The sequence below is a fragment of the Panicum virgatum genome, chromosome 5K (genome assembly GCF_016808335.1).
Source record: "Panicum virgatum strain AP13 chromosome 5K, P.virgatum_v5, whole genome shotgun sequence".
Taxonomy (NCBI): domain Eukaryota; kingdom Viridiplantae; phylum Streptophyta; class Magnoliopsida; order Poales; family Poaceae; genus Panicum; species Panicum virgatum.
Window position 1 is genome coordinate 11,827,548 of NC_053140.1, and position 66,565 is coordinate 11,894,112.

Consider the following 66,565-nt stretch of genomic DNA (forward strand, 5'->3'; position numbering starts at 1 on the left):
ATTTATCTCGCACATCTCCACTGGCGTGGGACTGCCGATTTCTTCGTTCCTGCTGCTGCTGCTGGAAGACTTCGGCCTCCAACTTCAGCATCTGATGCCGCACTCCCTCCTCCTGACATCCATCTTCGTGCACTTATGCGAGATGTTCGTGGGAGTTCGGCCCTGCGTCATCCACTTCCGCTACTTCTTCATTCTGGTGAGGTCCGGAAGGAGCAAGGACGAGGTGGGGGGGGTACTACTTCCAGGTGAGGAGTGACCTGGCGACTCCTTACATTCCCGGCCTTGCTGGCGGGAAGTGGGAGGAGTGGCGCAGGGATTGGGTGATCGCCACCACCAAGGCCAACGAGCGCCTCACCCTGCCGACCGAGGGGCCCGCCTCCGACAAGGCATCCTGGAGGGCCAAGCCGTCGCTGAAGCCGGAGTTCGACTCCGTGCTGGACAAGATCAGGTCGCTGGCGGAGAGCGGCCTCACCTCGTGGCACGTGCTCGGAGACTTCGTGAAGCGTCGGATCGCTCCCCTGAAGCAGCGGCCGCGTGCTGCGTGGAACTTCACCGACCTCAACGACTGCAGCAGGACCCAACGCGGAGAGGGGAGCGACCTGACCCAGGAGGCCTTGGAGGTTCTGGTGCGGAACGTGACGGGGGACGCCTTCATCCCGGAGAACCTGATCCTCCCACAGAGCATAGTCCCCCTATGCGAGGACTCCGCGAGGGTTGCGGTGCTGGCAACCCTGCCGACTATGGACGACGGGGGACTGGCCCCACGCCAGACTGGAGGCGATGCGAACCGCGGGCTTCGGATCCCTGGTGCATCCGGGGATCAGGCTACGCTGAGCGCTGCGGGGTCCGGCGCCTCCACGAAGGGGAAGCAGGCCGTGGCTAGCAGCGCGGCCGTAGCCGGCTCCAGCCGGGCACAGGGCAGCTCTGGTGCATCTTCGGGCGACGCAGGCCGGCGCAGGCTACTCCGGGGCGACGGGACCCTGGTCTCGGAGCCCGCCGCGAAGCACCAGAGGTCTTGTGAGGGCGCAGGCCAGGGTAGCTCCCGGGCTACCGGCCCCCACGGGCCCTCTGGGGCGACTGGACCACCACCATCGCCGCCGAGGAATTCCTCCCGCCGGCAGCAAGAGCAGCAGCAGCAACCGCAAGAGCTGCGGCAGCAGGCACGCGGGCGGCAACAGCAGCAACAGGTGCGACCCCGGGTTGCGCCCATGCCGCAGCCACAAGGACAGCAGCAGCGGGAGCAAGCCCGTGTTGCGCCTGCATTGCAGCTACAAGGGCAGCAGCAGCAACAGCAGCAGCCGCAAGAGAAGAGGCCCGGGCTCCGGGGATGCTGGGTACCCGGTACTTCTGGGTTAGTGTCATCCTGCTCTCTTCCCTTGCGCCGGTGCTCTGTTTTTTTTTGAAGGCTTTTCTGCTTTGTTACCAGGGCTCCTCGCCCCAGCGGTTCTTCAACCCTCGCCGGCACATCGGCAGGTGCCCAGGCGGCGGCGGCCTCGGCGTCGACAGCGACGGCGACAGCAGATGCGGGACCCTCAGGTACGGCGACCTGCTGCTAGCTCCATGGCGCATGACGTGATGCTGACTGGCATGTCATTTTTAGACTCTGCAGCGCACAACGTGGCGGCGGCGACAGGGGCGCCGGTGCTGGGTGCAGCCGCGCCCGATGCGGCGACGGTGGAGGCGCCGATACTGAACGCAGTCGCACCCGACACAACGGCGGCGGAAATGCCGGTGCTGGATGCTACCACACCCGATGCCGCGGTGGCTGAAATGCCGGCTCTGGACGCCGCGGCCCCCGGCGCTGCGGCGGCGGAGGCGCCAGTGCTGGGCGCAGCCGCACCCAACACGGTGGTGGAGATGCCGGTGCTGGGCGCAGCCGCACCTGACGCATCGGCGGCGGGGGCGCCGGTACTTGGCACAGCCGCACCCGACGCGGCTGCGGCGGAGGCACCGGAGCTGGGCACGGCCGCGTCCGCCACGGCGGCAGCGGGGGCGCCGGAGCTGAGCTCGGTCGCGCCCGACACGGCGGCAGCGGGGGCGCCGGAGCTGGGCACAGCCGCACCCGACGCGGTGGCAGTGGAGGCGCCGGAGACAAGTGCCGCAGCGGAAACCCCCACCTCCAGCTCCGGTCCGGTTGCAGAGGAGGAGTTGGAGGTGGTCTTTGGCAGGCGGCTCCTGCAGCTCCAACTCCCGGAGGAGGATGCGACTCCCCTTCCTCAGGTGCTGTTGCAGGTTCGGCGGTCGATCGAGGAGGCAACCTCCTCCGCCGAGGTGGCCTTCCGGCGGGAGTGGTCTGCTCTGGAGAGCGAGCGCCAGCACCTCTCCGACTGGCATACCCACCTGGAAGCGCACACGAAGGCTGAAGCCTCCCGCGCTGCGGAAACTCGGTCAAAGCTCAAGGCGGACCAAGAGGCCTACCGAGCCAACCTTAGGAAGGTGTTTGACCGAGAGTTCGCAGTGTCAAACCGAGAGAAATCCTTGGCGCAGCGGGAGCAGGACTTCACCCTGGAGGTTGTTGGCTTCGCTGCTCAGCGGTCCGACCTCGAGGCTCACCTTGCAGCTCAACAGACCGAGCTGGAGACTCGCAGCGAGGACCTCGAGGTCCGGAGGTAGGAGCTCGACGTCTTCTCTGCGACTCTGCAGGGATGGCGTGAACAACTGCAGGAGAGAGCCCGCCAGCTGACTGCGGACGAGGCGGTTTTGCAGGAGGGCCGGAAATCCCTCGCCAAGCGGGAGGCCCACGCCACCGGCATAGAAAAGGAACTCGGGCGCCAGCGTGAGTCACTCAAGAAGTTGAAGGACCAGGCGGAGGAGAGGGAGGCCGAGCTCGAGGAGAGGTCCCGCGGACTCGAGGAAAGGTCCCGCGAGGTGGAGGTGGCCAAAGCGGCACTGGACACTCGGGTGCGAGATGCGGTCCAGGAGGCGGTCCGGAAGCACCAGGAGGACCAGCGCGCGGGCGCCCAGCGGATCGCTGACTGGGCGGCCGAAGCGAGCCTCGCACTGGTGCCATTTGGAATGAGCCCAATCCAGGTGGCGGAGCCGCCAGCTTCAATAGCTGACGCCCTCCCGGTGCTGAGCTCTGCTTCGGATAGGCTCCAGCGCCTGGGGCCGGTCCTTGCTGGACAGCTCGAAACCGAGGGCCGCGAGCTGATCCGGATGGTGGCGGAGCACATCCTGACCTGCCTCCGAAGCCACGACCCGACCATCTCGTTGGCGCCCGTGGTCGATGGCCCTGTAGCGGAGACGGAGGCCGCCGCTCGGGACAGCGTGCGGGAGGTCGTTGACTTCGTCGCCGCCTACTTCAAGCGAGAGCCTGCGGACCCTTAGGCTGGGGATTGTATCTTTTTCCTTTTTGCACTATGTAACAAACATTGTATTTAGCTGAAATTTTTGAAATAGAGGAAACTTCAACTTAGCTGTTTGTCAGTTGTTGATTTGCGGTATGCAGCACCCCGGCGCCCTGGCCCCCTGGCGGATAGGTGCAGTTGCTTGGACCTGTCTGCCACTTGAGGCGTAGAAGATACTCCGGACCTCGTTGGGCATGGGGCTGCATAGTTTGTAAGATGAGCAAGCGCCTTGTTCCCTGTGTAGCATATAGAACTACAGAGAAAAGAAACAAGCTCACTTATACAGTAGCAATGATACTGCAACTTAGCTGCTTGACGCATGCAGAATCCGTTCGTAATGTGTGGAACAAAGCTGATGCTCCGGGCCCCCTGGGAGATAGACTCAGTTGTTTTGAGTCTGTCTACCATTGAGACTGGACCTTGATCTGCATGAAGGCTTTGAAGCAGATGCTAGGACCCCCTGGTAGGTAGGCTCAATGGTTTGAGGCTGGCTACCACCAGTCAGGGCTTAACCTGTGTACCACTTCAAATTTACAGCTTAGTAACAGGCCCGCGGGACTCATCCGTGACCAGTGCCAGGCTGGTATAAGGTCCGGGGCTCTAGATGCGCAGGTCCAGGTTGCTCAGCGCTTGTTACAGAGTGGTGGAGTGTGTAGGCTTAGGGTACGGGACCAGGCTAAGGCGCTACACAAGGCTCCGGACCATTCCAGGAAACAGCACGATCTTCCCGGACCTGGCTTCATCATCCCAGGCCTCTCGCAGCAGTGGCAAGGTCACTTTGTTGTACTCGATCTTTTGAGATATAGGACTGGACATGCCGTGTTGGACTTAGGAAACCAACTCTTGAGCTGGAACGGGGTCCGGGCCCTTAATTACCCGACTCCAGGTACTAGAGTACTTGTTACAGGGTGGTGGAGTGTGTAGGCTTTTGGGTACGGAACCAGCTAAGCGGCTACACAGGACTCCGGACCACCCCAGGAAACAAGCACCCGCTCTCCAGAGTAGGTCCCTAAGGGTCTGGACCCTCCTCCAGCAGCAAGAGGGTCCGGATCTGTACGGCAGTCCAGCAACTCAGCTCAGATCTTAGTTGTAGCAACAAGGGCAGAGGTTCCCGCGGGGGTTAGAGAGGTAAAAACTTGAGAATCGGCATGCGAATTTAAATTTTGACACAAAGACAGAACTGGGAGAAATTATTTCCTTTGCAATCTTGATGTACATGGCTTGCGCGATGGATGCCAGAGACCGGGTTTACGAGGTCGGACCTCTACCATTCTGGGCCGCGCGTTAGCCGACGGTGCGATGGATGCCAGAGGTCGGGTTTACGAGGGTGGCCCCCAACCGCTCTGGGCCGCATGGTAACTCTATCTTATTACAAAGGAAAGGATTATTTTCCGGCTCTGCCTAGGTGTAGAACTTATGCAGATGCTCTATGTTCCATGGGTTGGGCAGCGGCACTCCATCTTCTGTGGCGAGGCGAACGCATCCGGGCCGGCATACCTCTGTAACCTTGAAGGGCCCCTCCCAGCTGGGGGAAAGTTTGTGGAGCCCTGCTCGGCTCAGGATCCGTCTGAGGACGAGGTCGCCAGCCCGGAGCTCCCTGCTGTGCACGAACCGTTGATGATAGCGCCGGAGCGCCTGGTTGTAGCGTGCGTTTCGGATTGCTGCTCGCCACCTTCGCTCATCAACGAAGTCCACGTCGTCGCACCGCAGCTGCTCCTGCATGGATTCGTCAAAGGCCTGGACCCGTGGTGAGCCCAGGTGAATTTTTGGGGGAAGGCATGCTTCAGCCCCGTAGACCAGGAAGAACGGAGTTTCCCCGGTGGCTCGGCTGGGTGTGGTCCGGTTGCCCCATAGTACGCATGGAAGCTCGTCAACCCACTTGGCACCGTGCTTCTTCAAGCAGTTGTATGTGCGGGTCTTGAGTCCCCTTAGGATCTCTGCATTCGCTCTCTCAACCTGTCTGTCGGTACCCCAGGACTGGGGTACCCCCTCTTGCTGCACCAAGGCAAGAGCCTTGTAGTTATCCTTAACTACGTCCGGCAGCCAGACCCTTGCAGTCCGGAGACCTGCTCACCCAATAGCGGTCCCGGACCGTCCCCTGGTTGGGAAAGGTCCGGGAGCACCACGTGTCCCGGGAAAAGCTGGCGGTCAGCCTGAATGGCTGGAAGCTCCGGACCTCCTCCCGAAGAGGACCGGATCCCCAGGGAATCCCGGACCCCCCATGGGGTCCGGGACCCCCTATATAGTAGCCGGACCCCTCTCTAAGGAAAGGAATCGTCACCCCGCCTCGGGGTGGTCCGGGGCCACCACGTGTCAACAGGCCCAGACACGTATATAAGGCCACTTGGTCTCCTTATAAAGGCTCACCTACCGCGGCATTCATTACGACAGGAGGACGTCCGCATTAATGTAGCAGAAGCCGAGGCGATACTTTGACCAGGGGACACTATTGATCGCGTATTACCGAGAATAGTGGAGCTGCTGGCGCCGTCCACGCCGCGCCTGCCAAGTCTGCCATAACAGATGGATACGACGGCTCGGTTTCTGCCATTATGACGCCTACATAATAGCCTCCACGGGCCACGCCGCAAGCTACGCTCCCCCAACGGACACCTTGGTGACAGGACAAGAGAAGACCACTGTAGCGCTAGCAGGGCGTGGGAGCGTATCGGAGGAAAGATTCGTAACCACTGTACCCATCTAAATACTCTGCGTAGTATGTTGTGCAGTCACGTTGGGCCCACTTGTCAGGGCCCCAACATCCTATGTATCCGCCCCCTTGGTCTATAAAAGGGGGCGCCCGCTAGAAGGAAAACTCAAGCTGGGTGAGAGCCAAGGCCCGACAGAGGATAGACTCATACACAACAGAGATCAAAACTTCTCCCAGTGGACGTAGGGTATTACGCTCCGGCGGCCCGAACCACTCTAGATCGTGTGTTCTTGTGTACTTATCTCAGGGCTAGATCAGCCCCATCGCCTAGTACCTCCCCGAGCACTCCCTCTCTGGGAATAGGCGGGTGCGTTCCGCCACCCGACTGTGGGTACCCTAGAAATCCCACGACATTTGGCGCCGTCCGTGGGGAGGGGATCAGGCGCTGGCTGGATCTTCAGGCTTCTAGGGCCGTGTTCATCCTCTGCAACGACGAACGAGAAGATGAAGAGAGGCATGGTGGCACCTACGCCACATGTTACTACGCTGTGGCACCAGCACCCTCGGTGCGACTGTGCACGGCAGCGGCGCCTGCTGTGCGTCGCCACTGCGACGCCTCAGAGCCGGCACGGTGGTGCGCGGGGGCGACGCCTGTCGCGTGCCGCCCCGCGCCATCCCAGTGTCGGCTCAAGGTTTTCTCTCAAGCAACGGCCATGCTTCCTCTCCAGCGGCATGACGTCGGCTCAAGGCTTTCTCTTAACATGGAGCCCGGAGCCGACGGCCATCCCGGAGGAAGTTGGCCGTGTCGTCCTGCCGTCGCCAGCACCGGAGATCCGCCTCAGCGTAGCTTGGTGCTGCTGCAGACAGGGCCCCGCCGCCAGGCGCGGGGGCCCTTGGCGCTAGCACCAAGGACAAGCCGGCGAACGACCGCACCTCTCCGCGCTTCGCACCGGTCCTTCTGCTGCGCAAGGGCGTCTGGTTTCCATCGGCAGACGACGACGGCGGTAGGGGGGCCTCTCCCACTCAAAGCCAAAGAATTTGTCTCAAGCTACCTAAGCATATGACAGCTCTTAGGCAAGGAGTGGCCCCCCGAGCTCCCGAGGTGATGCTGGATGATGCAGTTCAGGCACATCCAGGGTGCCTTCACCTCCGACGACCATGAAGAACATGCTGTATAGAGTGCAGCCGAAGGTTACTCCTAAACTAGGGCCGGGAAAATTCCTCCTTTGTAATAACGTGGCGCCTACGTGTGAGTCTAGAGCGGTCAAGGTCCGACCTTGTAAACCCGACCTCTGGCCCTATCGCATAAACAGGCAAGCTACGGTCCGGAGCGGTAGAGTTCTGACCTCGTAATCCCGACCTCTGATGTATACCGTGACAACCACAATAATAAAGGAGATCTTTCTCAGTTTTATCTAGGCTCCACCTTGATTACATTTATTCACCTTGGTTTAGCTTTTCTTTCCTCTAAAACGGAATCTTCCTATTATTGCTAACAATCCAAGATAAGTTGCTGGCTTGTGGCCTGGTGGGGACACCCCTTCAAGCTGGAAGGCAGTTCGGACCCCTAAGGACCTGGTCCAGAGAAGTAGTACTCGTATCCTGGGGTAGAGAAGCTCCGCGTAGCTTAGCCTGGTAATGTACTCTAAGTTTACGTACTTCACTACCCAGTTATAAGTACTCTAGTATCCGAGAACTGCTGTCTTTAGAGGTCCCGAGCTCCCTTCTAGTATAAGGCTTGGTTTCTCGCACCTTGGTTTCTCGCACCTTACTCTCAGGTTCGGTGATATATTTCATCGGATCATCAGCAACGACTCAAAGTCCACTCCGGTGGCCCGCTCCGGCGGAGACCGCTCGCCACGGTCAACTCAAGTCCACTCCGGTGGCCCGCTCCGGCGGAGACCGCTCGCCACGGTCGACTCAAGTCCACTCCGGTGGCCCGCTCCGGCGGAGACCGCTCGCCACGGTCGACTCAAGTCCACTCCGGTGGCCCGCTCCGGCGGAGACCGCTCGCCACGGTCGACTCAAAGTCCACTCCGGTGGCCCGCTCCGGCGGAGACCGCTCGCCACGGTCGACTCGAAGTCCACTCCGGTGGCCCGCTCCGGCGGAGACCGCTCGCCACGGTCGACTCGAAGTCCACTCCGGTGGCCCGCTCCGGCGGAGACCGCTCGCCACGGTCGACTCGAAGTCCACTCCGCTGGCCCGCTCCGGCGGAGACCGCTCGCCACGGTCGACTCGAAGTCCACTCCGGTGGCCCGCTCCGGCGGAGACCGCTCGCCACGGTCGACTAGAGCCAGGTCCGGGAGGTGGTGCATGCTACCTGAGCGATCCGAGGTCTGTCTAGCCGCTTAGCTTGGTTCCGCACCCTAAGCCTACACCTTCGTCGCCCTGTGGAGAGCACTCTAGAGCCTGAACTTGGCAACCGGTGTACCGGCCTCAGGGGTCCGGAGCACCCGCTCTTTATGAGCACACCGACGCAACCAAGTTTGCGTGGAAACACATCTCGTTAGTGGCCCCACCCGCGGGTTCGTGCCTCTCCCGAGGTGGGCCCGGGGGCCACTGTCGGTACCCCAGGACTGGGGTACCCCCTCTTGCTGCACCAAGGCAAGAGCCTTGTAGTTATCTTTAACTACGTCCGGCAGCCAGACCCTTGCAGTCCGGAGACCTGCTCACCCAATAGCGGTCCCGGACCGTCCCCTGGTTGGGAAAGGTCCGGGAGCACCACGTGTCCCGGGAAAAGCTGGCGGTCAACCCGAACGGCTGGAAGCTCCGGACCTCCTCCCGAAGAGGACCGGATCCCCAGGGAATCCCAGACCCCCCATGGGGTCCGGGACCCCTATATAGTAGCCGGACCCCTCTCTAAGGAAAGGAATCGTCACCCCGCCTCGGGGTGGTCCGGGGCCACCACGTGTCAACAGGCCCAGACATGTATATAAGGCCGCTTGGTCTCCTTATAAAGGCTCACCTACCGCGGCATTCATTACGACAGGAGGACATCCGCATTAATGTAGCAGAAGCCGAGGCGATACTTTGACCAGGGGACACTATTGATCGCGTATTACCGAGAATAGTGGAGCTGCTGGCGCCGCCCACGCCACGCCTGCCAAGTCTGCCATAACAGATGGATACGACGGCTCGGTTTCTGCCATTATGACGCCTACATAATAGCCTCCACAAGCCACGCCGCAAGCTACGCTCCCCCAACGGACACCTTGGTGACGGGACAAGAGAAGACCACTGTAGCGCTAGCAGGGCGTGGGAGCGTATCGGAGGAAAGATTCGTAACCACTGTACATATCTAAATACTCTGCGTAGTATGCTGTGCAGGCACGTTGGGCCCACTTGTCGGGGCCCCAACATCCTATGTATCCGCCCCCTTGGTCTATAAAAGGGGGCGCCCGCTAGAAGGAAAACTCAAGCTGGGTGAGAGCCAAGGCCCGGCAGAGGATAGACTCATACACAACAGAGATCAAAACTTCTCCCAGTGGACGTAGGGTATTACGCTCCGGCGGCCCGAACCACTCTAGATCGTGTGTTCTTGTGTACTTATCTCAGGGCTAGATCAGCCCCATCGCCTAGTACCTCCCCGAGCACTCCCTCTCTGGGAATAGGCGGGTGCGTTCCGCCACCCGGCTGTGGGTACCCTAGAAATCCCACGACAGATCTGCCGGATTCTTGCCCAGCTCAGTCAGAATGCTCATATGGATGAGCTGGCGCAGTCGAGGACGCACTTCACAGTTTACTCACCTACTACTCCTCAAGACGGCCGCCGCGGCCCGAGTGGCCAGCGCAGAGCACAGCAGGTTTTGAATGAGCGTGCCTTGGCTGAGGGCAGAATTGCAGATGATCCCACGGCAGCTGAGGACGCTTCACCCGCAACTGCAGAGACCCAGCTCCCGCACTACTTGGACACTGACTCTAAGGACTCTGAGGATGATGAGGATTACATACCCACTGTTTCCGTCCCTCGAGGTGCTCATGATGATGAAGCAGGATCCTCTGGTGCAGCCCGCACCCCTGCTCCTCTAGTTTCAGGTGCTCAGGTCACTCAGCCTGATTCACTCGCTGCTATTCTTCATAGGCTCTCTGACCAGCAGGACAGATTTGCTGCAGCTCAGCTGAGCATGCAAGCCGAGCAGGCTCGCCAGCAGGAGGCCCAGACACTTGTACTTGAGGGGATCCGGCAGCAGCAGGAGGCCATGAGGTTACAGCTTCAGCAGCAGTCCCAGATTAAGCAGCAGATGTTCACATTCTTCTCGGGATTCTTCGACCGATAGATGCTAATGGTAAGTTTCGGTGATTAATGACAACCGTATGCGACTAATGTGTGTTTTTGAAAGAAAACTTAATGATTAGTTTAGTCTCATATGAAATGTGAAAGGAGACCCCTCAATTCGGAACAATCATGCGTGCCAAGAACTCAATTTTTAAAGATTAAGGACCTTTCTAGTCTCAAGTGTCACAATGAGATGAAGGACACTTGATTTAGCTAGGGTTTGTAGTTTTTAGTTCATGACTGTACTATTAAGAGGGGTTCATGAGTTAATAGCTTGACCAAAATTGAGTTGGCCTTAAAAATCTTGCACACTCGCTCAAAAATAGCCCAAGATGGTCAATAGAAGTTAACACAACACTTGGAAGAAGAAAAAATCGAAGTTACATTCAAATCCAAGTCAATTCAGTTGAAAACAAAGAAAAACAGCAGCACCAATTTAACCGATGCCCCTAGCATCAGAGCATCTGATGCTTGGCGGAAGTTCCGACGCCCTGTCGGTCTATCTCTCTGGATGAAAGCAGAAATCAAGTCAACAATCTCTATAGCACCGGTTGAACCGATGGTCAAAAAAATAAGCACCAGTGCAATGGACATACTTTGTTCCAGAAAGCATGTTTGGGTGACTGTGATTCGTCTTCAGCACCGGTTGAACCGACGCTTCAGAATCAACCATCAGTGCATCGGATGTATTATGTTCCAGAGAGCTTGTTTGAGTAGACGTGAGAACTTCTTCAGCACCGGTTGAACCGCTGCCTCATCTGAGCATGCACCGGTGCAATGACGCAAACCTGGATACTGTGTCAGAACCCCTAACGGCTACTATTTGGACACAAAGAGACCGGTTGAACCGACGCCTTCAATTTCTCACCCGTTGGTTCTTCCGATGGTCACGATTTTTCTGCAGTGGACTTCCAATGGCTATGTGACCCTCTCCACTATATATAAGAGCACCCACTGGATCATTTGAACTGCCTTTGACGCATTGAATACCTGAGGCCACCCTCGAGAAGAATAGAGAGTGCTTTGAACAAAAGAGTGAAGATCTAGTGCATTAATTGTGCTTCAACCTTGAAGAATTCAACCTTTGCAAGTGTAGCAAGTGTGCTTGAGCTAGGACCAACTGAGTGTAGGTCAAGTGAAGGCTTAGGAGCTTGTTACTCTTGGTGTTTGACGGCACCTAGTCGGTCTCGGTGATCGGAAGGTTCTTGGTGAGCTCTTGGAGTTTGTGGGAGCCCCAAGACAAGGAGTTTGTACACGGTGTGAAGCTCGCCGTTCCGAAGATGGAGAAGGAGCATTCTTAGTGATCACTTGCTCCTTGGTGAAGCAAGAGAGCGATACCCATGTGTGGGTACTCCAACGTGGATTAGGGGGGCGTCAACTCCTAGATACCATGGGAAAAAATCAGATTGTCTCGTGTCCTTCGCATTTACATTCAAGCATTAAATTTCCTTTATTGTGATCTTGCTCTTCGTTGCTTGTTTATTTGACTAGGACAATGGCATGATAGTTTGATCTCTTGACTAGAACTTGTTCTTGCTAGTGTGGTTCTTCCTAGAAAAGATGATCATGTTAGTACGTTTCCTATCTAAGAATGCTTTGCTATTGTGCTCTAGTCAGTAGGTTTCAAATTTGTAGATTGTACAATACTAGTCTAGATTAAGTACTCTCTAGAAATTTGAAAAAAAAAAAAACCCAATTCAACCCCGTTCCGTTCTTGAGCCTCGATTCTTTCATACACGCGCAACAGCTTTGCGCCATACGGGTCACGGCGAGATGCGCATCTCTGTACTGTATCCAACGCCGGCTCGTGGTTCGAATTAATCAACTCTCTCTCTCTCGCGTGTGTGGACGGAGATGGATGGGCGATGGACATGGACGACGACGAGCACAGCAAGCTGACAGAAGCTAGCTTGGTAGAGGCAGCAACGGCGGCATGGCGTGGGGGCGCTAGCTTGAGTGATGACTGAAGAGTGACCATTGTTGTCAGATGTCACGAACCCAAGGGGGATTCGTGTTCTGAAGGGTAGCAGCGGAAGGAAGAACGGACTCGGAGGAAGAAGAAACAGAGTTCAGGCGGAGGAAGAAACTGATTCTGTTTAGAATTCTATTACACCATGCCCTTCCGAGTCAGTTACAAGATGGTTATATCCGCCGGCCAGACGGTCATCTACTGGGCTTATAGCTCTCTGGCCCATTACAAGAAGAAACACATATCCGGCCCAACACGCTAATTAGCCACCACGGTTCATGACAACTGCGTGCAGCAGCAGCAGCGAGAGGAGAGCAATGGCGGTTACTTTCATATGTCGAGCACTGAAGCAGTGGTAGTGGATGAACAGTACTCACGCTGCCGCCTTCAATTCCCTCACCGGCCGCGGCCGGCCAACCGCCCCCGGCCGGCCAGCCGCCTCAGCATCAGCGACGAGCTGAAGCTGATGATGCTTGCTTGCGCATGGCGTTTCACTGGACCAGTGGACCGGCCAGCAGGGCAGCAGGCAGGCTGGGTCAGGTCAAGCTAGCTCTGGGCCGGGACTGGCGTTTGTTGCATGCATGTCTGTCTTCAATTTCATGGCTGCCGGTAGCTAGCTGGTTGACCTAGCAACCAGTTCCTCAGATGGGAAACCAGGTGCTTCATGTATGCTCAGCCACGATCGTGAAAAAAATGTATGTGTAATTGTGTAATAACAATCTCGAAGTGGGAATTGCGATTGTAAGTACAGTTATTTTTTTCGTTTCATGTTGAAGTTAACCACAATCGGCAAATGACGATCGACGATGATCTAGAGAGCTAGTTAATCATATTTTGTGGGCAAAACGTTCTCATGTGGGACTAAACACCTTATGCGAAGTCGCTGCAGTGCCGCCGTGGCTACTAGCGCTAGTAGTACCATGGAAAACACCACGTTCTCGCGTGCTGTACTTGGCCAGCCTTCACCACAGCGAGTATTTTTCCCTTGGTACGATCGGCCGGGAACGCGATGCGGTGGTTGGCGCGTATCTGCCGTACCCGGGCGGCCGGTGGAGCAGAGCCTAGGGATCGAGGACGAGATGCTGGCCACCAGGCCATGTTGCCTGGCATTGCCGGAACTAACGGGCCGGACCGGCAGGACACGGGGGGGGGGGACTCCCGTCGGGAGCGCGTCGATCATACTGCCCGGGAGTTAACACGGCGCGCGGTAGGTTGCCGGCCGGGCCCGGTGGCCCCGGCTGTACGTGCGTGCGTGCGTGGGCACGACGGCTCGTCTGATCTCGCCGGCCGCAGCTGGCCCCGGAAATAATCAGGTAGAGATCCCGGCCGCCGGGGCCATGGCCGCGCATGTCCACACACTCACCTGCAACTGCAAATCCTTGTTGGCGCCTCACTGTTTCCAGTTAACGCCGGCTGTGCGCCCGCAATGCTGAGTTTAAGGTCGACCGTAACCTATCCCCTCCGGCGGTCGATTTTTTTTCCAATCCATGTGCATGGGGCCCACAGGGCTTTATCCTCGGCGCTTCTCCTCTCCTTTCCACTGCACACATTCTTCCCCCTCCCTCCATCTGGATCTCGTCTGCTCCATGGCGCCCCTTCCTTTCCCTTTTTTCTTTCTGCTCCATGCTTCCGCCAATCCCGCTCACCGGGAACGAGGAGGACCAGAGGGCGTCACACCGCCTCGCTCTCCCTGTCGAGCTGCCGGCCGGTCGCGCCCCCTCCCCCGTGCCCGTCCCCTCGGTCTCCGCCGTGCTCGACAACCTCGCTGCAAGGGAAGGCATCCCGGCGCGGACCACGAGAGACGCGGTGCGACGGCCGTCCTCCCGGCGCGGATCCAGCACGTGCCGTGCGCTGCGGGGCGGGCGGCGCGAGCGGCGGGTCCGGCGGCGGCGGCGCTCGCCACCAGCGCCGCCCCTGAGATCCATTTTTTTTTCATACAATTTTTTTTTGTTTCTTTCCATTTGATAAATTTGTATCTGTCAAAATTTTTCTCGTAAATTTTTTTTTATCTCACCAATTTGTTTCTTGAAATTTTTTCTACCACCAATTTTTCACTTGAAAAATTATTGACTCATAAAAAATGTCTGAATTTATTTTTCTTAGAAAAAGACAAAAAAAAAATTTATAAATGAGAAAAAAACAACGATCGAAAAATCGACCGTACGGGAGCCTCCCGTACGGTTGACCGTAAACTATCAATACCCCTTGTGCGCCCCAGGCCGCGCCGCGGTCCTCCTCGTTGGTAATGGTAGCCCCTCCGTCATCAACGGATCGACCGGACCGGCCCTCGCCTGGTCACTGCGCGTCCGTGCGCTCATAGTACTCCTAGCATCAAACAAAAAAAAACTCGTACGCCTAGCACCAATTTGGGCTGGGCTCGGCCACCGGGAGGAAAAGGTAGGCTCGGCGTCGTATGCAGATGGGCCGCCGAACTCAGCCCGTAGAAAAAGGAACAAGAAAGAAAATGGGGCCGGAGGGGCCCATGGCTCGCTGGACGAGGACGCATAGGAAGAGTTTTTTTTTCCCTCGCAGACAAAAGACAAAAACCTTGGGCCGGTGGGCCTGGAGAGCGCGTCCGAACACACACGACGATGAGCCCCCACCCTCGCTCCCCCCCCCCCCCCCCCCCCCCGCCGTTGCAACGCCACCATCGCCGTGGCCCTACAGCAGCGAGCGAGATCACCGCCAGCAGCGGAATCATGGCGGTTGGCTTCGTTCGCCCGGCCGCCGGGCCCTAGCTACCCGGCCCTGCTGGTCTGCTACTGCAGCAGCAGCGGAAACGACGAGACGAGCAGGGCAGCCGCTTGCCCGTCCGCATCGATCCGATTTTATTGAAGCCAAAGCGCCGCTCGATCGGGCGGCAGCAAGCCTCGCCGGGCTCCGGCTGCCGGCAGCGCACGCACGCAGGGCCCCGGCGTGGCGGCGTGTACCGCACGCACCACCGTTGCGGGCTGCGGCAGGCATTGCCGATGCCGAGTCACAAGCGAAGGAAGAAGGAACGGCGGCCAAGTACTTAGAAGAACTCTAAATGATGACGAAATGAATGAGTGGATATGTTTAGAGGAACTGAGCCAAGTACAACTTACACCGGGGAGGGACGAAATGCAATGGATCCTGGAAGGGAAAGGCCGATATACTACTAGGTCTTTATACAGAGCAATGACTTTCGGTGGTGTGAAAAATATATTGATGACAAAAGTGTGGAAGTGTAGAATCCCTCTTAAAATCAAGTTCTTCTTTTGGATGGCGTTCAATGACAGAATACAATCAGCGGTGCAACTCAAAAAACGCAAGTGGGCAGACCCGGAAGAGTGCAAACTTTGTGGGGAGAAAGAAACAGCCGATCACATCCTTTTTGAGTGCCCGGTTGCAATCTTTGTATGGACCGTGATCAAAAATCTTTGAGGCCTTTTGCGTGTCCCGATGAAATGTGCCGAGTTGGTAGAGTTATTGACCCAAAGTAAAGTGATGAATTTCAACTCTCTCTTTCTCTTTCTTTGCGCAGGTGCTCTTTTGGCGATCTGGAAGACAAGAAATGACTGGGTCTTTGAAGACAAACTCTTGAAGTCACCAATAGAACTTATTTACAAGACAAGGGCGCTCCTGATGAGCTGGAGGGGGCTACAGCGTGCGAAAGATTGGGCGAAGCTAGACGCACTTCATGATGCTTTGTTGGCAGCGTGTGCCTAACTCACTCTATAATTTTTCAGTAGGAGGTTGTACCCCGCAGTTTACTTAAGTTCTCTTTGCGTGCAGTAGAGTTAGTCCGCCCATCTTTTGGTACGTCAGTTGAGAGTCTGTGAGCCTTGAACTCCTTCACGAACACGTTATTGGTCGCTGATAACCCCAGTCTGTTTCGTCCGAGGCGTAAACACTTTCTTACGCTTTTTATAAAGTTGGGTGTGATGCCTTTAGTCGAAAAAAAGAAGGAACGGCGGCTGCTGTGACCTGGCCCTGGCCGAGCGTTCCGGCGCGCCTAGGCGCTGCTGGTTGCGGGTTAACTTCCTGCGATCCTGCTGCTAAATTCCGTGGATCACCGTCCGTGTTGGCGCCTGACAAGAACGGAAGAACCCGAACGGCCCCGGGCCGGCCGGGAATCTCTCTCAGGCTCTGTGTGTACGCGTGGTAGACCCCAAGACAAGACCACCACACGCACTTGTCGATCTGCAGAGAGAGCCAGCCGAGAGTCCAGAGGTAGGATTACTAGGATACACACTCCTTGAAGAGGCGAAAGCTGACCGAGAGAAGACATTGCAGAAGATGGAGAAGCTATTTGGGGTGTGTTTAGTTCATTTTGCAAAAACTTGTAAAAATGTAAACAAGGCATTTGAAGTATTAAATGAAGTCTATTTGTAAAACTTTTTGCATAGATGGGTTGTAAATCGCGAGACGAATCTAATGATGCTAATTAATCCATGTTTAATCAATAATTAGCGAATGGTTACTGTAGTATCACTATTGCAAATTATGGATTAAGTAGGCTCATTAGATTCGTCTCGCAATTTACAGTCCATCCATGCAAAAAGTTTTGTAAATAGACTTCATTTAGTACTTCAAATTAGCAAGATTTCGTTTCACTTTAATGCGTTTACGGCTTTTTTGCGTTTATATGGAAAGATCTAAACAGGGCCTTGGTACAGATGATGAAGCATGAGATTAGTGTTGGACAGAAGCTATTCGATACATGCTGTTTTCTTTCGATCATCAATAATTAATGATATGTTTTGTCAGGGGAATTTGAATGGAGAGAGGAAGATGGTGGCTTTCCTGGTGGACTGTTATTTTGGTGCCCAGGGTGGACGAACTGAAACCATATTTCGCTATTTTGGTTATTTATCTATATGTGTAGTAACTGAATGCTGGTGGATTGCGTGTGAAATTGGTCTATAATATCCTGTGAAACTGATCTATAATATCCTGTGAAACTGGTACATTTTGCATCTGTGTGAATGCTGGTGGATTGCGTGTGAAATTGGTCTATACTGTCATGTGAAACTGATCCATTCTGCATATGTGTGAATGCTGGTGGCTTGCACATGCTTTTCTCGTAATTCTGGTATCCACATTGTTCTTCTTTTCTATCCATGCTAAAGAACACTTATCTCCTGTCAAATATGGAGCGGTGGTATTGACAGTTCAAGAATAGTGCTATCTGCTGGTTATTTTATCTACGTAATTTAAAATTGATTATGTGTGTTGCCACGTTTGTATCTCTGAACTTGGCCCAATAATTTTTGTTTCTTGATTAAAGTTAAAAGAACTATATTCTAGTATGTTGTTTTATAAATGGTCACATAGTTAACATGGCACATTTAATCACACCAACATTGAACAATTTAACGTTGTAATCTGTCTATAAAACTGTGCAATGATCTTGTGCATGACCGTGTCAAACTTCCGTGGTATTCTTGGAATGGACGCCGGCTGCCGGTGTGGTACAACGGAGCAGCAGCACGGCGGTGCCCGCGGCGCCGGGGAGCCGGATATGTGTGCGGACAGGATGGCGTCAAGATTCGTGGGGTGCAGGTACGGGTTGTGTATTCGAAGTGTATTTCGGAATAGTGCTGAACAGCAGGACCATTTAAAAATGAAGAGCGCACTGGCGGCACATGTATCAAGGAGACCGTGGAAGGAGTGTTCCAGAAAAAGAATCTGTAACAGTAGATCTCCGTCGGGGCGCTTTGCCTTCTTTCTGACACATGCGCACTATTCATATATTTTTATGCTTAGTTATTTTTTTCACCAGAAATGTACAATATTCTTGCTGGTGGGCATGAAGCACTAATCTTCCTACATCACAAGATTTAAGGCAAATTGTTCATCATCACCAACTCAACCTGCCACTGCATAAATTATAAAAAATATTGCCTATGAACAATTGGTTACTCACAAAATTGTGCAAATCACAAATTTCTAAACACAAATATTATAGAAAAAATGTAAAAAAAAACGAGAAAAAGGTGCAGATATCTTTTTACAACAGGTGCAACTATTTAAATGTAGGTTTGAGGGTGCAAATACTTTTGTACAAATGAAACTAAAAAAGTTCATCGAGGGACAAAAGCACATGATTCGGCCACATGCACATATTCACAAGATTAACTAAACCCATCTGGAGTTACACAAAAAATTTTGGATGCACATTTCCTGACACATCTTTTGTGCACGGATAGACCGATAGAGTTTCCACTTCCATTTGCAAGGTGATGCAAATAGTTCCACAACAACAAAAAAAAGAAAATATTAATATAAAGGTGCACATATTTTGGTGCATGAATAAAATCAGAAATATTAAATGTAAAGATGCACATAACTTAGTGCATGAAAAAACCGAATTCAAAGTCATGCACATGATTTTTTTCCATTAGGGGGGAAATCATATCAACTAGATTTAAATTCAAAGATGTTAAATCTAGAGCTGCACGTATTTTTGTTCATCAGTAAATTTAAATTCGAAGTCATGCACTAGATTGCACAGAGTCCAGAATGCACATATTTTATCCACAGAAAGAATCAAACTCAAATTGGTACACACAGTTTTCAATGGAATAAAAAGTTCTTAACGTTCTTTGATTTACAAGATGAACATATTTCAATTTGAAATGGGAAATTCATGCAATACAAGCAACCGGCTCAAATGGACCAATAAATGTCAGAAGACACAAATGGATCACTAAACTGCAACTCTCGTATGGCAAAAGACTAGGAAAGAAATCAATCAAGAACAGAAAAAAGATACGTGGCTTGCAAGTGAGGTGATGGTGTTTAGGCGTAGGACAGAACATGAACGAATCAGTAATTGCAAATGTGTACTAGCACCTGCGGCGGCATGCCTGCATGCCCACCACTTCTCTCCTCGCCTCCACGCCCGGCACCACGGTGACCACCATGGCCTGCACGCCTGCTTGGCGCAGCCCGGTGGGCCTCCGCCTAGCCTCTACCGGAGCCTGCGCTGACGCAACCTCAGCTGGGGCCTGGGGCCTCCAGCTTGGCGTGCTCGGTGCTCCTCGCCCTCCTCATCAAAAGTCGCCGAGCCTAGCGGAGGGAGGGATTGGAGGCGGAGTCGACGAGGGGCCGCGATTCTCCCGACGACTCGGGCGGCGGCGGCGGCGCTCGCTTCTTGGGTGGCGCGGGTGGGCCACGGCAGCGATGGCGGGCCAGCTCGGGACCAGGGGCGGTGATGGTGTGGTCGGCGTCGGAGGCCGTGCCATCGGAGTCGGATTCGGCCATCGTGGAATCCTCGAGGCATGGAGGGACGAGGAGCTTGAGCCAACTCATGGCGAGGAGCCAACGACCTTGAGGTATGGGGCGACGAGGAGCTTCACGATGGGCCGCGATGTCCTCCATGGCTGTTGCCTCCTGGTGCTTGTCCGCGTACGGGCGCACTCTCAGGTGCCGCAGCGCCGGCACCGGCGGCCCCCACCGGGCTGCGCCAAGCGGGCGCCAGCACGGTGGCCGCACGCCGCGGCGCCGGCGGTGTCTCCCTGGAACAGGACCTCCTCCATTGCCAGGGAAGATTGGTCCAAGCGGAGAAGACGAGACGGCTGAAGCACGCGGAGGAGAACACGTGGTTTTCTGAAGATTCCAGAACACCTCTTTCTATATTACAACTGTGGCTCTGTAAGCGCAGGGTATTATAAATTGTATTTGGACCGTATGACTCTAAAAATGAAAAAACAGCTGGTCGGTTCACGTATCTCGAAGCCTCCGGCCCTCCGCGTTAGCTCATCCACGCCGTTGATATATCCGGCTCACCGGAGCCGGGCGGCCGTTTCGATTTTCTGCCACGGCCGGTTGCTGAGCTGCGCTGCGCTGCGCTGCGCCTGCCGCCTGCAGCCAGGGCGGGCGCGCGTGGCAGGGACAGCGGCTCGCGTGTCGCCTCGCCACGATGGCCGGGGTCCTGGGCTGGGCTCCTGCCTCCTGGCCCTGTGGGGAACAGCGGCCGCGTTGATCCAGGGCGCTGTCCCCGAATCCACGGCCGCCGCCGCAAACTCCACACGCCGCCCAACCCAAACGGCCAGGCCTGTTCTCTTTTCACCAGTACTCCAGTAGTACCCTGGGTAAACTCGGGTGGGGTGTCGGTGAAATCGCACCGTTAATCACGGGTTGACAGGCCTCAAAGTGCGCGCTCGTCGTCGGCGGCGGCCCCCAACAAGGCCACCGAGTGCAGGGCCCGAGGCACGGGTCGCCGTGTCTCACTGGCAGGTGTGTCGCGCTCTCGCGGAGGGGAGAGGGGATCCACCGCTGCTGGTGCGAGATTAGCCGTGGGCCCGTGGCTGGCTCTGGCTGTGGCTTGGACGAGCTTTAGCGGCTGAAAAAAATACTCATGTACGTACTACTAGATTAATTAGGCAGCTGTGTTCATCATGAGCTCCCGTGGTGATTGGCCGGGCGGTTTAGTGGCCTAGGCTAGGGCCGCGGGACGTCACATGGGAGGTGGTCTTATCCGCAAACCATCATTGGTTAACTGCTAACTAGATCTAGATAGAGGTGACGGTAGTACTATTAGGGCAGTCCCAACGGAAAAAACTGACACGGTTTCTATAGCACAAAAATTATCTATAGAAACTATCTTCTATAATGAGAGTGTCTTCGAGTAATAAATATTTTCTCTTTCTCTCTCTTAACTCTATTTTTTTCCTCCAATAGCAAGCTAGCATGAACTCCCTAGAAACTAGTAGTTTCTCCCCAATGGTGATTTTATGGTTTCTTGGTGCATTGGATGAAGTGAAGACTTTTTTTCTTTAAGAAATCGTTTCTAGAATTTTTCCTCTCTTTGTTCATTAATTATGTTGCCATGTCAACATTTTGCTTACGTGACAAGTCATTTAATGAGGATAGAAACCATCACAATACACCATTGGGACTGCCCTTACCAGTAATACAGGCCGGGTTCTTCCCCGGCAATGTTTGGCTAGGTTTTGTGACGGTCTACCATGTTTGGCTAGGTTTTGTGACGGTCTACCGACCACCGGCACTACTTGACCCTGTTTGTCTCTACTTATTTGAATCTCATTGTCTAAATAAGCTGGGTATTTGATGATTCTGATTATTTTAAGTCAATTCTCTAATATAAGTAGTAAAATATCTGAAATACCTTTGAAGCTAATGATATCTCATTTCTTTACTGAATATAAGTAGAAACCAATAATTCTAATGTCTTTTGTAGTGAATACCACACCTCCAGCTGAATCTCAATTTTACCGGTACGTGCTTGCTGGTTTTCACATGTGCGTGAGCTAGCGAGCGTGGAGCTCCTAGGTGTTGAAAACGGCGCGAGGTGCTTGCTAGTTTGCACATGCCAGGGTGTGGAGCTCCCGCGCTGCCGGCCGCCTCCGCCCGTGGTCAGCGGGGGAGGGCGGGCGGCGCCGAGACAATAGGTAAGGATGGATCTAGACATCCGAATTCTTAAAATAAATTTGATATTTTAAAATAAATATGCTTAAAATTTTATGCTAATCTTTTTTTATATTATCAAGCATATTATTACACATAAGAATAAAATTTTGTATAGATTTTTAATGTATTATTTGCTCCCTACAATTAAAAAGGTGAAAAAAGATTCGAATCCGTATTCGAATTTTTATATCTATTATTTGAGAATATATATGATAAATTTGAGGTTTAGTTTTTATGAATCTTTACAAGATTAATGTTAAATATAAGACTATGAATTTACATAGTAAATTTTATATCTTATTTGTCCATAATCGAAGAAAAATGACCAAAAATCTGACATTCGAATAAACATCTGAATCCATCCTTAACAATAGGGGAGGCAGGGGGAGGTGAGCGGCGCCGTCACAACGGGGGCATAGGAGCGCGAGCAGGAAGCGGCGCAGAAAAGCGGGACGGCGGGGAGGGGCGTCGGGGAGAGAGGCGGTGGGTAGCAAGAAAAGTCTCTCGCTTACCAGCGAAGCGGGCTCGGAGAGGCGTTGTTGTGAATCATAATTCACGTTTCCGTGATTTCTAGAGAAGTGGCGGTCCAAAAAAATCTGATATTAATATAAATGTTTGGGTGCATTTCTTGCTTTTGTCCGTCAGAATCCGCTTATAAACGGAAACAAACATGCCACGGCTTGTTTGCAGTTTTTTTTAAAAAAAAGGAGGCAGGAACCTTATTTGCAGAGGGCCTGTTTAGTTCATTTTGCAAAAAAAAATTGCAAAGAAATTTTGGTCATTTGAAGTATTAAATGAAGTCTATTTGTAAAACTTTTTACATAGATGAGTTGTAAATCGCGAGACGAATCTAATGACGCTAATTAATCCATGATTAATTAATAACTAGAGGATGGTTACTGTAGCATCACTGTTTCAAATCATGGATTGAGTAGACTCATTAGAATCATCTTGCGATTTACAGTCCATCCATGCAAAAAGTTTTATAAATAGACTTCATTTAGTACTTCAAATTAGTAAAATTCATTCGCAAAAATAATACGTTTACTGTGTTTTTGTGTTTACAGGTAAAAAACTAAACAGGACCAGACTCTCACTAGCGGACTAGCGGTAGCGGAGCAGCTGCTGCTGCGTCCTTTCAGGAGCATTTATTGTTGAACCTGCAGAGCGACAGGCTGGTGGTCAGCTGAAGGCGATGGAAGTATGGAACTCGAACGGTCAGTACAGGACTGTCTACTAGACCGTCCACAGTGGTGGGAGCAAATGAAGAAGCAAATATACTGTTTAACTCTGTAGATGTACTGTTTGACACTGTAGACAGAGAGAGCGTGGGAAACCAGGAGGGAGCAAATTTGCTCTGGCTTCCTTCGCTGTGGTCAGCCTTATGCTAGTGACCAAACAACTCGTTAAGTTGGGTCCCAAGGAAGAAGGACCGTCAGATGGTGATCGTGCGGTCCAAGAATAAAATCCGGCTGCTGACAGTAAACACCAATACGCATCGGGATACATGGTGGGGTCCAGCCCTTCGGTTTCACGATGATTCATGCACACGATTATGTTCTCCTGGCTGCTTTCTCAGTCAATTAACAATATTTTTCTTTTACACCAAACCAGTACCAGTCACTCCAACCAGCAGAATGGAGTGTAGCTTATTCACAAAATTTTTGAACCATAAAAACACAAGCATCTGAATCCGATGATTGCTCGAGACGATGGAAATGCCCGGTGCGTGAAAATGCAGTTTCGTTCCTTGCAACGTCTCTGCTCCTCTCTGACCACCAAATTCCAAAGTCCAAGCCGTGCACGCGGCTGCGCCACGTTCCTGAAGCGCGGTCCGCCCCGTCCGCCCGGTGCGGCCGTTGCCGCACGCGTTGACCGGTCCGCGACGCCAGTCGCCGTCCTCCTCCCCGGCGGCGGCCGTCGGCCGGCTAGCTCTCTGGTCCTCTCGCGATCGCCGCGCCACAGCCACAACCCCGGACCTTCTCGTTCGCCAGCAGGACGAAGCGAGAGCGTTGAATTGGGTTACCGGCACGTGTTAAATGGGTTGGGTCTGAACATGATTCAGAAACGAATCGGCCAAGGAGGCTCTGGGTTCTCTCTGGCCTCATCCCTGCCGTCATGTCGATGCGTGATGGAGCGGGTTGATCAAGACCAAGGACTTCGTCGTTTTCCAGTGCCACGACGGGGGCCCGCTGCAGTTATTCGGCGGTGCTTGGACTGCTGGTGCAGTCCACATAGGCTGAATTTTATCCTCATTTTATTAAAAAAAACATAGAAGATTTTGTAGCGGTGCTTGGACTGCTGGTGCAGTCCACATAGGCTGAATTTTTATCCTCATTTTATTAAAAAAACATAGAAGATTTTGTATCTATCCATGTGTAAACTCAAGGCCGTTGTGAAGGGATACCGCTTCCAGAAGGCCGTTGTGAGTAGGAAAGGGTTATTGCAATCTTAAGTTATTTTCATATCAAAGTCAATCTCGCTATCATCGTCAATTCACTTTGTCTGCTCAAGCCTAATAAAAAACTTCAAATTTTGCTAGGTAATTTGTATCAAGATGCCTTGTATCTGAAAAGTACTTCACGATTTCCCATTCATGCAATTTAGTATGTCTAGCATCAGTTTGATATTAAATGATCCTAGCCTCATAAAAAACTGTGGAAATTTGTTCTCTGTTCGCTTACAAAATCTGAACTTGAGGGACAGTTTGGAGAAATTCTACCAAAATAATATACTAGTGAAGTTAAAATATGTGGAACAAGAAAACTAGGTTACCTGACTTCTAGTTAATTTTAGCTTGAGCTTCAAAAAAATCTTCACACCAAAGTACCTCAATTTGCGTAAAATAGGTGAAGCTAGACCTAAAATATGCCCTCGAAACAAATCATAAAACTCAGCCTATACACAAAGAAAAATATCTCATTAAGGATATATTGGGACAATCAAAAAGGTTTGAGAAAGTAAATCGAGTCCACATTTTATTCAGAAGTTGGATGAATGATTTTTATAAAGAAGTTAGATGAAAAAAATTGATTGATGAGGATAGTAAAATGTATTTTCTTAGTCCTCAACTCTTACTCTCTTAGGCTCTTACGTATCTACTCAGGTTCCTCGGCATGTGTTCTTCGTGATGGTGCACTACATGCCTTTGAAATTGAAATACTATTTGCTTCTCTCAAAGAATGAATTTACCAGGAGATTGGACCTTCATCCTTTGTTCAGCAACTGGAACGCCACTTGATCGGCACTATACTCCTAATATTATTATTAGAAAATGGGTGGCAAAATTGTTAGGTTTCTTACGGCTCAACCTGACTGCAACTCCTCGATTTAGCATGTAAGTCTCTTAACTGTATTCATAAGAGTGTGCGTCAACGTATGTGCCCGCTATATGCAAGCTTATGTGTCTATATTGTTTTAAAAAAAGAAATACAAGATGGGCACTCATCACAATTTTTTTTAAACACAAACCAAAGTGAGTATATAATGAGGGTTGTGCCAATACAAAATGTATAGCTTGTAAAAAACCAAAAAAATTTACTATCCTCATATTGATTTAGCGAAGAAAGGAGAGGAAGAGACACGCTCAAAGGTAGCATCAACAAATTGTGAGTTAGGTTAGGGTGTAGGAGAATAATACCTCAACGGAATAATATTACTCAGTTTTATTGATCTTCAGTGCAACCACTAAACCCTCAATTGTCTAGGGAGTGTGCACATAGTAGAATCACGCTTCTATCGAACCTTCACATCAAGGTACAAGAGAGAGAGGATCGCTGGAGGCCCGAGCTCAAATCTTATACTAGCCTCCAATCAACTAAAGACAGCCCGAACTCATCGCCATTGATTGGAGTTGGAGAGGATGGATTGTACCTGGTCTGAATCAGGCCAGGGACGAGGAATTTTCGGATGGCACCGATGCGAGGAAGGCGATCTCGAAGCCGCAGAAGAGAAGGGGCGAAACTACGGCGCTCCAAACGTGCCATAGAACCGATTTGCCATAGAAGGGTTTAGGCAAAAGCGCATTGCACCGAGGGTTGGCCAGCTTGTTTCTGTTTGGCGTCCAGGTCGTTCGTTTGGTCCCTTGCCCCTCGGTCATATTTCGCTCGCGAGTCTGAAAATTTCGAAACCGAACGCACCCGGTGCACACCTGCTCTCTCCTGCGCGTTCCTGGGACTGGGAGGGAAAAGCCACCCCACCCCACCCCACCAGCTCACCCGTTCCCGTCAACAGTCCCCCTCCCCTGTTGCCGGTGGTCCTCCGTCCTCCTCCCTCCACTCGCTCCCAACCCCGCCGATTCACCGCAAATCCAAAACAACAATCGCGCGTCGTATCGCTTCATGGTGCGCGACGCTATAGCTGGCGACGCGGCTCACCGGCTGTCCGTGCCCCGACATGACTGCTCAGGTATTAATCTGCTTTCGCTTGGGCAGCAGCTAGCATTTATCATTCTTTCTTTTTAGTTTGAATTTTCCTTTTTACTTTCTACAGTGTGTGTTTCTCTAGAGAAATTCTGTTGATAAAGATTTTAAAAATATTGTACTAAAATATTGTATCAAGTATTGTGCTTAGAAGTTGTATGATGAACTTATACGTAAAAGTTTGTCCGAGAAGTCTTTCTGGTTACATATTCATAGGGTTTGTGTTGAAAATTTATCTCGACAAGTTGTATTTTTACAATTTGTATTTTTACAAGCTGTTGACAAACTTATGCATTAAAGTTGTGTGTGAAAATTTTGTGAAAGTTATATTCAAAATTCTGATTTAGTAAGCAGATTAGAAAAAAGTTATGCGTAAAATTTGTGCGTGTCATGTTAAAAAATTATCTATAATTGGTTGGAAAAGTTTATGCGTAAAAGTTACCGTAAAACCTATGGTTATGTTGAAAAATATTATCCGATGAAAAAAAGTTATCCATACATATGTTGTAAGAAACTTTCTAAAAGTAAAAAATTGTGGAGAGATAAACTTTCCTTGAAAAGAAAAAACACACGCTGTCCGAGATCGAGCGTTGCAACCCCTCCTGGCGCGCGCGCTAACTAGCTTTGCCCCCGATTCACCACCGTTCTCGCCTCGACGCCAGATCTAACCCAGCCCTGGGGCACGACCGTCTTTTCCCCGCCCCGCGCAAGCCCCCAGTATTCGAATCTCGCCCGCCCAGATGCGGTAGAAAATAACGGGCCGACGCGGAACCCTCCCCGCCCGCGCGGATCTCACCCACCGCTCACGCGGGCCCGGTTTTCGCCCGGGCCCACGAGGCAGCGGGGGAGGCCAGGCGGGCGAACGGTGCCCGAGGCCTGGCCCCTCCGCGACGTAGTCCGGGCCGCGGGCCCCGCGGATTTGACCGGTCAAAAGGCGTGGCCCAACCAAACCCCAAGGGATCCGGCGCCCTCGGCGCACGCTACCCGAGTCCAGATCCCATGCCCGACCGGTGGGCCGCATTATAACGGGACCCACATGTCTGCGGGTGTGAAGGGTGAGGGACGGAGTGCGCGCGGGGGTCATGCGGTGGTGGTGGTGGGTGCTTTGACTGCCGGCCTCGGCAGTAGGCAGGCACAAATCATTTCGGCCGCTGCGTCGCGTTGGGAGCAGGACTCCGCTTTGCTTGCGTCCCGACAAGCGGAAAGAAGAGGCGAGGGAGGGAGGGAGGTAGAAAAGTGGAGGAAAGGAGGCGCCGAGCGAGAGCAGCCAGAGGGGGAGAGGCGGAGGAAGGGGGAAGAAGAGCTGTAGAGGAAGGGGGAAGCAAATCTTGGAGGGGCGTCGTGAGATTCCTGCGGTGGAGGAGGAAACGCGAGCGGAGGGTAGTGAGGTATGGACCGGCCGTGGCCGGACGCGCCCATCTGTTCTTGCTCCTGGATTTGGCTGTTTTTTTTTCTGTTGTGTTCTTCTCCGTTGGTGGTTTGTGACCGCGGATGTGCGCCCTCGGTCCATGGCTGCGGGCGCCGCTGGCGTTTCTTAGTGCGCTGGCCGTGCGCTTCCGTGGATCTGCGTTTTCCCGGGGTGAAGAGGTGGGCGCGGGCCTTCCGCAGTCTGCCGGCTGATTTTGGGCCTGTTCGTCCCGCGGGTCAGCCACGGTTTATGGAGGGTTCCCTGTGTTCTTGAGGAGGTCGTGGGAAAGGTGCGGCCTTTCTCTGAGTCGGCCTGGAGCATTTACACGGATCTCAGGACTGCTATTGCTGTATAGGCTTTGCTCTAGGCTTCTGAATCCCGGTGCGGAAAATTGGTCCGTGATGCAGTCGATTCGTGCCCAATTTATTGGATTCTTTGTATGGTTTGCTCGCTCACCTTTGTTAGAAGCTCAGATGCTTGCGTTTGTTCCTGAACAGATATAGGGGGTTTATAAATTAGGATTATTTTCTTTGACTTTCAAAGAGTCAGCAGCACGTTGGTTTGGTATGTGTAGTTGTGTCAGGAGATATGCATCCGAGCTTTTCCTTCCATTTCAAGTTAGGCGATTTAGAAGGGGGGAAGTTGCTTTGCGAATAAACATGCGTCATGTGGATCCTTGCGATCTGGCTGTCTATCTAATGATATATTTGGAGCGGAGAGTCCGAGGATAAGAAGGCCATTCTTAATCTTTACCCACCCGTGGCTAAACTCTGCCTAGTAAATACAGAGGACCTACCTTTTCCGGTTTTAATCAGTCTATGCGAAAATGCTATATATGTTCTGGCAATGCATGTCAATTATTGGGTGATTCTGTGCGCTCGTTTTTTCTGCTTGCATCATGATTTGCAAATTTAGGAAGAACTTATTGCCACTTCTTGAATTTGCCTATATTCGAGGGATGATTTTTCTACTTGTTAACAAAGCTCAACTCGTTGACGTTGTCATTGCAATATCTATAACCATCCTTCTGATCAATTTTCTTGTTGATGTGCGCACAGGTAGCTCAATAGATCTACCACAGCTTATGTGAGTTGATGCAAAGCTGAGTTGGCATTGGTGTAGCCCTGTCTTATTCATTGATGGCATCAGCAGGTGTAGCCCCGTCTGGGTACAAGAACAGCAGCAGCACAAGCATTGGTGCTGATAAGTTGCAGGATCACATGAACGAGCTAAAGATTAGAGATGATAAGGTGAAGAACTGAAGATGGATTGACATCTTGTTTTGGGCTAACTGTAGTTGTTCCAGATTGTGTGAAAATGGGATGTTTTTGTAACATTTGACTTGAATGGCAAATGCAGGAAGTTGAAGCAACCATAATTAATGGGAAAGGGACAGAAACTGGGCACATAATTGTGACTACTACTGGTGGCAAGAATGGTCAACCAAAGCAGGTGAGTGTTTTTACTGCATTTGACAAGGATTTAGCAATTATTGAACACATATTTAGTGTGTGCATGACTCTAGTAATTGAAAGTCTACCATGGTCCAATCTGCTTCTTGCTTTTGAATGTTGCCAATGTCTTTGTGATGCTAGTATATAAGATTGTGCAATCAGTTTTGTTATTTACTTTTTGTGATATTAATATGTATTTGTTGGTTGAACTTGCAGACGGTGAGCTACATGGCTGAGCGCATTGTAGGTCAAGGTTCTTTTGGGATTGTCTTCCAGGTTAGTTGCAACAACCTGTGGCTGAGATATGTTTTATTTGGCAGCTACCTGTTGTTTCTGGAGCTAGTTATTGACCTTTTTTATATCATTCATCTAGTGTGTGCGAGAAAGTATTGTACTGCTGCTTTAATGTGTAAATCATGTGCTGCTGCTAATTTGATTTCAATCTTTTTATAGGCTAAATGCTTGGAGACGGGTGAGACTGTTGCCATAAAGAAGGTTCTTCAGGATAAGCGTTACAAGAACCGTGAGCTGCAAACCATGCGCCTTCTTGACCACCCTAATGTTGTTGCTTTGAAGCATTGCTTCTTTTCAACAACTGAGAAGGATGAACTGTATCTAAACTTGGTTCTTGAGTATGTGCCTGAGACTGTTCATCGAGTCGTGAAGCATCACAACAAGATGAACCAACGAATGCCACTTATCTATGTGAAGCTGTACATGTACCAGGTAATAACCTAAATACCTTTATTTTCTGGATAATGTTGAGTAGTATTTGATAAACTTAGAAAGACAGTTCTCTTCACCTAATTATTGACAGCTGTTGTATGCTGTTTTTTTAACTTTTGGTATTGGTTTTTGGCAGATATGTAGAGCACTGGCTTACATTCATGGTAGTATTGGCGTTTGCCACAGAGATATCAAACCACAAAATCTTCTGGTATGCTGGAAGACAATCTTACTTTGCTCCTAATCATATACTAGGAGACACGTTTCATATGTTTTGATTGATTTCTGAACTTCACTACAGGTGAACCCACACACCCACCAACTTAAACTATGTGACTTTGGGAGCGCAAAAGTTTTGGTCAAGGGGGAACCCAACATATCATACATCTGTTCCCGATACTATAGGGCTCCAGAGCTCATATTTGGTGCCACTGAATATACTACAGCAATTGACATTTGGTCTGCTGGATGTGTACTTGCTGAGCTTATGCTAGGACAGGTAAACTGTCTTCTTTTCATATGCATTTCAAAAAGAAAAAGTGTTCTTCCAAGTTATCAGTATAGTTTTTGAGTTTGTACTGACTTTGAAGAACTTATATTTCACAGCCTTTGTTTCCTGGTGAAAGTGGTGTGGATCAACTTGTTGAAATCATCAAGGTAGCTGTCGATTCTGGAGACTTGTAAATTATTTTCCTGCACAGGAATAAATTCTTATCATCCTGAATATTGTGCATTTCAGGTCCTTGGTACCCCTACAAGGGAAGAAATTAAATGCATGAACCCGAATTACACGGAGTTCAAATTCCCACAAATCAAAGCACACCCATGGCACAAGGTGCAAGTCTTTCTACATTTATTACAATATTGTAGAAAAATTTGTCCCTGTTGGGTTACTAACTAGACATTCCATCTTCCAGGTATTTCACAAAAGAATGCCACCGGAAGCTGTTGATCTGGTATCCCGGCTGCTCCAGTACTCCCCCAATCTGAGATGCACTGCTGTAAGTAAATGTCATTACATATTTACATAGTGGAAATAGACATAGCACTAGACCGAATGTTCCAATTCCTAAATTTTCCTTGTTGACTTTTTGATTTGCTAAGATCTTTTTGAAACTTTTCTCCAGGTTGAGGCACTTGTTCACCCATTCTTTGATGAGCTTCGAGATCCTAATACCCGTCTTCCAAATGGACGCTTTCTGCCACCCCTTTTCAACTTCAAGCCGCATGGTATGTTTCACGCTTGTTTCACCATTGGTATTATAGGCTTGTAGAGTTGTAGCTGTTCAGTTATCACCAGTGTAGCCGCAAGTTTGTTTGTCTTTTTTTGGATGGATCGTATCACAAACTTATGTTTGCGATTTTGCTATGCTGCAGAACTGAAAGGAGTCCCAGCAGACATTGTGGCGAAATTGATCCCTGAACATGCGAAGAAGCAATGCCCCTATGTTGGATTGTAAGATGATCGCGCCTTGAGGCTGAAACCACCTGCCACCGCAAGTGTGCATTTTCCCTTGGGATGTTGGATGATTGGCGGCATGCACACCTGTCGGTTGAAGACCTGTCGGTTGAAGATGCTAGGTTATACCTGCGTGTACGACAGCTGTGACCTGTGTAGCTGAGTAGTGTATGTCGCAATGACATGTAACGGCACCCCCCTTCTAACTGACGCTCACCTGAGATTGCCATAGCTGATCTTGTAATATGTTCTAGAGCAGTATGAATGTATTTATGGTAGCTTGATCTATGTATGGATTCACTTCGTTTTTCCTAGTCCCCCTCGTCTCCAGACCCGGACTGCTACCATGTTTTATGTTTCTGAATTGCTCACTACTTGTTGCCTACCCGCTTGGTCCTATCGATTGCTGCTCAATGTTGATCTGTGGACTGTGAATTGTTGAAAAACCTTTTGGTTGAGCTGATGCTAGAATTGATTAACCTGAAAGCGCGCCGTGGAACAGCTGTTGTGATTGCTGTAACCAGAGTTGTGCACTGGGGAATCGAATGTGGACGCGCAGCGCCTACGTCTGCCTCATGTTGTTTCTGGCGTTCGAGATTCGTTGGGCGACAATTTTCTGTGGATGCCCTAGAATTGGAGTGTCATGTTTCCTTTATCGTTCTCTAGGGTTCGGTTTGTTTTGGATTAGCAAAGGAATTTTTATGCTTCTTGCAAATTTTTTAGCTTGAAGGGAGCAAGAGAGAATCAGAAGGGGACGGGCGCCGAGAGGAGAGCTGCCAAGAGGATGCCGCTGGGGAGATACTACTGCGATTACTGCGACAAGCAGTTCCAGGACACCCCCGCCGCCCGGAAGCGCCACCTGGAGGGCGCCCAGCACCAGCGCGCCCGCGCCCTCTGGTACGACTCCGTCCGCCCCCAAGGTGAGCTGATCGCCATCCTCTCCCGATCCCTCTTCTTCTTCCTTCTTCCCGGCCGTCGCTGCCTCTCCTCTGGTTGGCACGTTTCGTCGAACACCTTGTCTGCCACCGCGGCTGTTTCGGGTTCAGGGTCCTGCTGACCCGTTCTCTTCTTCCGTCGTCGGCAGATCGGCACGGCGGCGCTTCCTCCCTCCTACTGCCGGACGGCACCCTCGCCAAGGGCGTCTGCCACCACTTCGTCCGCACGGTGAGTCATCTCGCGTTGCCTCGGTAATTTAGCCGGCGTCGGAGTACGCCAAGAGGAGAAATGTAGGCTGCTCTTCTTAATGTTGATAACGATTCCTTCATGTCGCAGGGGACTTGCAAGTATGGGGATCCATGTAGATACTTCCATCTCAAGCCATATGATGCTAATCCATCGTTAGCTGCACCAGGTAAGGGTTTGGACAGGATCGTTTGAATGCGATTCACACATCTGGTAGGGTGTATATTGTCTGTTGGTACTGGAACTGGGTGCAACATAGGGGCTGTTTTAACATCTGCTACTGTCCATACTGATCTTTTTGGTTCTTTAAGTGAATAACATTGAATTATTAGTTGCATTTGGGCTACATCCTGTTTGCAATTCATGGAACACTTCTTGAGGGTCATGACATGTTCTCACATTTGATTTAGCATACTGTTTGATTTACAATTTCTTTCGGTTTAAGTGAGGAACTGCCACTACAATTCATTTTAGACGATATCTGCTGGAGTGTTGAACCTGTTGCCTTGTTGGGTATAAAAAAGGCTACTTATGACTAGTTACCATTCAGGGCAAAGCTCATTTTTACAATTACTACTGCTACCTTGCGGTTGTTATAACATGGAAAAAAACATTTGATTGTTCAGTCAGTGCTAAACAATGCTTTGTTTTATGTTGGACTTAGTCCATGTAAGGCCTTATATCCTCAAACAACTTGTATCATTCAGGGCCTGGGCCTGGAGCCATGGTGCAGCAGTCTAATTTTCTTGGCAGCCAACCCAATTTTGTTGGATACCAGGCAGCTGAACGAAATTCTTTCTCAGGTGACCTTTTTCTTATCAAACAGAATGTTGTTTTAATTATTGTTTGGCTAGTCCAGAGAAATGCATGAGTAACCTTGAAATTAATAGCTGGGTATGTTTTAATTTTAGTTAATTTTGGTTAATTTTAGAGATTTCTTACAATATTATTCTGAAATTTGAACTTAAATTAAAACAATAAAACAGAAAGTATGAGTTATCATGCAATCCACTCAATCGGACAGCTATTAAATATGACCTGTGTGTCAACTATAGTTGCCTCTCATTCCAGAATAAAACCTTTAATTTCATATATTCAGTTTTAAGATCAAAAGGTTGTGAGGCAAGTTGGGCACTGGGTTCACTGGTTTTAGCTTCGCACCCCTGCTCTTCAGTGTTTAGACAGGGTGCTAGGAGCAAAAGGTTCACTTAGCACGTCTAATTTTCACACTGGAGCTGCCATAACATGCTGCTTGGCTGCTTGCTTTTGCTTTATCCTGGATACGGAGTAATGCTCATCTGCTTAGCATGCCATGAATCAACTTTTCGGCTCGAGAAAAACCCAAGTCTGTTGATTACTGTCAAATGAGACCAAAAGTACTGCTCACTATAGAAGTAGATAACACACTGAAGTCTGAAGAAAGAAATGAAAGACGCATAAGAGTTTCTTTGGTTTCTCTGAAGCTACCTCAGACTTCAGTGTGTTAAACAGCCAAACTTGCACAAAAATTCCTCAATTCTGGCAGACAGCTGCATTTGTCGCAAAAATTACACTATGCGACAAGCTAGCGGGTCATCATTTTTTTTTGTTTCGGTTAGCTGTCATGCTATTAATTGGGTCCCTTGGCATACAATCATCTGCAATATATAGTCAGTCCATGTGAGAGCGGGTCCATTGGTTGGTGACTTGGTGCCTCCCAGAGGCTGATGACGAGACACCATTTGGATGTTTCGAGGCTATTCGATTGCAAGCAGGCCTGTCGGTTGGTTCCTCCAGATCACCAGGGAGGGAGGCCCTACAGATTAAAGACCTTAAATTTGTTTGGTTCAGAGCTGTTGTCAGCTTACTGGGTCTGCAGGAACCATGATCGCTGTCTTTGCTCCGAAAAACTGCCATGCTTGCAAGTGCATAAGCTACCACTTCCAGGGTAGCATGGAGTTCACCTTGTTGCAATTGCACCATCATGCTCTATCTCCTTAACGAGTTTCACCACACCAATCTTTGTAGAGTTTCCCTTCAGTAATGATCTGTTTCCTTCTGTCATGTTTCCACAGGGAATGTACTCGGGGCCCACACTTCCTGAGGCAACTTACCGCCGTCGCTGCAACCCCCTCCTGAAGGCGGCTATCCTCCCCTTCCTTTCGTCGACTGGGGCTGAAGGAGCTTCGCCCCACGCTGAACATCAGTTGCTTAATGCTAAAAACGGGGCGTGTGGTAGAACGAAGGGGATCCCAGCTCCAAGTTCCAACCGCAGAGCATGCCTGTACGGCATTTGGATAGTCCCTGTGTCCCCAGTGGGGTTCTTCTGGCAGCTGGGAAGTTGCCATCCGTGTACAAGTAGCACTTGTTGAGCTTAGTGGTGCACAGCACCTGGCTTTCACAGAAAATTCTGCTGGCAGGTAGGAGTATGACGCTTTCTTTGCTGTGTTGGTTATAATAACCGTTGTTCTGCCGCATTCTTGCTCATCTCATTTTGGACTCAAGAGATGACGGTGGTCTGTGGGAAGGAGACTGGGTGTGTGGCGCTCGCTGTTCGTCTCCGGCAGGCAGGCCGACGAGGATTCGCCGACCTGCTCGGCGCAGTTCCGCTTCCTGCTTAGAGCGGCCGGCGAAGATCTAGTGATGCCGTGTTGCCTTGCCGGCGAGTGCCGCGCCATCGAGACGGCGGTCATCTTCAGGAGGGGAACCTCCCCGGACCCGGCCTAATCCATGGGGAGGTCGCTCCCTCGGTCCTGGGGGGGACGCCATGTCTGTCTGGGAGCACGATTGCAACCGTGGCCGTTGCATCGCAGCGTCAGGTCTCGGTGGGGACCGACCATCCATTAGCAACCCTGAGCGGTCAAGCGAGTGTGGCAGTGGAACAGGCTCTCAAGTCTCAAGCTATTTGGGCAGCACGGCATGTAAACGTTGGCACATCTGGAAAGGTGTAAGGGCATGTAGCCTAGTGATTACAAGAGTAGAATTTGTGTTCGTGTGTTTATAGGGATGACTCGGTGTGCGTCGTACTGTGTAATTAAAAAAACATATCTGGAAAGGACAAGACGAGCAGTCATCGAGCTCTAGCTGACGAGTTGTGACACCCAGGCTGTGTCCCCTCGAGAGGGTTCCGACCGCCCTGGCCGAGACCGTCAAACGATCTGCATCCACGCGGACTTGCGGTCGACGCGCGGCCACTCCAGGCAGGCCACCAGCCACCGTTCCTCCTCCTCCGCGGCGAAGCCGGCGTCGCGGCGACCGCGTGCCGCCGCTGGACGCGCCCGTGGGAACGTCCTCGTCTCCAGCCTCTCTTCCAGCACCGCCGCCGCCGATTCCTGCTCGCCGGTGAGTCCCTCGTCATTGCCACTGACGATGACGCGCAGAAACAGGAGGAGCGAAGCCATCGATCAATAGATCGATCGATCTGCAGAACGCAAATGGATGGCAATGCTCAAGCATGGACCAACAGCAGTAACAGCTACTACATATAGTGAAGACAGATGATCTCAGGTGTGTACGATCCTTTTCTTTCTTTTCTTTACTGGTGTCAGGTGAATCCGCATTTCTTGCAAGAAATTCGTTGCGTTCCTGCACGGTTGTTCTGTCAGGTGGATCACGGAAAGGTCATGGTCAGGGGTTTGGTCGTGTTGCGTCTGCTGCAGCGTAGGTGACCCAGTCGGGGGTGTGGTTGGTGCTTGGCACAGATCTTGTGAAGACATCCTGCCTGGCCGCCCGCCTAGTTCTTCTGTCGGTGCTCACTCACCCAACATTCTGGTCTGTGCTTTCAGGGTGTGTTCTTTCCAAGTTTTGCACAATTTTTCTCTGTTCCGCATGTGGTTTTGCGGTGTGTATGTTAACTAACTGACTGAATTCTGTTTTTTGTAAACGTTACCTAACTGAATTTTAAATGGGCGTTCGTTAGATTCGTGCACTGCGTTGGCCTATGGAGTGTACGTCTTGCCTGGTGCCCTTTTGCTCATACCAACTGCCGAACTGTTCCAATGCAACTCGATTTTCTTCAGTCACCGGCACTGTTATTTTTAGTAGAACATGTCAATTGAGTACGTCACCTGTAGCATAGAAGCCGAATTCAGGCTTTTATAAGATCCATGTTAACCTAGAGTAACAATTCTATTAATTCTCAAGCCAAGATGGAATTTAACTCTGAAAGAAATTCGCCATTTGCAAATAAACCAACTTTCGAGAAAATATTTGAAAATTGACAAAATTCCTACCATTTTATATTTGCGGTGCTAAGTGGACCTTTTATCCTGTTTTGGCACTAATTTTCTGACCAACTCTGGCCAAAATGAAGTTTTAACTGGACCAATGCAACAAATGAAACACAACGTCTGAAAAATTGGGTTAACGCAAAATAAGAAGCAGTAAATCCGAAACGCAACAGAATTCAGTAGGTGGTTTGCAGTATGCTTCAGTTTTAAACATACATCTCCCTGGACAGTCTTCCCTGAAGACAAATCCTATTCATCATCAATTCGGCATGCTGCCACAAAAGTTACGCGCAACCGCGCCCGTCGTTCTCTCCCCCCTCCGGCCGGGATCCGCGCGGCCACCAAGAAATCAAGGCCGCGTCGCCGTCGGACGCTTGTCGGAACTGCCCGGGATACGCTCCCGGCATTCTCGGCATGATCGGTCCAACAACCACCGTGACACTTGGCGCCGCGCGCAACGCCGCGAACTCTGAGTAATCGCGCAAGAACTGTGCATCGACGATCACAATGTTTTCTTTTTTCAATTCAGTCTGGAATCCTGCAAGGTGAACGGAGCAGGATGCCGCGAGCGTGGTGATCGATGTTCCCGCCAGTGTCACGACGACGGGGCTGCTCCGTCGTCTCCCTCGGCGCCGGCGTCGCCTTCCGCCGCCGCCGCTGACAGCCGAGCGTCGAGCCACCTCGCCAGGTTCGCCAGGAACGGGGTGTAGACGAAGTAGCACGTCGTCGTCCAGCTCACGAGCCCCTGAACAACCGCCGCGCACGAGACGACGTGACGCGCGCTATCCGACAGAGGACGAAAGAGACGCGCCCGTACGTCGCCGGGAGGGGAGGAAAACGTACCTCGCCGAGCAGGTGGACGTCGGCGTTCGGATAGCTCCAGCACCCAAGCAATCTGCAGATGCAATGCACAACACCGGCAGCGGCGGTGCCGGCAATGTCAGCCAAAGCCAAAAATAGAAATGCGCAGGCGAGCAGAGAGCAAATCACTCTGAAATCTGGGTTAAGCGAGGGTGGCGTCACTTGATCAATGGGATCTCGGCGAGGGGGCAGACGGCGCCGACGAGGCAGGCGAGGGCGAAGCCGAGCCAGGAGCCGTCGAGGAACAGCCACGCGAGCTCGGCGCCGGCGAACAGGGCGTAGGCCTCCACGTTGCTGGGCACCCCCGCCCTGTACAGCTCCGCGCTCAGCTCGATGAACAGAGCAAGGACACTGCGAGCAATCGACGAATCGAATCATTGGATGAATATGATGAGATCGGTGGATGATGCGTCGTGTGGGTAGTGAACGCACAGCAGCGACGTAGCCGTCGCCTGGGCGCTCCCGGTGGCCTTGGACTTGAGCGGCGGCGCCGCCGTCCCGTCGATGGCCAGGTGGAGCAGGCCGACGGTGAGGTAGAAGGCGCCGAGCAGGGCGGCACCAGGACGTGGGTGTGGAGGGGGCCCACGTCGAGGGCGCCGTTTCCGTAGACCTGGAGGCCGACGCGGGAGTGGATGCCGTCGAGGATCGGGCCCAGGAGGAACCCCGCGCCGAAGAGCGCCGCCGCGACGGCCGGCCAGGCGCGCCGCCTCGAAGCTGGGGCCGGGGGCGGTCCGCCGCCGGGGAGGGAGCGGGTTGGTCTGAGCGGCCGGCGGGGAAGTCTGTGGCGCAGGCGATGGCGCAGCGGGCGGTGCGGGGGGCGCGGCGTCGGAGGGGCGCCGGCGGCGAGCACGGCGAGCTCGGCGCGCATGTCTCTTATCCTCTGTGGGGCGAGCTCTTTGGGCCACGCGGCGTGGCGCCGTGTTCGTTGCCAGTTGAACGGCCGCGATCCGTCCTTGGCCCAGGGGCCTTGCCGTTCTCAGCTGTCCGATCGGGGTAGGTCAAAAGTACACTGGGCGGGCGCGCCATGTGCCTGAGTGCGAGAAGCACATTGTTGCACATTCCTTTGTGGAACGTCATGTTTTACATGATGATGATAATGACAAAGAGATGATACATTACATAAGAAGAAAAACAATATAATGAATTCATGCACCACAAGCCACTAAAACCAGGGCCAGTAAGTTTCAGTAGGTGCGGATGCACCTACAACAAAATAAAAATTCAGTGCTAATCACCACATTTCCAAATTAACAATCAGAGGGCTAGCAGCGTAATCATGAATGGTGCACTCGCTCGATTCAGCTCTAGCTACGCCCCTAACATGAAGAAGGCTCATTTCAACGTGAAGTTTTACCTCAAAATTTTAAAACATAATATACAAGTCATGGACAGGTCAAAATTTCACAAGATTACCCTTGCCTCACATGCCATTATCTTAATCCGTATCCTAATTATCCTGCTCCACTCACTCCCACTATGTAACAAGTAAAAATATAGCACTCGTCGACCATGATGGTTAAGGCGTGGGTTCACAATGCGACTGCCTAAATTATTAGCCTTGCTCTAAATAGCTGGGCCTGTGCGCATTTGTGGCACATGATCGATGGAACTTTACACCTCCATCGATTCGAGAAGACAAGTCTCAAGTTGAAAGAAACACTACCAGCAATACCTCTTGACTGAGAAAGGAAGAAACACAAAACAGGAAAGCGGCGACCTCCCAGCTGTCTCCATGGCCATGCATGGTGGTGGAGCTCTCATTGTCATCCAAGCCATTTTCATTTTCAAGGGGCAAAACACAATGAGATTTGGAAGGAGCTAGAGACGTCGTCACCTCTCCAACATTTTTGTAGCGATGAATCAAGGGAGGAAGTTATCTAGGGCCTAATAATAAACGAGATGGAGCTAGTTCTAGCTATTTAATTTGCTCTAATGACATGATCGTAGCGCAACACAGCATCTTGCCACTGGCCGTGGGATGCTCTTAGATTTACGACTCAATACGTCAAGTGGTCTTGAGACTCGGTCATTGGCCCGGCCGTGATGCAAACATCACACATAATGAATGCAAACTTGCAAAGCCTATTAAGCATTGATAACAACTCCTAAAGCAGGTGTTTATTTCCTTTCACACGGGAGATATATGATCGGGCACATGTGTATGCATGTATGAACTGTGTGCTTCTGACTCTTTTCTTCCCTTATTTGCTATACTAACACGTTTAGAGAAAAAGAAGTATCCAGACCAATAGGAAGCTGTCTAATTTTATGACACTATTTTTTGGAGGCCAGAGGCTTGAACCGAGAGCCAGGTTCTCCCTGCGATACTCCTAGCTGGTGACACTTGGGGGAGTACTTTATTTTAGAGCCGAGCTTAATCCGGGACGGAAACACTTTGTGTTTGTGCATGCGGGTTGAGAATCGGCTACAAATCCTCATTTTTCTTGCTATATACTTTTTGGCTGAGAGCCTGAGACACATGTCCACAATCCAACTACTAAGAGCAACTCCAACCCACCCCTCTTCGCGTCTCCTATTCTGATTTTAGGAGAGAGAAATCCAAAAATCCCCTCCAACCCATCTCTCATCACGTTCCTAGCGATAGGAGGCCTCTCATCCGCGAGCTCCGACCTCCTACATCCAGGAGCTCTGGTCCGGGCTCTCATCCGCGTGGAGGAGCAACCGTCGCCCCCTTCCCGCGCCGGCTCGGACGCCATTCTCGATAGGTATGCTCCTTCCCGGCGTCTCCATCCATTTTTTTGCAATCGACGAAGTGGATCTAGAGTGAGAGAGGAGCTGCCGGCGGCCGGTCTATCGAGCAGCTGCGGCCGGATCTGCGCGTGGCCTCTGCTCGGGCGCTGCGCCGGCCTCCCGTGCCAGCCGCGCGGGCGCTGCGCCGGCCTCCCGTGCCAGCCGCGCGGGCGCTGCGCCGGGCCCCCGTGGCCTGCGGCGCGGGCGCTGAGCCCGGAGGCAGCTGTTGGCGTCGTAGAACGCGGAGGCGCAGGGCGTGTCCCCGCGGCCGGCCTCCCTCGCGGCCTCCTCCTCGGCGTCGTGGGCCTCCTGCCGTGGGTCCGTGGTCTGCGCCTCGAACGCCTCCTGCCACCCGCGCCTCGAAGGTCCTGCTGGTCCCGGGCCCCGGCTCTGGCCGTGGGTGGGAGGGCGCGCGGGTTGGGTTCGATGCTAGACTGCTAGCGCTGGAAGGAGAGGGAGCTTGGGGTAGACTGCTAGCGCCGGAAGGAGAGGGAGCTTGGGGAGGAGAGGAACAGGGCAATTGAACAGCACATTTTCTTGCCAATTTTCTTGCGTAGCTTCAACAGAGCTATTGATTTCTAAAATGTTCTTGCAATTTTTGTGTGACATGGTTCGATCTGATAATGTAGGGAGCAAGATGGAACCATGGATGATCGATATGCTTGCAGGCAATGGTGGTGACAGCCACGATCTGGAAATGCATGAGACCAATGCTGGTGGCAACCATGATGTGCAAGTTGTTGAGACTCAACATGGTAGCCCACAAGAGGAACAAGTATTCAGAGAGGCTGTAGTTGTTGAAGCTACCACTGGTGTGAAAGGTAACAAGAAGAGATCCAAAAATTTTAGTGTTAAGGAGGACAATTTATTGGTGGCAGCATGGTTAGAAATTAGTATGGATGCAGTACAAGGCATTGATCAACCTCGTGCTACTTACTGGGAAAGAATTCATGAGCACTACCACTTGCACAAGGATTTTGAGACTGACCGTAATTGTGGTTCTCTTGCTCATCGTTGGGGTATCATTCTAGAAGCAGTTAACAAGTTTTGTTCATGGTATGGTCATGTGCAAAGAAGGCAGGAAAGCGGTTTGACGGAGCAAGATAGGGTATGCATTGTTGTTTTATTTTTTCAGCATTTAATTTATTGCTTTGCTAACAACAAGATATGTTCATTCACACATAAATCTGGTGTGTAGGTACTTCAAACCTGTGAAGTGTTCAAAAAAGAGGAAGGCAAAGCATTTTGTTTGCTGCATTGTTGGAACGTCTTGCGGTACGAAGAAAAGTGGAATGAGACATGTGCAAATAAGAAACAGAAGACCAGCATCAATGCTAGTCCAGGGGCATCTACTCCTCCAAGCTCTACAAGTGGTCCTGGTAATGAACAGGACTGTGCTAGTCAGTCCACAGAAGTTACCAATGCAAGACCTGATGGTAGGAAGAAGGAGAAAGAACGCCTGCGCAAAGGTAAAGACCCCATCTCTCCTACTTCAAACCTTTACATGGATGCTATGGAGAATTTGTGGGCAAAGAAGAAAGAGATGGAAGAGATGAAAGAGCTGAAAAAAAAGAGCGAAACGATGAGAGAATTGCATTAGAGATGAAAAGGCTTGAAATAAAAATGGCTGCAGAGAAGGAGAGGAGTGACCTGCAGCGAGACCAGCTAGAACTAAAGAGAAGGAAAGAAGATGATAAGGTCATGAAAATGGACCTTCGTGGTTTGGATGAGCGTCAACGTCGTTACTATGAGAAGATGCAAGACGAGATCATTTCTCGACGCTTTGGTGGAGCTTGATATTGAGATGGACTTGTACTTTAATTTAGCTGGTATTGTATGGACTTGTAGTTTAATTTAGCTATCCTGGTATTGTATGAACTTGTGTCCTGGTATTGTATGGCTTCGGATTAAATTATGGTTATGCTGCCATGGTTATGCTTCATACTAAATTATATGCTTTATTGGATGACTGGGACACAAAAGTACATGACTGTGAAACAAGAGTACATGATAAGGATACAACCAAACTAGCTAAATAACTCTTATAAAAAAATATCTAAATAGCTAATATATGTCTCCATGACGACTCCAGAGGTGTTCGATGAGATCATCTCGAAGTTGAGAGTGAGTTTGAACATTTCTGATTTCATGATGAGCTTGCATGAATTCATGGAACTCCCGTGTGCGATTGCGAACTTCTCTTGGTGATGGACGCACAAGTTGGCCAACACCATCATAGCGGAAGTCTTCATCTTCATTGCGCTCATCTTCAACAATCATGTTATGCATGATAATACAAGCTATCATGATATCTCTAAGAGTGGCTTTATCCCAAAAACGGGCTGGTCCACGAACAATGGCAAAGCGAGCTTGTAGAACTCCAAAAGCTCTTTCCACATCTTTCCTAACTGCTTCTTGTGCTTGGCAGAAATATTTTTTCTTATTGCCAAGCGGGGACTTCATGCTCTTCACAAATGTTGCCCATTTCGGATAAATGCCATCTGCAAGGTAGTACCCCATTGAATAGCTATGGCCATTGATGGTATAATTTACCGGTGGAGCTTCTCCTTCAGCTAATTTTCCGAACAGATGTGAACGGTGAAGAACATTGATGTCATTATGAGACCCCGGCAAACCAAAAAATGCGTGCCAAATCCATAAATCTTGTGAGGCCAATGCTTCCAGAATGATTGTGGGCTTATGAACATGACCAGTATACTGACCTTGCCATGCTGTAGGACAATTTTTCCACTCCCAATGCATACAGTCAATGCTCCCAAGCATCCCTGGAAAACCCCTACGCTCACCAATTGCAAGTAGTCTAGCAGTGTCTTGCTCATTCGGAGATCTCAAGTACTCATCTCCAAAGACCTCGATAATGCCAATAACAAACCTTCTAAGACTTTCTATAACAGTACTTTCACCTATACGAATATATTGATCCATAAAATCTGCTGGTACACTATAACTTAACATCATGTATGCTGCAGTAATCTTCTGCAAAGAAGATAACCCAAGGCGACCATTTGACTCCCTCTTTTGCACAAAATAATCATCATGTTGCTCTATAGCTTGCACTATGCGCATAAACAGAGAACGGCCCATTCTAAACCTGAACAAAGAAATACAAATAAGAATCCACAGGTAAAAATAGAGTTGAACAAAGAAATACAAATAACGAACCTGCGACGAAAGAAAGTTGGACCATAGACTGGATTGTCCGAAAAATAATCGTTGAACAATCGCCACGCGCCGCTCATTCTATCACGATAGATATATTGACGACCAACCACAGAGCCACCCCGTCTTGGAGCACTCGTACCCTCGTACTGTGTGTGCGCTATGTGTAGAGCCGAAAGGATCAGTTCATCATTGTCATCCGACGACGATGATGAGGAGTCTAAACGAAAAAGAGAGCTCATTTCAGCAAGTGAAGGGAGAATGGTTTGGTGTGGTCTCCTGTGTCCAGGCATCCTCATATATATAGATGTGAGAAAACTAGCCGTTTGAATACTAGCCGTTGGAAAAACTAGCCGTTTGAATACTAACCGTTGGAAATAATAGCCGTTGCAAAATATGGGGTTCAAAGTAGCAGTTCGAAATATAGCCGTTGTGAATAGTACCTTCAGAATTACTGTAGTCGAAAAACGGGTTCTAAATATTGTAGTTCCAAATATAGCCGTTGGAAATAAATCATGCAAAAATAAAATGGTAATTCGAAATAATGCTCATGGTAGTTACTTTATATGAATAAAGAATGAGGGAGTTGGAGATATAGGAGTTAGTATGAGAGGTCTGTTGGAGTTCATTGTGAAATAGGAGAGAGAAATAGGATGAGAGACTCTCATATGGGTGGAATAGGGGGCCAAAAATAGGAGGTGGGTTGGAGTTGCTCTAATAACAAAATCGAGTCAAATCCTCGAGGAGAGACAGCCACGTACGCAAAAAGTAGAAGTCGATTCCTGCACCAAAATAATGTGGGCCCTTTGGCTCAAGTTGGTCTGTCCGCGCTCTGGCAGCCACTCATCCATGGGTCAGGTGAGGCCAATTCATTTTTTAAGTCTTCATGAGTCGACTCTCAAATACGATTCGACTCTTTCTCTCTCCTGCTATGGTTCAGTTGTTGTAGTGGTGAAGATTCGCTTCGGGAGATCCACATCGGATGATGGTTCGGCCACTGGAGATGGCCTTATTGATGGAACATTGATCTGACAAGCTTGAGAAACCTGAGTCGTTGGCAACAAATCAATCTCTTTAACATGTGCCATGCCGTAGGGCCCATGCAGGGAGTTTCTGATTCGCGAGCGCGCCAGGAGGCCAGGCATTCCCTTTTTGAAAAGTTTCATTTTTCGCAATTTTCTATTTTTTGGAAATCTATAAAATTATGTATATAAATTTCATGTATAACTTTTCATGCCCAAACTTTTTTAGAAAATCTTTTCAGTGAAATTGTTTTGAACAAACTTTTAGGCATAACTTATCCTTATAATTTTTAGAATAACTTTTTAATGATAATCTTTCATCATAAGTTCGTATGAGACTAGTGTCAACGAAGTTTACCAGTAAAATTATAACTTATACGAGTAATCAATGTCATCGTAAATCTACATACACAACTTATTCTCCACAACTTTGCACATAACTCTTTCTAGAAAACTTTTCAATCACATGAATTTATTTGCCATCTAGCTAATGATTGTAGCTACTCACATGTTAAATAAGAAGATACGGGTAAATGAAAGGAAAGAAAAAGAAATGAAAGAAAATATTTCGTGTACTAATTATTTACCCATGCTAATGATTGTAGCTACCACATATTGAGAAGTAAAAATAAAATAGAAAATGAAAGGAAAGGAAAGAAAACGAAAATGAACCTTAAATACATGGAAGGAATAACCATTAAGATGGACCTTAAAGCGGTGTGTGTCAGGCACATCGTGCGCCAGCAGTAGCTCTGGCGAGCGATCGCTGTATTGGATTTGCGCCCCATGCATGGGAAGCGTCTATTCATAGCACGTGCGACTAGAAATCATACTATCGCACTTGATTATATTTAGATGATATTTTTTCTAAAACATTTTTATTTGTTCAGGAATAATTCTATCTCTAGATTTTTTATGTAATCTTGGAGTATTTTTATTTGTTCTGGAACAAATTCTATTTATAGAATATTTTTATATTATCTTGGAACATTTTATTTTGTTTTGGAACAAAATCTGTCTCTAGAATATTTTTATCTCCGACAGACATGTGCGATAGTATAGCTTACAATCACAAGTGCAATGAATAGACACACCTGGTGTGCGTGATCGCTTTTTGTTTGTTCCTTCATCTCAAGAACAACAATAAGTTTATGCTGTGAACAGATCATAGCTCTATTCCTCGTGTGTTAGAATATATCGATCTCGATTTTGAGTTCTAGATTCAGAATATGTGCTCTTTTTTTTGAATTTATTTTAAAATTAATTGGTCTATTTTTTTACTAGTAGCTGAACCATAATTATATTGGCAACAGTAACCAGCGAACTAATCCTTCATTGACCTGATATCACTGTCACACACACTCAAGTTCACCTTACCTCCAACTGCTCCTAAAAGCTCCAATCAGCCAACCTAAAAAACGTACCATTTCTCTACTTGCAACAATTCGCAACAAATAGACCGGCTAGAAATAAAATTATCTACCCACCTCGCAAATGTTAGTGAATCCATCATGAAATGCGTTCGCAATTCATTTTCCAGCTATAATCATGTCAAAAATTGGAGGTCATTTCAGTTATCGACACAGTTGCAACATAAGTCAAGTCATATCTGATGGAAAATTTTAGTTTTTTTTTGTGTTCTTACTCCTGCTTTGAAGTGGAATTGTGATTTTGCCCTTATTTTTTTAACTTTGTAATTTTGTCCTTCATTTTTCACAAGTTGTTGCGATTTTGCCCTTAATCTTTGCATATTTGCCCCTTATTTTAACCATTGACTAGGGATAAAATCGCACTAATTTGTGAATAGTAAAGGACAAAATCACAAAGTTGAAAAAAATAAGAGCGAAATCACAATTACACTTCAAAGTAGGGATAAAAACACAAATGCACAAAAAATTTATGAACAGTAACATCAACAGAATTAGCCATGGTAGCAACAAATTAAGAGCCTGTTTGGTTGGCTGTGCAACCGCGCCAGGCTCTCAGCATGCAGGGTTAGCTTGATTGCATGGCTGCTCAGGCCGTCAGGCGTCATGGCCAAGCTGGGCAAGTGCAGCCGTGCCACCGGAGCCAGGCCAGAAGGAACGAGGAAATCGACCGTTTCTGCGCAGCTTGGCCCGTGCGGGCGCAGCAAAGCGCGTGGGTGCGATGTGTTAGTGAGGCTGACCAGGGCGAGGGATGCTTGCATGTGTCCAACCAAACAAAAACTCTAGACATACAGGCTGCATCAAAACAGCCAACCAATCAAAGCTTCATGCATGTGTTGGACCTGGTGAACGGAAGCCTGGCTCACTTGGTACGAGCCTGGCTCAGCAGAACAGGAAACCAATCAGGCCCTAAGGGTGTGTTTGGTTCGCTGCATTTGGCCCAACCAGGCCCACGGGGTGCAGCGCTTGCACGTTTGGTTGCCTGCACCGCGTCCAGGGCCTGGCCCCCCTCATGCATTTTTGCCCCCACCGCCTGCAACTGGAGAAACGCCCGTGGACTTCGTTTCTTGGGAGCCAGGCGCACGAGGTGCAAGCGCGGGCGATGGCGGCCAGAAATTTTGGCTCCGCGCGTGCAGGCGGGAGATGGGGAGGCGCGCGCGGGAATCCTAGGGTAACCGCCCTCCCTTTCCCGCCATCGCTCCTCGTTATATGCTCACCGTCGCCATCCCTCTCCTCCATTCTTTCGCTCGCGCTCACCCTCTTCCTCTCCGCCTTCTCTGCTATTTCCTGCTGCCTGGTCACCGAGATCCTCATCGTAGTAGCAGGTAAATCAAACCTTCCTCCCTCTCGATACGGATCCATGGTGTTCGGTTGCTTATCTTTGTGTTCCCCCTCTCTCGATTCGGATCCATGGTCTTCGGTTGCTGATTTTGGTGTTCCCCCTCTCACCCGCCTCAGATCTGGTGATTTCCTCCCTGTCCCTCTCCGTTATATGTTGATTTGCTTATGTATTTTATGCCTCCCTGCGCCTATTTCATTTGTTCTTGGTTTTATGTTAGGGTTTGGTACTGATGAGAATGTTACTGTGTAGATCCTACTTCACCTTGGCTCGCATCGTGTGATTCAGGCTTTCTTGTGATGGTTGTGTGCTCGGATTACGCGGTAAAAAAAGTTTTACCCAGCTCTTGTTTTTGGCCTATGATGTTTATGATACTGTGATTTGAAGCACATGTTCTTAGCGGATGATGCTTGTTTATTTACTGTCATTTGTATTCTGAATGTGAGCACAAGTTCTTGGCCTATGATAGTACCTTGTAAATATTAATCTGAGCACATGTTCTTAGTATATGATGTTGATTTTTAATGTGAATGGAAGTAGTTTTGAGCACTTGTGCAGTAGGTGATGATGCAAATCCTTTTCTGAGCACCTTATGATAGTTGCAAATTTATTGTTGCACTACTGGTACTTGTTACTGAGATGTTTTTGCAATTTGTACTGGTATAGATGAATCCTTTTGAGGAGAGACGCATGCTTGTGATAAAAGCAGCTGCTTTTGTCTCTGTCATTTATGCATACTTCATGAGTAGGCTGAGGGTGCGACGTAGTCCACAGCCTCGGATTACTTATGCCCCAATGAGTGCCATGGACGAGGAACGCCAAGCCAACCTAAACAAAATATATAACTGCAATGACATAGAATGTGTTGACATGCTTCGCATGCGTAGAGCTCCCTTTTTCAATCTGTGTAACCTGTTTAGGGAGAGGAACTTGTTGAGGGACACCATACACAGTTCTGTGGAGGAACGAGTTGCAATGTTCCTCCATGTAGTGGGACACAATCAGAGATTTAGAGTGATCCACCAAAACTTTAGGAGGTCCATTGAAACAGTCAGTAGGTATTTCAGAGAGGTGTTGTATGCTTTTGGTGAGCTTAGGGAGGAGTTGATTAGGGCACAATCAGGGGAGACAGCGCTAAAAATCAGAAATAGCCCAAGATGGTTTCCATACTCGAAGGTAATTAATTCATTATAAGGTTGACCATTAGTTTGTTATAGTTTTGACCAAATTGAAATCACACATCTTCATGATGATAACCATGCATCTTAATCATACTGTTTACTTTACTGCTGACTGAGACAATGTATGGCTGGCACAATTAGGGAATGGCTCAGGAAGTGAATAGGGTTGACCTGGACGAGGTTCCTGAGGTTGTCACCCAGGTTGGTGGGGCTCAGCAAGTTGAAGAGGGTGCTGAGCAGCGCACTAGGGGTGCTGTGCGCTGGACTAGTGCCATGTCTAAGTTTGTGCTAAAGCGTATGTGCTAAAGTGTATGATTTGGCCACTGGCAAGTATGCCATGGGTTCCAATGAGGCTTTAGGTAGCCCTTCTAACTTTGCTGATGGCTTTGTAAAGACTGAACCATGTGATGAGGATAAGTCAGCAAAAGTTATGGAGGATGCTGCCAAGGTCTTTGGTGAAGCATGCATGGAGAGCAAGGAGGGGAACAAAGGGCCTTCCAACAAAAGAAAGAGGTGTGTCCTCACTGAGGAGGATCATGAGGTCCTCACTGGTATGACTGAGGCAGTTAAGGATGTTGCAGCTGCAATAAGAGAGACCAAGACTGAGGTGGTCAACCCTGATCTTTATGCTGCAGTAATGTACATGCCAGGGTTCAGTGAGGAGGCTTTGATCGTTGCTTTCTCCCATTTGGTGGACAACAAAGCCCAGGGTGATGCATTTGTCAACATGAGTGACTCTCACCGTGTCCTTTGGCTTAGGACATGGCTTGCCAAGCATTACTACATGTAGATCTATCTACATGCTTGCTGACTGATCTCTCTTTTGTGGAGTGAACCCACCACCTTGCTGCTTCCTCCTCCTTTTGTGCAGTTCCTTCTTTTGTGCAGGACAGAGCTAACTGGAGCTTGCAACACTTTGCTCCTATTCTTTTGGTTTGAGATAGGATACCTTCTGAGATAGGATACCTATCTCTCTAGGTAGTTACCTCATGGTTGGGTTATGTGGTTTAGATGTAGGTCTCGCTGCTAGTAGCTGAAGGTGCCAGTTGATGATGCAGTAGCTCTGTGAAGATGTATTTGATCAGTCAGTTACATTGCCTGTGATGTCATGAACACATGATGCTTACCTTCTATATTTGTGTATGATCTGAGCACAACTCATTTGCATGTTATGAAGATCTGAATGATGCATGCATGATCTGAGCACAATTCTGTTGTTTTTATTATCTTGACTCACATGAGTTCCATGTCTTCTATTGTTTTCTGTCCTTGCTTGGCTATGATTTCTTACTTGTACAGAATTTAGCACAACTACATTGCCTTGATGATTACCTTAATCATTTGTGCATGATCTGAGCACAATTCTGTTGTTTTTTTTATTTTCTTTACTCACATGAGTTCACTGTCTTCTATTGTTTTCTGTCCTTGCTGTGGCCATTGTATTTTTAATTACAAAATTGATGTAATATTACTTTCAAATTAGATATGAAAACTTATGTACTGGTTGATGGTAACCTCACCACCCCATGCAAGAGGTAACTCAACCAAATTATATGCAGGCAACCAAACAACAAGTCCTTGCATCTGAATTTGCATCTGCCTATGCATTCAGGCAACCAAACATCATCTCCTACTGGCCTGGTTGGTACGAAGCAGGCAACCAAACACACCCCTCTTGCATGCACACAGCCTGGCTACAGGCAGCCTGGCTCTTAGATGCAAGCCAGGCCCGCTCGAGAAGACAACCAAACACACCCTAAAGAGCTACTCCCTCCGTTTTAAAATATAAGTCGTTTTGATTTTTCTAAATTTATATATTTTACTATGTATCTAGACATATGTTATATCTAGTTGCATAGTAAATACTATAAATCTAAAAAAACAAAACGAGCTACATTTTAAAACGGATGGAGTAACACAAACCACGCGTATAAATAGGCCAGCGCTCCACTTGTGGCTCCCGAGCAGATGCGAGCGCCCATCGAAGCGAGAGGACAAGTACATGCAACACCTAGACAGAGACGACTAGGTCGCCCCGGCCCAGCGAACGGCCATGTCCATGAAGCCTTTATCACTGTCCAAGCCAGTCCTCTCCTTGTTCTTCCTCCTCCTGCGGAAGCTCGCCGGCCGGCACCACCGGGGCCGGATGGCGGCGGCGACGAAGCCGAGGCCCCCGCCGCCGCCGCTGCCGGGTTTGGACAGGCTGCATGGCCAGACCCTGGTCGTCGACGTAGAGGCGTGGATCCTGCGCCAGCCGGTGCGCGCCTTCCCGTACTTCATGCTCGTCGCCGTCGAGGCCGGCGGGTTCCTCCGCGGGCTCCTGCTGCTGCTGCTCTACCCGCTGCTGTGCCTCCTCGGCGACGACGGCGCGCGGGCGAGGGCCATGGCCACGGTGGCGCTCGTCGGCCTGGAGGAGAAGGAGGTCGCCAGGGTCGGCCGGGCGGTGCTGCCCAAGTTCTTCCTGGAGGCCGCGGCCGCCGAGGGCGTGGCGGCGGTGCAGGCGGCGGCGCGGGTGGTGGCGGTGAGCGCGACGTTCCCGAGGGTGATGGTGGACGGGTTCCTGAGGGAGTACGTCGGCGTGGACGCCGTCGTGGGGCCGGAGGTGAGGTCGGTCGGCGGGGTCCTCGCTGGGCTGGTGGACGAGGAGGACGCAGCCGAGATGGCGGTGAAGAGGCTCCGCGGTCTGTTCGGCGGCGAGTTGAAGGCGGCGGGAAAGAATAATGGCGCCGTGGGGCTCGTCGGAGCGGCGAGCCGCGGTAGGGTGCACCACCTTTTCTCTACTTACTATTGCAAGGTGAGAGCATACGTCGCCTACTCTCATAGTCTAGTTGTTATATTATTACGCCCTTAATTACTTAATTAATTAATTTATTTGAATAGTGAAAAAGGAGAGAAGAAAAAAAGTTAACATTTTGATATATATATATATATATATGCGATTTTACTGTTCTTATCACAAATAGAAGTCTAATTTATATATCGGTTTTCCCTAATTCAAACATTTTAAATTTTGTCCATCGGCATTTTAAATTTTTAGGTCGAACATATTTTAGGTCGATCTTCTTTTATTACGGTTGGATGATATTTGGCGAAACACTTAGTGGTGAGGGTACGGCTAGCTTTATCGACTACTAATACTATTTAAATCCTGGTGCCTGTAAATTACGCATACATATGAGTGTCATTAGTTGTGTTTTATATATGTGTGTGTCATCCTTGTAATTGAACTAAATGGTGAGCAATGGCGTGGCATGGTGGCAGGCTTGTAGGAGGCAAATTAAAAGGTAAAGTAAAGCCTCACAGTTGCGTGGGTAGGAGTAACTTGGTATGTTTAAAACATATATAGGCCACCCCTTTGGAGTATAATTTTGAAAGAGGAGGAGCCAAATCATAACCAATTAGCCATACTTCGGGCAACACCCATTTTTCTTTCAAAAGTTTTACTGAACTTCAGAAAGCTTTTTACCTCATAAATATATATTAGTCAGCAACTCCTATATACCATATATAGTGAGATTGAGCACATCAGGATGACATTAGGAATGTACAAGTACATGTAACCATCTTTCATTTGGTTCCAAGCCTTAATGCCTTATCTCATGCATAAAAGGGTGTCCCTTTGCTAATGGTTGACAGTACTCAATCAGGTAGGTTCACTGGAAATGACGTGCAACAAATTGCAGCCACACATCACTTAGAATTTTGTTTTGACAAGTTCTTATCACATCGGCAAAGGTCAATTTTAAGCGTATTAATAAGGTCGGCATTTGCAGTTGCTATTGAAAAGTACGTATTTCAGGTTTGACTGCCGTCGTACACTTGTACTTGCACAGGCTACTATAGCATCAGTGCACGTATTAATTTGGAAATAATTAATGGTTTGCTTCTATAGTGTATCATTTTATTATTTGTTTGGCCCAACAATATAATGGACCCAATTAAGCAACATTATTGCAAAAGAAAATAAGGTTTTTGATTGGGGCTAATCGCTCCATGTGATCGTGCATCATATCGCAATGTTCGTTTGATCAGCATACCATGGCAGCATAATGTTTGAGTAATTTTTAATAAAAATGGATGACATCTTGTGTAATTTATTCCAAAGGGACGTAGTAGTAATTAACAATGTGAACCTGATACTTAGGGATGCAAGTTAGATAATTTTTGGTTTATTGGGTCAACCAAAAAAATTTGATTAAATGAACTAAAATGGCATTCTGAGTAAATAATTTGGGAGGAGAAATGAATTAAAGTGACATGCCATCTTAATTAATCAGCTGATCCAAAGAAACACCATTTGTCGGTACCTCTGGACTAAGGTACCCCTCTTGCTGTGTCTAGGCGAGAGCCTCAGTTATCCTTGACTACACGCTGACGGCCTAAGCAGCCGGACCCCCGCGGTCCCAAGCCCTTCTCACCCGATCAGCGGCCCCAGACCCTTTCCTTGCTAGGGAAGGGTCCGGTGACGCCGCGTGTCCCGGAGGAGGGAGCGCTCAGCCAAAACAGCCGGGGGCCCCGGACCTCCCCACGGGGTCCCGGACCCCCATATACTATCCGGACCCCTCAGCGGGGAGGGGAACAGACACCCCGCCTGGGGCAGGTCCGGAACCGCCACGTGTCTGCAGGCGCAGGCACGCGCGTGGCCGCGAAGCTTCCTCGGGAAGACTCGCCCACTTACCGCATTCAATACGGGAGACGTAAGTGCACTCTGCCACAGCAGAGCCCGAGGCGATTTTTGCCAGGCTGCACTGTTGATCGCGTGTTACTAAGGCACACAGTACAACCGTTGGCGCCGCCCACGCCACGCATGTCAGTCTTCTACGCCAGTTGGACACGACGGCTCGCCTTTGCCCATGCCTACGCGGTAGACCCAACAGTCTACGCCGCAACCTACACTATCTCAACGGGCGCCTCGCCGACGGGACAGGTGAATCCACTCCTCGGTCAGAGAGTCCACATGGCGATGAAGCGTATCCGGGGAGAGATTCTCAACCACTGTAGCATCATTAATGCCTTCTACGCAATATACTATACATCCGCATTGGATCCACGTGTCGGGGTCTCAACGCCTATGTACGCGTCCCCTTGGGCTATAAAAGGGAGACGCCCGTTAGAGAAACCCAGGCCGAAGAAGTCCCGGCAGAGGCCGAAGAAGTCCCGGCAGAGGCCATTACCCAGCCTGGGCAGATGATAGATTCATTCATATACAAGAGCAATACAACTCACGGTGGATGTAGGGTATTACGCTCCGGTGGCCCGAACCACTCTAAATCATCGGGTGTTCTAGTGTTCTTGCTCCCTAGGTAGACCTGCCGAATCGCTTAGCGCTTCCCCGAGTACTCACCCTCTGGGATTAGACGGGTGCACTACGCCACCCGGCTGTGGGTCTCCACAAACCACGACACCATTGGATACTCACTCTTGCATCCTAGTGATACTGGTAGCATATAACATACTGAAATTTACTCAGTGTGCATTAATTATCGGCATTCAAGATGTTCCTCGCCGAATTAGTGACAAAAAAAAGAGCAGGCTCCTTTTCTTTCAATTAGAATTAGCATGCGCATTTTAGACTCGTGTCTCCCAAACTTGGACAACTGGACAGGTGCAGTTAGCTAACACCGTACGTGCTGATCCGGCACACGGACGCCAGCGCCCTTGACATTACGTGCAACGTGCACCCCTCTGTCCCTGCAGGAAACTTTCGCTGTGAGCGAGGCCGACACGCGGGGATGGCGACCGCTGCCGCGGGACAGGTACCCGAGGCCCCTCGTCTTCCACGACGGCCGCCTCGCCTTCGCGCCGACGCCGGCGGCCGCGCTCGCCATGTACACCTTCCTCCCCTTCGGCATCGCGCTCGTCGTCTTCCGCTGCGTCGCCTTCTCCTTCCTCCCGTACCGCGTCTGCTTCCCCGTGGGCGCGCTCACCGGCATGCACTACCGCCTCGTGGCCGGCCGCGTCCCCGGCGGCGGCGCGCGCCGAGGCGCCGGCGGGCGCCTGTACGTGTGCAACCACCGCACGCTGCTGGACCCGATCGTCGTGGCGGCGGCGCTCGGGGCGCCGGTGACCGCGGTGACGTACAGCCTGAGCCCGGTGTCGGAGATGCTGGCACCGATCCGCACGGCGCGGCTGACGCGGGACCGGGAGGCGGACCGGCGCAGCATGGCGGCGGCGCTGGCGCGCGGCGACGACCTGGTGGTGTGCCCCGAGGGGACGACGTGCCGGGAGGAGTACCTGCTCCGGCTCAGCCCGCTCTTCGCCGAGCTCGGCGTCGACGCGCACCCCGTCGCGTTGGACACGTGCGCCGGCATGTTCTACGGCACGTCCACCAAGCCGGGGGCCAAGTGGATGGACCCCTTCTACTTCCTGATGAACCCGAGGCCGGCGTACCGGGTGGAGTTCCTGCCGCGCGCCGCCGCGTCGCGCTGCGGCGGCGGCCGCGGCGGCAGCATCGACGTGGCCAACCGGGTGCAGCGCGAGCTCGGCAGGGCGCTAGGGTTCGAGCTCACCAGGCTCACCAGGAAGGACAAGTACATGACGCTCGCCGGCAACGAAGGCGTCGTGGCGGCGGCGCCCTAAATTAAACAAAACCACTGGCATTAATCGTTACTGAGCACGGTAATACGACTCTGGTTGAGGACTTCCCTAAGCACACGGTTATTATGGGTGGTTTGTGAAAAAAAATATATATAATATTTATATATGCGTGTAAAAGTGTATATTTTGCATGTCAAGAGTTCTTGAGTAGCCATCGCAGTGCTTGTAAAATTCATCAAACCATTAAAAAGCTTAGTCAAAACAAAGGTGATTTGGAATTGCTATCGGCTAACAGCTATGACAAGTGCAGGGAACTACAGCGATGCACACTCGGCGATTTGAAATTGCTACCAGCTATCTAAGTGCAACACGAAATAGATACATATCTCTTTTGTCAATGGGGCAAACATTTATTGGAAAGAACTCTCATTGCATCTTATCTGCTTACTTGTTCAACAAAAAAAATTCAAGCACAAATAAAAAGAAACAAACTTAGAATTTAGAAACGAGCAAATCTATAACTAGCGCCCGATGTGCTGACGGAAATCAAATCCTCTCTTCCTCGTGCCCCTCTCTTTCTGTCCTCCTCTCTCAAAGCATAGTTGCCAAGAAAGCGAGAGGCCGCCATTCAGGGAGGCCCTCTCTCGGGTGTTGGAATGGGTTCTTGAGTTGGAGTTTCCATGGCGTCCCTGTTCTTGGACTTCTTGCGTCCCTGTCCTTGGACTTGTTGCGATGGATCGGAGTCACTTCCCTGCTCGCGGTGCGAGTTCACCACCCCAGGCCTCCTCGAGCCGTGGATTTGTTCCCTCAAAGCGCCGCGGTGCGAGTTCACCACCCCAGGCCTCCTCGAGCCGTGGGTTCGTTCCCTCGAAGAGATCTCGGAGCTCGCCGCCAGTCCCGGATCTCTCAATGGCGCTCGTTCTGGAGGCGGCGATGCACAAGCTCGTGCCATGCGGTCACCGTACGTGGTGATTGATTCCCCGTCCGAGCGCGCAGTAAGGTAGGTTCTTCCTCTCCTTCCTATTCCATTTGGTGTGTGGTCCTACTTATCCTTCCTATTCCGTATCCTTGCCTGGTGTTCGCAGGCTTCGTCGGCTTCATCGGCGACCACCTGCTGGACAAGCCAAGCCCCATCGATTTCATGAGACCCCGTTCACTGGACGTAAAACCGGAGCCCGTGGCACCCCCGCGCCGCAGGGCAACTAGCGGTCGCCCACGCCGCCTCTTCGGTAAGCACCCCGCTCCACCGATTCGATCTCTCGATTTCAGAGGTTGATTCGATCCATCCTGTTCTTGGTTGAGGTTGGAGAGCAGTCTGGTTCGCAGGGTGAGGGTGAGGGTGAGGCTAATGCAGACTGTTTCTCCTTCAAGGCTGATGTTGAGCCATTCGCATCATATGCAGGAGGGTTGGACGGGTGCCCCATCAATCATGCAGCAGTTGTTTACGTAATCAGGATACTAGGAATGACGGTCGTATAAAATTTTGTAGGTGAAGTAGTAGTATATATCACTGTTTAAAATAGCGAGCTAAAGCATTTAGCGGTTGGTATTTATAAAGGCTAGAAAATGTTATAGTGGGCTACAATCTAGCTAACCCATTTAGCGGTTCTATAAATACCATGTGTTGAGAAATCAGATCATTAATCTTGACATCAACTTCTTTTGTGGACATTATACCCGGACTATATCAATAAAACTTTCACATAGACACTAATATGAGAGACCAACTCTATATGAAAACTCAACTCTTTATTTACTATAACTTACTACAACACAAGACTCTTGCACTCTTTATCTGGCTACCCTACTATGACACTACTACACTGCATGACAACATTGCCATCTCCTACTTGGGACCTCTTATGTCATGGTGTGGCAACAAGGGAGGGAAGCACACGTATTTATAGGTATAGTTGGCCATGCAACCCGAGCCCGTTGGCCCGGCACGGGGCCCGTTTTTTTGGCCCGGCCCAAGCCCGGCCCGGCCCGGTGGCCAACGGGCCCGGGCTAGCACGGCCCGAAGGAGCGAGCCGTGCTTGGGCCGCACCCCAGGCCCAAGGCATGGCACGGGCACGACCCGCTCCAACGGTCGGCCCGGTGGCGGCCCGTTACCCCCGTCCCACCTCCCAACGGCTCTTTTCCAATTCCAGGCGCGGGCGCGCGGCCCAGCCCACGACCACCGCCGGCCCCGCCCCCTATAAAAGACGACGCGGCGACGCCCCCCCCCCAAACCCTAACCACTCACTCGACCTCTCCCCTCCCGCCCGCCGCACTCGCTCTCTTGTTCGTGTCTCGTCTCGGCTCTCGCTCTAGATCCATCGGCCGCCGCTCGCCTCCGGCCGTCCCCGGCTCTGGTGACCACGCCGCCGCTCCTCCACCTCCCTCCCTACTCGCCTCCTCCCTCCCTCCTCTCCCTTTCTCTCCTCTGTCCTCTCTATCTCGCCGGACTATGTGAGTTCGTGTACTGTCCTCCTCCGCCGGTCGCCGTTGTTTGTAATTTCTAATCGGTGTCTGTCTCCTCTGGGTTCCCTCGTCCTCTCCGGCACCGGGCTCCGGTGGTAGCGCAGGTATGCACCCGTAACCCTAACCCCTAGATCTGCTCTTGGTTGTCTCTCTCTCACTCTTCTTTGTCCTCTGCGTAGGTCGGTGCCTGATGCCGCGTCTTCCTCCTCTGGAGTAGACATGGCTAGGCGCTGCCAGCGTGCATCGTCGAGGAACGGTGCTGGGGATCAGGGCCCGTCCGAGCTCGGGGTCGCCATGGCGGGTGCGGATGAGCTCCCCCTCCATGGCTCTGACTCCCAGGCGGACCTGGACGAGCTGGAAATCGAGGACGACGACGACATCCGTGAAGACGCGGCGGCATTGTTCGGTATCGATGTCAGCGACGGCAATGTTCATAACAATGTCGTCGATGTTGATGCCGACGACGCTGGTGGAGGGGCTCCGGTGGCAGCGGCAGGGGCTTGCTCCACCGACACTCATGGTATCTCATCCAGTGGTAAGCGCAAATCTTCTGTCTGGGCTGATTTTAAGGAGGTCAAGAAAAATGATGTAAGAGTTGCTGCTATCTGTAAGATGTGTAGTAAGAGGTTGTCTGCTAGATCTTGTGCTGGTACTGGTCATTTGATTAGGCACCAGGCATCTTGTAGGAAAAAGACTGATCATGCTCATAGGGTCAAGTCTAGGCTTGCTCTTAGACGTGATGATTTCCATAACTGGGTGTATAATCCTGCTGTGGCTCGTACTGAGTTGTGCCGGTTAATTGCTAGGCTGGACCTTCCTTTGGGCATAGGGTGATACACAGGCTTGGGAGGATTACATTACTCGTGCTCGTAACCCTCGCTTTGCTAAGGTTTCTAGACAGAGCACCACTAGAGATCTTGCTAAATTGTTTGCTGAACGACGTGATGTGCTTATGAAGTCTGTGTTGCCTGCTGCTTCTTCTGTTTCCTTAACTTCAGACATTTGGTCTAGTAATACTAAGGAGGACTATATTAGTGTGGTTGCTCATTATGTGAATGCTGATTGGGAGTTGCAAAAAAGGGTGATTGGTTTTAGACTGATTGAGGTTAAACATTCTGGTGAAAACATTGCTGAAAGGATAGCTAGTGTGGTTGAGGAGTTTGGTTTGATTGATAAGATCTTTGTTGTCACTCTAGACAATGCTTCTTCTAATGCTAAGGCTATGGAGACTTTGACACCTATGTTCTTTGGTTACTTGGGTTCTGATCCTGCACCTACTCCTTCTGATCCTAATAAGCATAAGTATTGTCTTGTGCATCAACATTGTGCCTGTCATATCATTAATCTTATTGTCAAATCTTGTTTGAAGAGGTTGATACCTATTACTGAAGATTTTAGAACTGCAATTAACTTCCTGAATTCCTCTAATCAAAGAATTGCATTGTTTAAAGAATATTGTAATGCTAAGGGTGTTAGGTCTAGAAAGTTTGGCTTGGATATGGATGTTAGATGGAATTCTACTTATTTGATGCTTAAACACATGATGCTGAGGACACAGAGCTTGAGCAGGCATTCGAGAACATGTACCTTGATGAAGAAGAAGGCACTGGTAGTGGTGGTGCTGATGCTGTGAGCTGACTGCTGAGAGTTAGAGAGTTGTGAGAGTTCTGCTTTTGCTGTGAGATGAGTGACCATTTGAACTCATTCATTTTGGGTGGCCATTTGAATTGTGCCACTGTGGACTGTAATAACTATACTAAGACTTATTCTGAGCTGGCCGCACTCTTTTTTTCTTTCTAGGGTTTCTCACAAGGGTGAGTTTTACATAGAAAGGTTTTTAATGAGTCAGTATTGCACAAAACAGCTCATTTTGATATCATGAATGATGAATCATGATATTGTTATCACTTATATGTTGTCTGTGTCTGTGTGTTTTGTATTTGTGATTTTTATATTAGATACTTCCATGTATGTAGGATGATCACAGGTTATTGATGAATATCTGATTATGATGAAAAAATTGAGGTATTTTGAGGGTGTTGGGCTGTGGGCCGGCATGGCACGTTGGTTCGGCCGTGCTCCACGGGCCGTGCCGGCACGGCCCGAAAAACAGCCCATAGGGCCCACAAAGCCCGTAGTGGCATCGCCCGTAGGGCCCGGCGGCCCATGTCGACCCGACCACTTTCGGGCCGTGCCGGCCCGACATCGTGCCGGCCCGGGCCGGGCCGGCCCGTTGGCTATCTATATTTATAGGACTCTATGGCTCATATGGTTTTGTCATGTATCCATCTTCCACACACTTCTTTACAAAATATCTAACTCTAAAATTTTTTTCGTACTTATCTAACCATATAAATATCTAATTTCTAGAGTATTCCATATTTCACCTTGAAATATGGTAACCATGGTTCATGCATACTCTCTAATCTTTTAGAAGCTTCTTAAAATTATGTATTTCTACTTCAATATCATGCATAAATCTATGAGCAATTTTGCATATAAACATAAAATTAAGAAAATTTTATGTACTGAAGTACGTCTTGGACTTCATTCCCTACTAAACTAACAATAAATAAACACTAATTTATATGGTTTAGTGGGCTAAATAACCCTTAATTTAGTGGCTATAGCGGGATATAGCGGTCTATTAATGGATTTAGCGTTTTAGAATTAAGATATGGATATCATATTTTTCTCCTCTCTTAAAAGCTAGTATGCTATAGCGGTAGCTACAGCCGACTATTTAGAATTTTGGTATATATATGTAGCTAGGATGGTGCTGTTGCGCTGAGCTGAGCACGTACACGCGTGCTTAAAGAGAAGACTGCGTCTGGTCTCCGGAGCCCTGTCTACCTTCAGTTCGCCGGCGAGGGTTATTTTGTCTTTTGCTCGTAGCTTCGTTTTCCTTATTAGTTTAGTAGTTTTTATCTTCCTGAGTTTTATGTTAACAGTTCTGCGGCCCTATGTTGCTGTATTTGGTCGTCTTTAATTTGATCTATGTAAACCTCGAGTGGCTCCTCTTTATTTCTTGGGGCAGGAAAACGGAACGTGCGCTGAGTTGGGGGATTTTGCTAACAAAAACTCTGTTAATTTCGTTACTGTGTGAAGTGTAATGGAATCAGGGCGTTGCATTGCCCCCTTGGATGGAAAACAGTTCTGTTGGTTGCTTCATTGATTGGGGAAAGCTCCCTGTTTTGGTCCCATCGTTGGTTGCAGGGGACGATGTGTATTCAGTAGTTAGCTCCATGTGCTTGTTCAACGCAATCAGTAGCAAAACGGCAAAGACAGAACAGTGGCACAAGATCTACTCAACGACAATTGGGTTTGTGATATCAGGGGATCGAGCACTCACTGAGTCACTGTCTCCCAAGTCATTCTTAATTGGGAGGCCACTCGAAACTTTGATCTCCAGCATGCAGTTCAAGTCAGGTTTCTTTGGAAGTGGACGCATTGACAATTGTCTCACTACAGCTTCTGCTTACAGAGCACTTTTTGTCGGTCAAACTGAACTGGCTGGAGCCAATCTACGGCACGTCCACCAAGCCGGGGGCCAAGTGGATGACCCCTTCTACTTCATGATGAACCCGAGGCCGGCGAACCGGGTGGAGTTCCTGCCGCGCGCCGGCAGCATCAACGTGGTGCAGCGCGAGCTCGGCAGGGCGCTGGGGTTCGAGCTCACCGGGCTCACCAGGAAGGAAAGTACATGACGCTCGCCGGCAACGAAGGCGTCGTGTCAGCGGCACCCTAAATTAATCTAAACCACTGGCATTAATCGTCTGCTGAGCACGTAATACTACTCTGGTTGTTATCTAAGCAAACGGTTATTATGGTCAAGTGGTCTGTGAAAAAATATATATATTTATATATGCGTGTAAAAGTGTATATTTTGCATGTCAAGTGTTCTTGAGTAGCCATCGCAGTATAAAATTCATCAACCCATTAAAAAGCTTAGTAAAAACAAAGGTGATTTGAAATTGCTATCAACTAACAGCTATGACAAGTGCAGGGAACTACAACGGGGCACACTCGCTATTTGGAATTGCTATCAGCTATCTCGGATTGCATCTTCTCTGGTTACTTGTTCGTCAAAGAATCTTCAAGCACAAACAAAAAGAAACAAATTACCTTTATTGATCTAAACTTAATGTATGTGGTTTTGCTACAATCACAACGGGGGGGGGGGTGGGGGGGGGGGGGCAACTCCAGCTGCAACCGATAGAGACAGACATAATATCAGTTTCGTGCCATCGGTTAGCAGTCTAACTTGCGAAGTAAAGCAACATCAGCTGTAGTAGAAAGATGCCAAACAGATTAACAAGTCTGTCAGAAGAAGTCCAATCACATCAAATACGTATTTTGGTGCAAACAAACCCCAAACCTGCAAGTTTGACCAATAAACTGTCACGTCAAATGCTTGACAGCAACTACAAAGCAGAAATGCAAAAGGCTAAGGTGATTTGTTCAATAAAGGGGAGCAATAGTTACCATTAAGTGCCGCCTTTGAATAGTAACGCATATGATTGTCATTGTAGCAGTGATTGCTATAACAAGACCATACATCAAAAACACCTAGGTTTGATAAAATATATATATATTAGGTGTGATGTGGATCGGTGATCAAAGCACCAGACAGCAAGTATAGATCCATAGGTAAAGTTATATGGGTGCATGAATATACTATCCCCGTACACATTGAACATTAGGGACCTTCAATGTAGTTTTTCTTTGTTTAATTGTTCAGTAATTTAAATTTGGCTGTGTATACGTTCACAAAGTGGATTATGTGCCAGTTCATTTGTTCAATTTGTACATCAAGCCGCTTTGAGAACGTACACACATTTGTCTTGATTGTAAGAGTAGCCATATACAGTACCTGAGTTATATTATTGAGAATGACATTCTTCAGCCTGTCGTCCTTGGATGTGCTATTGTACGACACCATGGCAATAAATGGAAGGCTTAGAATTGGCAGGATATGAGAAACACCAAAGGTGTCAATAGAAAGTAGAAGACCTTGTCGAATGATATGGAAATGGTCAAAACTGTGCATTGAAGCATAACAAACATCAGTTCATGTAATGCAAGGATTTTTTTTTTCTGACAGTCACACAGAGATACTAGGAACACAATCACACTTACCCAATGAAAGCTGCACCATATCGGAGGCCATCAAATGTACACCTGTAATTTACTTTTCACATTAGCAATGGTGAATCTCTAGCCACCTCATCGACATCAGTTAAACCAGAAATTCCCAGCAATATGCATTAGCATAGACAATAACGTGTGCACTCTCTATAGATCAGTGAACAAAATGTGTTATAGGCATGTCAAGTACTATAGTGTTTCTGTCTTCACATATATGCATATAAAAATTCCTTTCATAGAGAAAGGCAGGAAAACAGCATGAAACATTTTTCCCAAGGTGACGCTCAACCCTATTTCCATTCAACAACAGAAATACAAATGACATGAAACTTACCAGTGACCTGTTAGATAAAATAAACAAACTGCAAGAAAGCTCCACTGAATCACTGAAACAGGGTCAGCAACAGAAAGTCCCGAGTCTCTCCGACATTTCTGTTGTAACTTTATGATACACCAAGCTACAGAATAGAGATGGCAGGAGACAAAATGGTAAGAATGTAGTGATTTCCACATTATCTTCTGTCATGCAAAGTTGTAATTTTTCAAATTGAGCATAAAGTAATTCAGACTGTACCTCCTGTCATGCATATTAATGCTACAAATGGGCCTTGCTTTCCCAACAGGACCAAGATGGTTGGACTCCAAGAACATATCATGACAGCTGCTAAAATAGTTATCCTTTTGTTCATCTTCAAATGATCACTTGGGCTAAATATCCGATAAAGTGCAGAAATAGCTAGTGATAGACCTCCAATAGCATAAACAAAGCGAGGAGCTAAACTTCTTCCGAACCCTTGAACAATTCCAGCATGAGAAAACAATGTAGTCTCTGAAGCCCAATGAAACGCGATAGATACATAACTAACCATCGTTCCACACGAAACAAAGTACTTCAAGAACCTCTGACAGATTGCATGGGATAGGAACTTCAATATAATGTAAGCCACAAAAGCAAGAGATATGCTGGGGAATATCTCCAAGAGGATGTTGCAAGAACTAACACCAAAGATTTTACAAATGGCGTTCACAGAGTGATCCTTTGTAATTGCTGGGGCAGGCGATTGTTTTGACATCCCAATATCAATTCCAAACCGTGTGAAAATATTGAGAAAAAGAAAAACGAAGTTCTGTAGATTAATAGAGTGAAGGATGTTAGAAGATGATTGCACCAAAGAATAAATAAAATAATAAAGAATTTAAGTTCAGGAATACTAACTTCTATGCTGAATTTCCCTTTCACCATTGAGTGCCACATACTGGTGATACAGCTTGTGGCCAAAAGAAAATTTGCAACTCTACCTTCTGCCACTGGGCAACAGAAAAATAAAACTAAGAATCAACAGATATACATAAAATGAAATGCGTACAGTACAATTAGTTCATCTGACTCACATATATAGCTGTTTGATAAGAAACTAGCTGCTCGAATCGCAACTAAAGCAAAAGCAAAGACAAGTTTGCCAATGATGCTTGAACTGGCACTCTTCTGATCTGAAGGTTGACATATGGTGTTCAGCTTTACAAGCGTATAAGCTTGAATAATAACTGACAATATCATAAGTAAAAGACCAATGCCCATCGACCATAAATCAAACTCTGTCCAAGCAGAGCGAGCTAGCTTTGCAAAAGTCTTCAAGAAGTCAGTGTACGCATCAATTTGCTGCGGCAGAACTGAACGTTTCCCCTCCTCAAGTTTGTCTTGACTGCCCGTCTCTGATGAACAGGTAAATCTCAGAGAAGCAGACCAATTTGCCTGAGCTCTTGAATACAGGTTTGTGATATGTTGCAGGTCTTCTGATGGAAATCCAATAACAGAAGTAGCAGAATATTGATCAATGTATCTTTTTACCTACAAGGTAAGTTGAATGTCAAAGAGAATATCCACATACCTACATCAACTGAACAAGGGATGTTGAAGGGAACTAGAAATGCAGCTTCATACTACCTGCCAACAATTTACACAGAGAACTTCAGCATATCTCCTCATCCATGCTTCTAGATCATTCTGCGATGTACAAGCATCGGTACCCATCGTTTGATTAACCCATGTCCCGGTACTCAAGGCATACAACTCTGGGTTTACACGCCCAATGCTATGTAAGAAACAGGATGTCTATTTATCAGCTAGTGGATTGAGATAAACAATCATCAAAGGATGAAGGAACAGCAGCAGCAGCATGTAAAGAAGAGAAGGCAAACAAACAAAGGATACATGGCAGTTACAACCAAGCAAAATCATTGACTGATAGTTAAGTCGTGGAAAAAGCACCAAGTTAAACTTGCGCACCTTCCAAAGGGAAAGGGTATGCCAAGAAGTGCTGATATAGTCGCTGCAAAATCAAGCTGAAACCAAGAAGATAATAAGCAACACCGAATAAAAATGAACACTCACATGGGAGAGTGCAATAAATCCTGACCTGATGCATAGTGCTGATGCACACCTCTTCCCCATGCTGGATGTTAATTCATCAACCAAAAGGAAATGAATATATGGTTTTAGTATTTATGTCGCTGCAAATACAAATAGAAGCAAGGAACCTGACTGGTATGAAAATCTTAAAATTAACAGATACATTATGCTCAGCAACTAAACATTAACATAAGAAGCTGCTGCATTTAATTCCTGTTCCAAAAGATATATAGTGCAAGGAACTTAATACTCCCTCCGTTTTTAAATGTATGACTTTTAGGATGATTAACTCTCCCTTTTCCTTTACAAGGCTGACAGCATGTGTTAATAATGTTTCCTCAGGGACACTATATGCCACCACCGAAATGCAACGTTAAAGGATTATACAGATAAGCAGAATTACCTATACTGAATGCTATTTTATTTTTTTCAAATCTTGTCCATAAAATGAAACTTCAGCTTTACTATTTGATGCTCATAATTATTTATAATATTAACCTGCCAAAGAACCCTTCTATTGGCAAAAATCAGAAGAACAAATGATTTACAGGTGCAAATAGGATTGATAAATATACCTGGTCAACATTGCACGAACTATGATCAAGAACAGACAAGACTGCATCTGGTGGGGTCTTTGGACTCCATGCAAAAAGCGATGTCTCAACCTACATTTAACACAGGATTAGCTATGGATTTTCATGTACTTTGCAGCAAAACACAAGGCAAATCACCTCTTCAGCGGTTCCCCCTCCATGGTCACCATTCAGGGTTTGACCATGATCACCCATTACCAAAAGCAAAGTATTCTCATGGGTGCCACCAGGTTTGGATAGACTTCTCAAGGTGTCAATAACACCCTGTAGAAGAAAATAAGAATGGATTGCACAACATCCAGAAACTTCGAATATGAATGTGAAGAGCATATGTGAGGTAATGCTAAATGACTCCTAAAAAGCACAGGAAGAAAAGAATATTATATGTATGAGCGTACTGACCTCCAGGATCTTATTGTATTGCTCCAATTTCTGGATCATTGGGGTTGAGTCAACACCAAATATATGCCCTGCATGGTCCTAAACAAAGTTGATCTCACAAGCTTCCAGGTCAAAACAGGAAAGGATGAAAAATGGCAGGTTAAGCCATATTGAATCATAATAACTTACCACACCAAGAAAATGTGCAATAAGAACATCCCAATCATTATTGTGAAGAGATGGAAGCAGGTGCTCAATTACACCATTATCTACCTGATACAATCACGATTGATAATTAATCAAGCTTAAATGGAAGGCAGGTAAAAGAATTAAGAAGTATATCAAAAAGGAAGTGCAAGAATTTGATAGGATTTCATACTGTGTCAAGGTCTTTAACGTTAAAGGAAGGGTACGGGAATGACTTGTTGAAGTGTTCAGGGTACAGTTGTATCCATGTATCATCCCCCATCATAACTACTCTCTTCCCATTTTTAACCAACTGATTGATCAGAAAGAAACAGACCGCAAAGCAGCATCATGGCTATTAATCCAGCATGAGCTATAGACAGATAAGACCAAGTCAGCACTAAATTGAACGTGGGGTGAGATGAACCTGATGCATTATATTATCTTCTACTATTGCAGGAGCACCAAAGCTATTGCCAACATCGATAAAGGTAGGGAGACCACCCGTGGTGAGAGCCTGAGTACAGAATTTTGCAGCAATTCTGTTAAAACCATGAAGTACCATTTTGGATCATATCACATTGCA

At 49.1% G+C, this 66,565-nt stretch overlaps 6 protein-coding genes and 1 pseudogene across 14 annotated transcripts in view; 4 read left to right on the top strand and 3 right to left on the bottom strand.

Moving 5' to 3' along the window:
- Window positions 1-27,202: 27,202 nt before the first annotated feature.
- LOC120706353 (shaggy-related protein kinase alpha) lies at window positions 27,203-31,495 on the top strand. Of its 4 annotated transcripts, none has more exons than XM_039990974.1 (13): window positions 27,221-27,451; window positions 28,530-28,557; window positions 28,624-28,721; window positions 28,831-28,923; window positions 29,142-29,201; window positions 29,379-29,651; window positions 29,788-29,862; window positions 29,953-30,150; window positions 30,258-30,308; window positions 30,391-30,486; window positions 30,569-30,652; window positions 30,779-30,881; window positions 31,029-31,440. In XM_039990974.1, the coding sequence occupies exons 3-13, from the start codon at window positions 28,692-28,694 to the stop codon at window positions 31,109-31,111; spliced, it is 1,146 nt and encodes a 381-aa protein (XP_039846908.1). In that variant the 5' UTR covers window positions 27,221-27,451; window positions 28,530-28,557; window positions 28,624-28,691; the 3' UTR covers window positions 31,112-31,440. The 4 variants fall into 4 exon arrangements, with proteins under 4 accessions (XP_039846907.1, XP_039846910.1, XP_039846908.1 ...); XM_039990975.1 differs by having other exon boundaries at window positions 27,307-27,451; window positions 28,621-28,721; XM_039990973.1 differs by having other exon boundaries at window positions 27,203-27,451; window positions 28,530-28,721; window positions 31,029-31,495.
- A 135-nt stretch (window positions 31,496-31,630) lies between these two features.
- On the top strand, window positions 31,631-35,354 carry LOC120706355 (zinc finger CCCH domain-containing protein 3-like). Its single transcript, XM_039990977.1, has 5 exons — window positions 31,631-32,030; window positions 32,195-32,274; window positions 32,383-32,461; window positions 33,000-33,095; window positions 34,347-35,354. The coding sequence occupies exons 1-5, from the start codon at window positions 31,895-31,897 to the stop codon at window positions 34,373-34,375; spliced, it is 420 nt and encodes a 139-aa protein (XP_039846911.1). The 5' UTR covers window positions 31,631-31,894; the 3' UTR covers window positions 34,376-35,354.
- A 1,267-nt stretch (window positions 35,355-36,621) lies between these two features.
- Window positions 36,622-38,265, bottom strand: LOC120706354 (annotated as a pseudogene).
- A 1,599-nt stretch (window positions 38,266-39,864) lies between these two features.
- LOC120706356 (glutathione S-transferase T3-like) lies at window positions 39,865-42,052 on the top strand. Its single transcript, XM_039990978.1, has 3 exons — window positions 39,865-40,087; window positions 40,742-41,220; window positions 41,311-42,052. The coding sequence occupies exons 2-3, from the start codon at window positions 40,750-40,752 to the stop codon at window positions 41,710-41,712; spliced, it is 873 nt and encodes a 290-aa protein (XP_039846912.1). The 5' UTR covers window positions 39,865-40,087; window positions 40,742-40,749; the 3' UTR covers window positions 41,713-42,052.
- A 124-nt stretch (window positions 42,053-42,176) lies between these two features.
- On the bottom strand, window positions 42,177-43,465 carry LOC120709694. Its single transcript, XM_039995364.1, has 2 exons — window positions 43,296-43,465; window positions 42,177-43,224 (listed from the first exon to the last, which is right to left on the bottom strand). The coding sequence occupies exons 1-2, from the start codon at window positions 43,370-43,372 to the stop codon at window positions 42,177-42,179; spliced, it is 1,125 nt and encodes a 374-aa protein (XP_039851298.1). The 5' UTR covers window positions 43,373-43,465.
- Window positions 43,466-50,238: 6,773 nt separating this feature from the next.
- On the top strand, window positions 50,239-55,090 carry LOC120706358 (probable glycerol-3-phosphate acyltransferase 3). The gene is made up of 2 exons (XM_039990979.1): window positions 50,239-51,055; window positions 53,959-55,090. The coding sequence occupies exons 1-2, from the start codon at window positions 50,315-50,317 to the stop codon at window positions 54,838-54,840; spliced, it is 1,623 nt and encodes a 540-aa protein (XP_039846913.1). The 5' UTR covers window positions 50,239-50,314; the 3' UTR covers window positions 54,841-55,090.
- Window positions 55,091-61,209: 6,119 nt separating this feature from the next.
- Window positions 61,210-66,565, bottom strand: part of LOC120706359 (GPI ethanolamine phosphate transferase 3-like) — a 6,053-nt gene continuing 697 nt past the window's right edge. The window contains exons 4-21 of one of the 6 annotated variants that reach the window (XR_005688262.1): window positions 66,407-66,496; window positions 66,173-66,292; window positions 65,983-66,066; window positions 65,815-65,892; window positions 65,551-65,676; window positions 65,395-65,484; window positions 64,827-64,862; window positions 64,697-64,752; window positions 64,355-64,502; window positions 63,802-64,258; window positions 63,626-63,717; window positions 62,984-63,536; window positions 62,744-62,867; window positions 62,401-62,442; window positions 62,275-62,303; window positions 62,135-62,186; window positions 61,747-61,802; window positions 61,554-61,639 (exon numbers count right to left, since the gene is read on the bottom strand). Coding sequence is in view for 4 of the 6 variants with exons in the window: in XM_039990980.1 (XP_039846914.1) it covers window positions 61,544-61,639; window positions 61,747-61,830; window positions 62,135-62,303; window positions 62,401-62,442; window positions 62,744-62,867; window positions 62,984-63,536; window positions 63,626-63,717; window positions 63,802-64,258; window positions 64,355-64,502; window positions 64,697-64,752; window positions 64,827-64,862; window positions 65,395-65,484; window positions 65,551-65,676; window positions 65,815-65,892; window positions 65,983-66,066; window positions 66,173-66,292; window positions 66,407-66,496 (2,445 nt within the window). In the remaining 2 variants the exon portion in view is untranslated. Of the gene's footprint in view, window positions 61,640-61,746; window positions 61,831-62,134; window positions 62,304-62,400; window positions 62,443-62,743; window positions 62,868-62,983; window positions 63,537-63,625; window positions 63,718-63,801; window positions 64,259-64,354; window positions 64,503-64,696; window positions 64,753-64,826; window positions 64,863-65,394; window positions 65,485-65,550; window positions 65,677-65,814; window positions 65,893-65,982; window positions 66,067-66,172; window positions 66,293-66,406; window positions 66,497-66,565 lie in introns of all 6 variants that reach the window. The other 5 variants (XR_005688261.1, XM_039990980.1, XM_039990982.1 and 2 more) reach the window with 5 other exon arrangements.

What these genes read in the sequence shown, in the direction of transcription:
- LOC120706353 (XM_039990973.1), top strand. Translation starts at nt 28,611, where the DNA reads ATGGCATCAGCAGGTGTAGCCCCGTCTGGGTACAAGAACAGCAGCAGC. An exon ending in AGAATGGTCAACCAAAGCAG is followed by an intron (nt 28,924 to 29,141) that starts GTGAGTGTTTTT and finishes TTGAACTTGCAG; the next exon opens with ACGGTGAGCTACATGGCTGA. An exon ending in TTTCAACTTCAAGCCGCATG is followed by an intron (nt 30,882 to 31,028) that starts GTATGTTTCACG and finishes GCTATGCTGCAG; the next exon opens with AACTGAAAGGAGTCCCAGCA.
- LOC120706355 (XM_039990977.1), top strand. Translation starts at nt 31,895, where the DNA reads ATGCCGCTGGGGAGATACTACTGCGATTACTGCGACAAGCAGTTCCAG. An exon ending in CGACTCCGTCCGCCCCCAAG is followed by an intron (nt 32,031 to 32,194) that starts GTGAGCTGATCG and finishes CGTCGTCGGCAG; the next exon opens with ATCGGCACGGCGGCGCTTCC. An exon ending in TGAACGAAATTCTTTCTCAG is followed by an intron (nt 33,096 to 34,346) that starts GTGACCTTTTTC and finishes ATGTTTCCACAG; the next exon opens with GGAATGTACTCGGGGCCCAC.
- LOC120706356 (XM_039990978.1), top strand. Translation starts at nt 40,750, where the DNA reads ATGGAACCATGGATGATCGATATGCTTGCAGGCAATGGTGGTGACAGC. An exon ending in GTTTGACGGAGCAAGATAGG is followed by an intron (nt 41,221 to 41,310) that starts GTATGCATTGTT and finishes TCTGGTGTGTAG; the next exon opens with GTACTTCAAACCTGTGAAGT.
- LOC120709694 (XM_039995364.1), bottom strand. Translation starts at nt 43,372, where the DNA reads ATGAGCGGCGCGTGGCGATTGTTCAACGATTATTTTTCGGACAATCCA. An exon ending in CCAACTTTCTTTCGTCGCAG is followed by an intron (nt 43,225 to 43,295) that starts GTTCGTTATTTG and finishes TTCTTTGTTCAG; the next exon opens with GTTTAGAATGGGCCGTTCTC.
- LOC120706358 (XM_039990979.1), top strand. Translation starts at nt 50,315, where the DNA reads ATGTCCATGAAGCCTTTATCACTGTCCAAGCCAGTCCTCTCCTTGTTC. An exon ending in TCTCTACTTACTATTGCAAG is followed by an intron (nt 51,056 to 53,958) that starts GTGAGAGCATAC and finishes CTGTCCCTGCAG; the next exon opens with GAAACTTTCGCTGTGAGCGA.